Below are 72,089 nucleotides of genomic sequence, written 5' to 3'. Positions count from 1 at the left end.
TAACATATATCTATAGAATAGCATATTAATAGTAAAAGGAAAAGCTAAATTAATTGTAGGGAGAAATATAATTATAAGAGTGTGTGTGGAACTTAAAACAAAATACATTCAGACCTAGACAAATCTAAGCAAAAGATAACCAAATAGGGGCAGCTAGGTGGCACAGTGGATAGAGCACCAGCCCTGGAGTTGGGGGGACCTGAGTTCAAATCTGGCCTCAGACACTTGACACTTATTAGCTGTGTGACCCTGGGCAAGTCACTTAACCCCAATTGCCTAGCAAAACAAACAAACAAACAAACAAAAAGATAACCAAATAAGTCATTAAGTACCTGAACAATACTTTAGGGGAAAAAAAAGATAATAGATCGCGGGTGAATACTGAATTGGAAAATAAAGGATACACCTCTCAGATGACATCTTTATTTTTTCCCCAGTATCCATAGTTTATTTTTTTAAAATTTTATTAATTTATTTTTATTTATCAACAATCACTTCCATCTGCTTTTGAGTTTAAAATTTTTCTCCTTCCTCCCCACCACCCTCCCCAAGATAGTGCACAATCTGATATAGGTTTTATATATATATACATGCCTATTAAACATATTTTCACATTAATGTTGTTGTAAGTAAAAATTAAAACCAATAGGAGGAACCATCAGAAAGAGGAAACAAAACTCAACAAGAGAGAGAAAAAAATAGCAATTTAATTTCCATAATTCTTTCTTTGGATGTGGATAGCATTTTCCATCACGAGTCTGCTGGGGATGTCTTAGATCCTTGTATTGCTGAGAAGGGTTAAGTTTATCAATATTTGTCATCGCACAAAGTGGCTGTTATTGTGTACAACATTTTGCTGGTTCTGCTCACTTCACTCAGCATCAGACCATACAAGTCTTTCCAGATTTTTCTGAAGTCAGCCTGTTCATCATTTCTTGTAGCACTATAGCATTCCATTACATCAATATACCACAACTTGCTCAGCCATTTCCCAACCGATGGGCATCCTCTCAATTTCCAATTCTTTGCCACCACAAAAAGAGCTGTTATGAATATTTTTGTACATGTGGGTCATTTTCCCATTTGTATGATCTCTTTGGGATATAGCCCTAGAAGTGCTATTGCTGGGTCAAAGGGTATGCATATTTTCAGGTGTCTTCGAAAAAAATATGTATATATACATATGCTCATATACATATATACATACATGCATATACACATATGCATATACATATACATGTGTGTGTCTCAAAAATATAGCAAAACAGAAATACTAAATACATTATTTACTGAACATTATGTAATAAATAAAATTATATTCAGTAAAGAGCCATCACACAAAGAAATTGAAAATAAAATATGTTAAAATAAGTTGAGAACAAATAATATGAATATAAAGAACTACTTGTCTAAAGAACAAAATGTAGAAACAAGAATTGCATTAAAGAAATTTACAAGGAAATGTTAAAAAATTGTGAGGGTAAAAGCAGATCATAGTGGAAATTTGTACTTCTAAATGCTTTCATTAAAAGTAATACAAAAATCAAATCAATGAATATGAAGCTAAAATCATTTTTTTAAAGTCAAAATCTTCAATCAAGAAACCCCGGAGCAATTTAGAAAATTAAAGAAGACATAATTAAACCTGAACTCTAATAAACCCTTGATTTGATAGGTAAACTTAGGAACTATTAAAAAAAGACTAATAAAAGATATAACCAATTAACTAGCCTAATTAAAAAGGAGAGCGGAAAACAAACTGTATAAAAATGAAGAAAAACCTCAAAATTAAGGAGGAAAAAAAGGAAATTATCAGAAGCTATTATGCCAAATTATAGGCCAATAGAAGTGATAACTTAGAGAAAATATATACTTACAAAAAATAGAAATTGCCCAGATTAACAAAACTGGACTATTTGAGTAAACAGATATTCCTTAAAATATTTCTGAAAAGACACAAAAATTCATTAACAAAACTGAAAAAAATAAGAAATTAATTGAATGTGCATTTAAAATAGAAAGCTAACAAATAAATTTAAAATAAACATGTAAGAGGCAATGTTGAAAATAGGAAAACTGGAACTTTCTTTGGAAAGAGAAACTTTAGAAATAAATAAATAATTTGTTCTGTGAAAGTATTAATAAGTTGATAAAAAGTAGAGTGTAGAAAATCAAATAAATAAACCAGCAAATGAGCAAGGTGAAATTAAAAAAAGAGAAAGTTAAAGAATAAACAAAGTTTATTTTTCAATTATATGTTAACAAAATTGAAATACAAAAGAAAGGAATATTCTAAAAATATAAAATGCTCAAACTAATCAGATAGAGACCTAACATAATTCAATTTCCAAAAAGCAAATTGAAGTATCTATCAAAGAACTAGCAAAAATATGGTGGGTGAAATACTGGTTCTAATCATGCTATCAAAAGTTTAAATAAGAATCAGTGTATTATACAAACCAAGTTGTAATCAAGAGAAAAAATACCAAAACCCATGAAATGTCAAGTGAACAACTACTTCAGTCATTCTCCAATTGATGGGTATGCCATTAATAATTTTTAACTCTTTGTCACCAAATAGAGTTGCTACAAATACTTTTGTACATATGAATCCTTTTCATTTTCCTTTTATCTGTTTGGGAACTAGACATAGTAGTGATATTGCTGGGTCAAAGATTATGCATATTTTTGTAGCCATTTGGGCATAGTTTCAAATTGTTTACCAGACTACACTAATTCATAACTTCATCAACAGTATATCAGTATACCTATTTTCTCATATCCCACATAGCACTTGTCATTTTCTTTTTCTGTCATGTTAACCAATATGATAGGTCAGATGTGTTGCCCTACTGTTCTTTTAATTTGCATTTCTGTATTAATAACTGAGAGCAATTTTTCATATGACCACTTTGACTTCTTCAGAAAACTATCTCTTCACCATTTATTAACTGAGAAATGCCTCTTCTTTTCTTCCTTTTTAAAATTAATTAATTTATTTTTAGTTTTTAACATTCACTTCCATAAGTTTTTGATTTTTAAATTTCCTCCCCCTCCTTATTTTCCTCGCTCTCCAAGATGGCATGCAATCTGATCACACTAGTCATGTCATAAAGAAGAATTAGAACCAATAAGAGGAACCACAAGAAAGAAGAAACAAAAGATAAAGAAAAAAAAAATCAGATAGTATGCTTCCATCTGCATTCAGACTTCATAGTTCCTTCTCTAGATGTGGATAGCATTTTCCTTCATGAGACTTTTGGAGATGAGCTAAGTCTATCAAAGTTAATCATCACACAATTTCTTCGTTGGTGGTGAATTCCCCCTTTTCATTTTTGATGCTGGTAATTTGATTTTTTCTTTTTTTTAAATTAAGCAAAAGTTTATCTTTTATTTTTTTTCATAAATCCAACTCTTAGTTTTGTTTGTTAGTTCAATAGTTTTCTTAATTTTAATTTTATTAATCTCTCCTTTGGTTTTCAGAATTTCTAATTTGATATGTAATTGGGGATTTTTAAGTTGTTCTTTTTCTAGCTTTTTTAGTTGCATGCCCAATTCATTGATCTCTTTTTCTCTATTTTATTCATATAGGCATGTTGCATGCCCAATTCATTGATCTCTTTTTCTCTATTTTATTCATATAGGCATTTAGAGATTAAAAAAAAACCACTTCATCTAAGAACCACTTTCGCTGCAACCCATAAGTTTGGTATATTGTCATTCTCTTGGATGAAGTTATTGATTGTTTATATGATTTGTTGTTTGACCCACTCATTCTTTAGGATTAGATTATTTGGTTTGCAATTAATTTTTAGTGTATCTTTCCATGGCCCTTTATTACATATAATTTTTATTGCATCCTGATCTGGAGAGGATACATTTAATATTTCTGCCTTTCTTCATTGAATTATGAGGTTTTTAATGTCCTAGTACATGGTCAGTTTTTTATGTAGGTGCCATGCACTGCTAAGAAAAAAAAAGTATATTCCTTTCTCTCCCCATTCAATTTTCTCCAGAGGTCTATCATACCTAACTTTTCTAATATTCTATTCACCTCCTTAACTTCTTTCTTGTTTATTTTGTGGTTAGATTTATCTAGTACAGAGATAGGGAAGTTGAAGTCCCCCACTAGTATAGTTTTGCTGTTGATTTGTTTCTTTAACTCCCTGAACTTCTTCTCTAAGAATTTGGATGCTATACCACTTGGTGCATATGTGTTTAGTAATGATGCTACTTCATTGTCTATGGTGCTTTTTAGCAGGATGTAGTTTCCTCCCTTATTTCTTTTAAGAAGATTTTTTTTTTTGCTTTTGCTTTGTCTGAGATCAGCATTGCTACCTCTGGCTTTTTTTTTTTACTTCAGCTGAAGCATGATATATTCTACTCCAGTCTTTTATCTTTACCTTGTGTGTATCCCTCTTTTTCAAATGTGTTTCTTGTAAACAACATATTATAGGATTACGTTTTTTAATTCATTCTGCTATCTGTTTCCATTTTATGGGAGATTTCATCTCATTCACATTCACAGTTATGATTACTATTTGTGTCTTTCTCTCCATCCTATTCCCCCATCCCCCTCCCCATTTATGCTTTTCTGTCTCCTTTTCTCCCTTTACCTCCTCACTAGAATTTTGCTTTTGACTACCTCCTCCATCAATCTGCCCTCCTTTCTATCAGCCCTCTCCCTTTCCTTTTCCCTTTCCCCTCCTACTGCCTATATGGCAAGTTAGATTTCTATACCTGAGTATATTATTCCCTCCTTGAGAAAATCTGATGAGAGTAAAGTTCAAACAATGCTCATCTACCTCCCTTCTTTCCCTTTACTGTATTATGTCTTTGTGCCTCTTCATGTGATATAATTTACCCTTTTCTGCTTCCTCCTTTCCTCTTCTCCCATTACAATTCCTTTTTACCACTTCATTAAGTTTTTTTTATCATCACATCAAAGTCAACTTAAACCCACCCACTCTATCTATGTATATCCCTTCTAAATGTCATAATAAAGATACAGTTCTCAAGAGTTGTAAGTATCGTATTCCCATGTTAGGATGTAAGCAGTTTACCCTTATTGAATAACAAGGTTTTTTCCCCTTATTTACCTTTTTATGCCTCTCTTGAGTCTTCTATCTGAAGATCAAATTTTCCATTGAGCTCTGGTATTTTCATCATGAAAATCTGGAAGTCCCCTGTTTCATGGAATGTCCATCTCCTCCCCTGAAAGATCATGCTCAGTTTTCCTGGGTAGTTGATCCATAAAGCTTTGCTTTATGGAATATCATATTCCAAGCCTTCTGATCTTTTAATGTAGAAGCTGCAAGGTCCTATGTAATCCTGACTGTGGTTCCATGACATTTGAATTGTTTCTTTCAGGCTCCTTGCAGGGTTTTCTCCTTGACATGATAATTCTGGAAATTGGCTACACTATTCCTTGGCTTTTTCAATTTGAGATCTCTTTCAGTGGGTGATTGGTGGATTATTTCAACGACTATTTTACCCTCTGGTTCCAGGGTTTCAGGGTAGTTTTACTTGATGATCTCCTGAAAGATGCTGTCCAGGCTCTTTTTTTCATTATGGCTTTCAGGTAGACCAATAATTCTTAAGTCATCTTTCCTGGAACGATTTTCCAGGTCAGTTTGTTTTTCCAATGAGGTATTTTACATTTTCTTCTATTTTTTTTTATTCTTTAGATTTTGTTTTACTGATTCTTGATGTCTCACAGAGCCATAAGCTTCCAGTTACCCAATTCCATTTTTTAAATGAGTTGTTCTCTTCAGTTAGCTTTTGTACCTCTTTTTCCATTTCGCCCATTTTACTTTTAGGGAATTGTTTTCTTCAGGGTACTTTTTTTTTCAATTTTTCCAACTGTATTTTTTTTTGAGATAGAACCATCATTTTTTATTACATTGACAAAGCCAAACCAAGAACAGTAAATATCTCTCCAGTTACACAACTTTTCTTTCATTTCTGTAAAGAATGGTTTTAGCTGTACTTATATAAATTGTATGAGTGTCTTAGTAGATGGACTTCTTGGTATTGTATACACTTTGTAGTTATTTTGAATATATGTGTGTGTGTTTAATAGAATTTCTTCTTGATTGTGGTCAGGGATACGTGTAAATTCTGATGACTTCTGTGTATTTTCTGTATCCTGCTACTTTACTTAGGATATTAATCATCTCAATGAATATCTTTGCTGATTCTATGCATTTGTCTAAGTATGCTACAGTGTCATTTGAAAATAGGGACAATTTTGTCTCCTCTTTCTCTGTATGTATAGCTTTCTTTTTTCCCCTTATGTTAATGCTGTAGCTAGCATTTCTAAAATTGTCAAAAATAGTGAGAATGGGGACATCATTACTCTGATTGTAAATGAATGAATCCTCATGTATTGCAGTGGAAATTCCAATATGTGGAGTAAGCTTCAGGTAAGGCAGCCTTCCCTATACCTTTCAAATTATGTCATATAGGCCTAGTGGGGGACAGGATCACTTTGCTAACACAAACATTAAAAGATGGCTTCATATAGCATAGTCTGGTGGTAAGTAATCAAGGTAAGGAACCAGAAGACTATATTCTCATTCTGTTATCAAATAGCTGATTGCATTTGGGTAACTTCTCTGAGCCTCAGTTTCCTCAGCTGTAAAACAAAGAAACAGATTCTGTTGGTGCCTCTTATTTCTATGATTCCTTGACTTCCCTGTTGCTTAATTTTTCATTCATAAAATAAGGTTAATAAAATATGTGTTCTTGAATTCACAGGGTTGATTTAGGGATAAAATGAGATGAGATATGAACTCAGTTTGAAAAAAAAATAAACATGTAACCAGCTTAAGGTGACATTTATGTCTATTTTTATATGTGTTTTTTTTTATAAAACTAGGTCAGGGACAATTTCTGTTTTTCTTTGTTACCATCTTCATGGCTCATGAAATGTTTTGCACATACTAGATACTAAAGTAAATTACCTTGATTTATTTAATCATCAAACTTGGTTGAACATGGTACAGATGGCTCAACATTTTGTCAGTAATTTTTTTTAACATGTGTTTTTAAAACTTTGGGTTACAAATTTTCTCCTTTCCTTCCTCTCCACTCACCCTCATTGAAAAGGCAAGCAACTCGATACAGGTTATACATGTGTAGTTATGCAAAACACTTCCATAGTAGTCATATTGTGAAAAACTATATTTCCCTTAATCCTATTCTCCCCCCCCCAATTATTCTATTCTCTCTTTGGACCTTGTCCCTCCTCAGAAGTGTTTGCTTCTGATTACCCCCTCCCCAATCTGCCTTCCCCTATATCATCCCCCTGCTCTTAGGGTAAGATAAATTTCCATACCTGATTGAGTGTGTACGGCATTCCCTCCTTAAGCCAAATTCGATGAAAATAAAATTCAATCATTCCCTCTCACCTTCACCCACTGCTCCTCCACTGTAAAAGCCTATTCTTGTCTGTTTTTTGTGAGATAATTTACCCCATTCTACTTCACCCTTTCTCCTTCTCCCAGTACAATCCTCTCTCACCCCTTAAATTTATTCTCCAGATATCACCCCTTCATCTTCAGCTAGCCCTGTGCCATCTATCTATCTATCTATCTATCTATCTATCTATCTATCTATCTCTCTATCTACACACATATAATTTTTTTCCTCCTACTACCCTAATGCTGACAAAGGTCTCATAAGTTACAAATATCATCTTTCCACGCAGCAATGTAAACAGTTCAACCTTAATAAGTCTCCTATGATTTCTCTTTCCTGTTTATCTCTTCATGTTTCACTTGAGTCTTGTATTTGAAAGTCAGATTTTCTATTCAGCTCTGGTCTTTTCATCAAGAATTCTTGAAAGTCCTCTATTTCACTGAAAGTCCATTTTTTTACCAGAAGGGGAAGTTTTGCTGGATAGGTGATTCTTGGTTGTAATCCTCTCTCCTTTGCCCTTTGGAATATTATATTCCAAGCCCTGTAGTCCCTTAATATAGAAGCTTCTAAATCTTGTGCTATCCTGATTGTGTTTCCATAATACTTGAGTTTCTTTCTGGGTGCTTGCAATATTTTCTTCTTGACTTGGAAACTCTGGAATTTGGCTACAATATTCCTAGGAGTTTTCCTTTGGGGATCTCTTTCAGGAGGTGTTCGGTGGGTTCTTTCAACTTCAGTTTTGCCCTCTGGCTCTAAAATATTAAGGCAGTTTACCCTGATAATTTTTTTCAAATTAATTTATTTTGATTTATCAACAATCAATTCCATATGCTTTCGAGTTTAAAATTTTTCTCCCCCTTTTTCCCCACCACCCTCCCCAAGACAGCACAAAATTTGATATAGGCTATACATATACAGCCCTATTAAACATATTTTCACATTAGTGATGTTGTAAGTAAAAATTAGAACTAATAGGAGGAACCAGCAGAAAAAGGAAGCAAAACTCAACAAAAGAAAAAAAAAACAAATACTTTGCTTTGATCTGGATTCAAAGTCCTTAATTCTTTCTTTGCATGTGGATAGGATTTTCCATCATGAGGCCTTTGGAGATGTCTTAGATCCTTGTATTACTGGGAAGGGTTAAGTTTATCAATACTAGTCATCGCACAATGTGGCTGTTGTGTACAACATTTTCTTGGTTCTGCTTATTTCACTCAGCATCAGACCATACCAGTCTTTCCAGGTTTTTCTGAAGTCAGTCTGTTCATCATTTCTTATAGCACAATAGTATTCCATTACATTCACCACAACTTGTTCAGCTATTCCCCAGTTGATGGGCATCCTCTCAATTTCCAATTCTTTGCCACCACAAAAAGAGCTGCTATGAATATTTTTGTACATGTGGGTCCTTTTCCCATTTGTATGATGTCTTTGGGACAGAGCCCTAGAAGTGCTATTGCTAGGTCAAAAGGTATGCACATTTTTATAACCCTTTGGCCATGGTTCCAAATTATTCTCCAAAGTGGTTGGATCATTTCACAACTCCACCAACAATGCATTAGTGTTCCAATTTTCCCACATCTTCTCCGACATTTATCATTTTCTTGTTTTGTCATCTTGGCCAATCTGATAGGTGTGATGTGGTACCTCAGAGTTGTTTTGATTTGCATTTCTGTAATCAATAGTGATTCAGAGCATTTTTTCATATGACTATAAGATGGCTTTAATTTCTTCATCTGAGAACTGCCTGTTAATATCCTTTGAACATTTATCAATTGGGGAATGACTTGTATTTTTATAAATTTTACTTAATTCTCTATATATTTTAGAAATGAGGCCCTTATCAGAGAGACTGGTTGTAAAAATTCTTTCCCAATTTTCTACCTTCCTTCTAATCTTAGTTGCATTGACTTTGTGCAAAATCTTTTCAATTTAATGTAATCAAAGTTATCCATTTTGCTTTTCGTAATGTTCTCTATGTCTATCTCTTTGGTCATGAATTCTTCTGTTTTCTATAAATTGATAATTTCTTGAAAGATGATATCTAGGCTCCTTTTTTGATCATGGCTTTCAGATGGTCCAATAATTTTTAAATCCTCTTTCCTGGATCTATTTTCCAGGTCAGTTTTTTTTTCCAATGAGATATTTCACATTGTTTTCTATTTTTTTTTCATTATTTTGGATTTGTTTTACAGTGTCTTGATTTCTCATAAAGTCACTAGTTTCCAACTGCTCCATTCTAATTTTTAAGGAAGTATTTTCTTTGATAAGCTTTTTGACTTCCTTTTCCATTTGGCCAGTTTTGCTTTTTAAGGCATTCTTCTCATTGGCTTTTTGGACCTCTTTTGCCATTTGGTTAGGCTATTTTTAAGGTGTTATTTTCTTCAGTATTTTGTTTTGGGTGTCCTTTAGCAAGTTGTTGAGTTGTTTTTCATGATTTTCTTGCTTCACTCTCATTTCTTTTCCCAGTTTTTCCTCTGCTTCTATTACTTGTTTCTCAGACTCCTTTTTGAGCTTTTCCATGGCCTGGGACTGATTCGTATTTTTCTTGGAGGCTTTGGATGTAGGAGCTTTGACTTTATTGTCTTCTTCTAGTTATAAGTTTTGATCTTCTTAGTTACTAAAGAATGATTCTATGGTTTGACTCTTTTTGAGCTGCTTTCTCATGATCCTAACCAATTACTTGAGTTTTAAACTCTTTGTTAAGGTAGGGGTCTTCTTCCAGGTAGAGAATGTACTGTCCCAAGCTTTGGGGGTTTTGAGCAGCTGTTTTCAGAGATACTTCTAGGGAACTGTAAATTCTCAGTTTTTCTAAGGTGATATGATAAGGGGTGAGGTGTTTACTCCTTTCCTGGCATGTCCTCTGGCCTATGAGTGACCACAAGCACTCTTTTCTGCCTTGAAACTGTGATGAGGATTTTCTCTACATCACCACTACAAGCTCCATGATGCCAGTGCTCCTCTTCGCCCCAGGACTGCCACCTAGAACTATGACCCAGATCCAAGCACAGACAAAGCAAGAAATTCCTGCCTTAGCACTGGCAAAGATATCCCTGCAATCCCCCTCTAATCACCCACTTGATTTCCCCTCATTCTGTGGGCCAGAAGTTTAGGAGGCAGCTGCCGCCCCAGGGCCATGCACGGGGACTGGGGCTGGGACTGAGCTTTTGTCTTTCACAGCAGTTACAGACTTTTCCCACTGATCTTCTAAGTAGCCTTTGGTGTTCATGGGTTGAGAAGTCTGGAAACTGCCATAGCTGTCTGTGATTCAGGCCTCTGAGGCGTGCTCCAGGTTCACTGAGGCCTGGTTTGCCTGCATGCTCATGCTGAGCTGCATACTTCTCACTGCTCAGCACATATACCTTTTTGATCAACCATCTAGGCTGTCTTGGGCTGAAAATTTGTTTCACTCTGTCTTTTTTGTGGGTTCTGCTGCTTTTGAATTTGTTTAGAGCCATTTTTTACAGGTATTTGGAGGGGTCTTGCCAAACGTATTTTTAAAAGAATTATTCAATTTTTCCTCTGCCTCCCTAATTTGATTTTTAAAATCCTTCTTGAATTCTTCCAAGAGGTCTTTTTGGGCTTACGACTAGTTCATATTCCCCTCTGAGGTTTCAGATGCGGGTATATTGACTTTTGTCCTCTCCTGAATTTGTGCTTTGATCTTCCCTGTCACCAAGATACTTTTCTATGATCATCGTTTTTCTATGTTGCTTTTTGCTCATGTTTTTTGCTTTTTTCTGGCTTTTAACACTGATCTCTGCTCCTGGGACAGAAGGGGCACTGTCCCAGCTTTCTTGTGGTGGAGTTTAAGGGCCTGGTTACTGGTTTGCTGAGGTGGGCCTTGCCACTGGCTTGCTGGGACACCTGTCTTCCTGTACTGGTCCCCTTCAGCCATAGCAAAAAGGACTTTTCCTGTTAATCCCCTTAGCCTCCTGAGCTAAAAGACTGATGTATCTAGTCTGTCTGCTGACTCTACTATTTCAGGATTTTTCCTAAGGCAATATTCTCTGGGTTTTTTAAGGTCAGTAAGGAAGGGTGAGAGTGATTTTCTGCTTACTGCACCATCTTGGCTCCTGGAAGTTGAAATAGGTGACCTTAAACATTCAGTCTGTGAGCTAATATTTCCAGCAGCAGCCACTGCAGTTGTTGCTCCCACTGGTGCTGCTGATTGAATCACTCCCAGGGCCTGTTCCTACTTTGCTGGTGCAGGAGCTGTACTGGCATGTTCTGCAGCCCTGTGCTGGACTATGCTTCTCTCTCACCCACTTCTGACATACCCCTCTCATTGACCTTTTCAGTTGTCTCTGGTGTCTGTGGGCTGAGAAGACTGGAAACTGTCACTGCTGCTGGTGATTCAGTCCCCTGAGGCCTGCTCCAGCTTTGCTTAAGCTGGGTCTGAGTTAAGCCTTCCATACTGGATGCTCCTCTCTCAGGCCTGTGCAACATACCTTTCCTGTCAACCTTCCAGGTTGTCTTGTACAGGAAATCTGCCTCACTCTGTCTCTTTGTGGGTTTTGCCACTCTAGAATTTGTTCAGAGTCACTTTTTTAAAATCATTTGAAGGAGTTTGGAAGAGAGCTCAGGTGAGTCCCTGCTTTCACTCCTCCATCTTGACTCTGCCTCCACCAATGACTCTTATTTCTATAAATTTAACTCGGTTTCCTATATATTTGGGAAATGAGACCTTTATCAGAGGAATCTGTTATAAAAATATTTCCCCCTGTTTCCTTCTACCTTTGGCTGGATTGTTTTTTTTCTCTTGTGCAAAACCCTTTTTAATTTAATGTCATCAAATTTGCTCATTTTACCACAAATGAAATGAAACTCTCTAATTCTTGTTTGGTTATAAACTTTTCCCTTATCCATAGATCTGACAGTTATTTTTTCCAATGCTCCCCTAATTTGTTTGTGATATCAACTTTTATGTCTGAATCATGCACCCATTTTGAACCTGTCTTGGTATGGGATGAAATGTTGTTCCAAGCCTAGTTTCTGCCAGACTATTGACTAGTTTTTGGAGCAGTTTTTTTGTTGTTGAATAGTGTATTCTTGCCCCAATAGCTTGGATCTTTGAGTTTATCAAGCACTAGTATAATTATAAATGTTTTCATTAAACATAAGACAAAAACCAAGTTAATGAATATGCAACTAAAAAGAAACCAGGGAGCAAGGCAGAAAGCTGGGAAACTTTTCTTTTTTTAGGCAGTTGGGGAAAAGTGACTTGCCCAGGGTCACACAGCTGGTAAGTGTCAAGTGCTTGGTCTGAGGTCAGATTTGAATTCAGGTCCTCCTGACTGAATTCAGGTTCACTGTATCACCTAGCTGCCCCAGGGAAACAATTTTTACAGCCAGTGTCTCTGATAAAGGGCTCATTTCTAAAATAGAGTACTGCATCAAATTTATAAGAATACAAATCATTCCCCCATTGCTAAATAGTCAAAGAATATGATTAGACAGTTTAAAGATGAAGAAATTAAAGCTATAGTCATATAAAAAATGCTCTAAATCACTTTTGAGTAGAGAAATGCAAATCAAAACAACTCTGAGGTACCACAATCACACCTACCAGATTGGCTAACATGACAAAACAGGACAATGATAAATGTTGGAGAAGATATGGGAAAATTGGAACACTAATGCATTGTTGGTGGAGTTGTGAACTGATCCAGTCATTATGGAGAACAATGTGTAATTATGCCCAAAGAGGTATAAAACTGTGCATACCCTTCAACTCAGCAATACCACTTCTAGGTCTGTATTACAGAGAGATAATAAAAACAAGAAAAAGACCCACACGTATAAAAAATATTTATAGCAGCTCTTTCTGTGGTGTCAAAGAATTGGAAATTGAGTGAATGCCCATCAATTGGGGAATGGCTAAACAAGATGTGGTATACAAATATAATGGAATGCTATAAGAAATGATGAGCAAACCGACTTCAGAAAAACCTGGAAAGATGTGTATGGTCTCATGCTGAGTGAAATGAGCAGAACCAGGAGAACATTGTATACAGTAACAGCCACATTGTGTGATGACTAACCTTGTTAGACTAGATTCTTCTCAGCAATGCAAGGATCTAAGACAACTCCAAAAGACTCATGATGGAAAATGCTATGCACAACCAGAAAAAGAACCATAGAATCTGAATGCAGATAGAAACATGTTATTTGCTCTCCTTTTGTTTTGTTTTATTTCTTCTTTCTCGTGGTTCGTCCAATTAGTTCTAATTCTTCTTTACAATCATGACTAATGTGAAAATATGCTTAATATTACTGCATAAATAGAGCCTATATCAGATTATACATCATCTTAGGGAGGAGGAGAAAATTTAAGACTCAAAATCTTATAGATGTGAATATTGAAAACTGAAAATAAATAAATTATTTAAAACAAACAAACAAACAAAGAAACCAAGGAGCAATTTAGAAAATTCAAAGAATACTTTATTAGAACTTAAACCTAATAGACCCTAGATTGGATACATAAAATTAGGAGCTATTGAAAAAAAAACTAATAAAAACATAATCAGTTAACTAAACTCCAAAGTTGCCCATGACTACTCATTCTCCTTCATCATCAAAATCAGTCAGTTGCCAAGTCTTATCAATTCCATCTCTTTAACGTCTTTTATTTTTATACATATCCTTCTCTCCAGGGCAGCTAGGTGGTGCACTGGTTAGTGTGCTGGCCCTGAAGTCTGGAAGACTCATCTTCCCAAGTTCAATTCTGGCTGTGTGACCTTGGCCAAGTCATTTAACCCTGTCTGACTCAGTTCCTTATCTGTAAAATGAGCTGGAGAAGGAAATGACAAACTAGTCTAGTGTCTTTGCCAAGAAAACCCAACTGGAATCACAAAGAGTTGACATGACTCAAATGAGTGAACAACAAGAAAAACCATTATCTGCATTCACACCATAACCACCCTAGTTTGATCCTTGTCTCATCTTGCCTGAACAGTTCTGTAATTGTTTTCTGGGCCTCAAGTCTGTTTCCTCTCCAGTCCATCCTCCACAGAAATCTCAGCTCAGTGAATGAAGAATCAAATGCTAAATATTAATTCTTCTTAACTATAATGTATTAGTAAAACCCCCAAACTTTTGTACTGGGTTATATCTGTGTGTATACGTGCACATATATGAAATACACACACATAAGACATAAACAAAATTTCTGTCCTAATATTTATACACATATATATATTAGTAATATTATATGTATAAATGTTTATATGTTATAAATGTATGTATTACATAGTATATAACTATATATACTACATACAATATATATGTATATGTAGATATATTAATATACACACATGTCATTGTGTATATGTATATATCAATATGTATGTATGAAATAGGAAGAATGAGTAACAGCCTCATGGTGACAGAACATTTCATTTGGCATGTGCACCCATATCCAACCAGACATCAAATATATGCCAGGGAATGACATGATAAAGTATTTCTGCCTGTATTCTCCAGCTAGTGTTCATTTTGATGAAAGCTGACATATTCAAATCAAGTTGCTTAAGGTGATGTTAACTCTGTATAAATCATGAAGTCTTGAACTATCCCTTTAATGAAAGCATCCTACTTGCACACGTGTGAACACGCTGGTTATTGTAATCATTGGTAATATTTCTGGAGCATGGATAGAATGTTACTATCATTAATGTTAAAGGGTTACTTCCCACTTAGTGGTGTTTAGGTAATATCCACATTTACCTGCTTTTTTTGTTGTGTTCTTATGGCCTAAGCAGAAACTAATCAAGAATCAACAGGTAGCATCTCTAGAGCACAAGAGAATGCTGCTTGGATTGATCTCTCAGCCTTTACTTTTTACCTGCTGCTATTTGGGCAATAGCTACATTTACTTGTTGATTTGTGTTTCAGAATCTCAGGATATCGAGTGCCAACATTAAGATATGAAAATTTACAAATAACAAAATACAAAAAACAAAACCCACTTACTAGTTTTAACCGGCTTGCCACTTAAAGGCAGACTAATGTGAGAGATTAATGTCAGATAAAATTCATTATCTTCCCCGAAAAAACCTCCTCTCTCACAAAATGCCATATTAGGGTATCACCATTTTCCCGGGCACCTAGAATTCCAGCGTCAATATAATCCTCACGCTCACTCATTAACATATCTAATCCATTTCCAAATAATATTGTCTTCATCTTACCAATATACCTCCTGTGTGTACCCTTCTGTCCACTCATATTGTCACAGCTATAGTTCAGGCCCTTATCACCAATTGAGCACTGAATATTACCCTAGATATTTTTTTTTAACTTTTGAGGAAAACACTGTAATTGCATCTGTTGGCAGAATGAGTCCAAAATATTTTATAAATTTTGTAGTTATTTTGAATGAGATTACCCTAATTATTATTACCTCTTTGATCTTGCTATTATTGTATAGAAGTTACATTGATTTTGAGGACTTACTTTGTAGCCTCCCATTTTGCTATAGACATTAATTTTAATTGTATCAGTTAGTATATTTATTAGTTCCCTAAAATTTTCTAGCTCTGCTATCATGTCATCAACCAATAGAGGTAATTTTATCTCATCTTGACTATTTTTTACAACTTTAATATATTTTTCTTGTTTTATTGCTATTGAGAATATTTCTAGAACTATTGAAAAAAAATACTGGGACCAGTGAGCTCTCTTGCTTTACTCAAATTGATAGGGATGACTTCTAGAATAATCCTATTCCTTAGATAGACACTTCTATGGTATTAAAAGAAAGATTCCTCTATTTATGTACTCTGTATCTTTTTTTTTAAAGTGTGTGTCATATTTTATCACAGGCTATTTCTGCATCTGTTGAGGCTGTCATGTGGTTTTAGATTATTTTTAGTATAATGATGTTGATTATTTACCTAAAGCTGAACCATCACTTCATTTCTGGCATATATACAACATGATCATCCTGAGTGATTTCTTTGAGAATATGCTACAGACTGATAGGATTTTATTTAAAAATTTGTAATTGATGTTTATTAATTGTGTTGGTTTATTCTTCTCCCTCTTTGCCTTATCCTTTCCTGTTGAAACTTTCAAGTTGTATTTATTTCAAGAGTGTGGTAGAATGCCTTCTTTCTCAATTTTTATTGCCATTTTCTATGGAATCTTTCTGGCTCCATACATTTCTAGAATTTCAGATGCTGAAGTTGTGATTTTTCTTCTCCTAAAGCACACTGTTATCCATGAAGGTAGAACACTTTCTAAGAGGCAATGGCCACCTGGATTGCCCAGTCCCTGCAGAGAATACATTTCTTATCTCCTATTGCAGAATGTATTTGTTCTCTGTAGGATGTCTTTTTAACGAGCCTCCTTCCCACTGCTATGTCAAGAATTCCTTTCTTTCTCAGTTTCAGTTCTTCCCTATGCCATCTCACCAATTTTCCAGTAGCCTTTCTTCTTGCTGATAAACTACAGAAGATCCCCACTTCATTCTTTTACCAATTGACACATAGTAAATTCTTAATAATTTCCATAAATTATTTATTCATCTACCTATCTATCTTTTAATAATACTTAGCCAATATAAACAATTAGCTCAAAGCAAAAGTATTTACTGAGATAACATGATAAGAAAAATGACCAAATATTTTTCCATAAATCAGAGCATATTATCCTACAATTATAAACCATATAGGAAGGAAGAGTGGGTAGGTACCTAGAGTATACTAGTATAGGTATTAAACACTGGAAATATATGTGGCCAAGACAACTTATACCTGCAATTTGGATGTTTGCTCATGTGTTTCTCCTGACTTTACTGGACATGTCACTTATATGGGTTCCTTGGTCCTGTAGCTTTCTGAAGCTCCACATTTGTTAATAAAACTCTCTCTACCTTCCATAGGTCACACTGCTCAGCTGAATCCTTCCTTGACTCACCTGACTCCTAGAATCCAGATTTGTGGTATACCTACTGGGCAAATTGTTTTGCTGCAAGATGCCATGTATAATGTATATGTGCAGAGAAATGCCTTCTTCAGAGGAGGCAAAAAAGTAATTTCTTCTCAGGACACAGGTTCATCTTCCACAAAAGGCTTACTTCTCACCTACCAGATATCACTTTCGTTAGAATTGTCTTCTGCTTTGCCTCTGATTGCCTTTTTAGAATGCCTTTCCTATTATTTTTGAAGATTTTTTTGTTTTTATATACATCTGAAAATAATGCATATACGAAGAATTGAGACATGAAAAAAGCATTGGTTCAACACTAATGAATCTATAAGAATTAGGATTTTGGGAAGATGAATGAGTGTCCCTAGATATTTAAAAAACTGGAAACTGCAAACCAATAGGTTTCTGATAAAATCTCTATTAACACTGGAGTCTTCAATAAGACTTCTTCCCATGATTCTTATTATATTAGAACCACATCACCTGGCTCGGAGGTTTCACATATGCAAAACACAGATGAAGAGGATTCTCCAACTGGTCCCTATGGTATCATGTCTCCCTTTCACCAAACTTCTTAATGAAGTTGGCTGTCCATCCCAAGCTCTCTTGAAAATGATCAGAATCATTTTGTAAACCTTTGTCTGCCAGCACCACTCTTGTTAACCTTACTTGTCATCATACCAGATTCACCAGCTATGTTTCATGAACCACAACAAACTGCACATCTTGGCTCAGCAGATTAGACTAGGACTGGCAGGAAAACAAAATATTCTTTTCTTTCTAAAATTCTAATCTAAACCCATCTGGTGTGGTTCCAAAGGTACAGGCTTTTCTTTACGTATTGATGAATAACATTTGAACCTTAACCTCAAAAGGAGCAGCTGGAGAATCTCCACAATATTGTAATCAAGACTACTCCATAATAGGAGGAGGGAGAAGGGGCAATACAGGCTTCACCCCACTTGGGATGGTTTTATTAACACTGGACCTACTCAGAGTGGAGAACAAAAAGGCAACTTTCAAAAAGGGGTATAACTTACTGAGGGGCGGGTAGGCGGCACAGTGGATACAGCACTGACCCTGAAGTCAGGAGGACCTGAGTTCAAATCTAGCCTCAGACACTTGACACTTACTAGCTGTGTGACCCTGGGCAAGTCACTTAACTCCAATTGCCTAAGGGGGGGAAAATCACTAGGAGAGGAATATCTGTTTCCTGAACCAGATCTAGGAAGGAGAATCCAATTTCTCTCCCCTCTAAACTGTCCCCCTCAAAAATAAACCTATTCACTGTCTAATAGGTTTAAAAAACATTCCCCCAAAACCACAATACCACCTCCTAAAAAAAAAAACAAGAAACAAAAAAAAAAATAAGAAGTCCCAGATTACTTGCCAGGTTGGCACCAGGGAGCAGCTTCAAAAAATTTGAGCCTAGAATTAGTCTTTTACAGAGTTATCACAAGCATTCCTTGCTTTTTAAATAAAAAAAAATTAGAAACATTGAACAAAAATAAAAAAAACTATTACTGATGAGTTTGCTGTCAATACATAATTATTCAAAATTAACTAGCATGTAAACCAAATTAGGGGAGAAACTGGGGGTCCCAATAGGGCATGTCTCACACTAGAGTGTGGAGGCGGGTGTCTAGGCTTCCTTGTGAGATGTAATATTGTTTTTGATTATTAGTTTCAGAGGGAAGTATTATTCAAGACTTCCATATTGCATATCCCACAGTTTTTTTTTTTAGCAACCCCCAACCCCTTACAAGGGAATTAATATGAATGTTTTGACAGTTCCTTAAAATATACTGGATATAGTATATACATATATATAATATACACACACACATGCATACATGCATATACACACATGTATATGTGTGTATGTGTGCGTATGTATACATATATGTATATATACACACATATATGTATACATATATGTATATATATATATATATATATACGCGCACACACACATATGATAGATATGAATGCCTGTAAATCCCACAGTAATCATTAGAAAACTAAGAACTCTTGGTATTGCCTTACCTCCGTATGCTACAACTTGTACTGAAAATTCCCTGAATTACCCTAGTATGTTAGAGTAGCCTCATACTCATTGTCTAATAATGTCCCCTCCAAAAAAGGTAACTTCTCTCCACTCCACCCCTTAGCTTCCTTTTGTGTGTTATGTGTTATACCATTAAATGGTAACCTCCTTAAGTGCAGAAACTATCTTTCTTTTTTATTTGTATTTGTATGTCCATTGCTTAGCACAGTGCTTGGCACATAGAAGGCATGTAATAAATGTTTATAGACTAATTAATCTCCCTTTATAGAATATCTTACTTCTCCCACAGGAAAAGTTATCAATGTTACCCCTACTCCCATTTATAAAAAGATTCCCCGTCCCTCTTTTCCTCCTAAATATCAAATTTTTTTCTTTCCCTCATTTTGGATCCTCCCTTTGCTGCCCCATTCATTCTTTTTCTTTTTTGGGGGGGGGTAAGGCAATTGGGGTTAAGTGACTTGCCTAGAGTCACACAGCTAGAGAGTGTTATGTGTCTGAGGTCAGATTTGAACTCAGGTGCTCCTGACTTCAGGGCCAGTGCTCTATCCACTGTGCCACCTAGCTGCAACCTTCCCCCCCCCCATCCATTCTACTATAGTGTTTTTCACTGATAGGCCGCAGGACCAGTATTTCTTTTTTTCTCCTTCCTCATCATTGCTTACCATAAACATATAATAAGAACTAATCAAATATATTTTCATAAATTAATTAGTTCTTAGTCAGCCAGTAAACAAAATTAGGTTAAAGCAAAAGTGTTGACTAAGCAGGTAGGTGGCACAGTGGATACAGTGCTGTGCCTGGAGTCAGGAATACTCATCTTCCTGAGTTCAAATCTGGCTTCAGAAACTTACTAGCTGTGTGACCCTGGGCAAGCCACTTAACCTTGTTTGCTTCAGTTTCCTCATCCGTAAAATGAGCTGGAGAAGGAAATGGCAAACCACTCCAATATCTTTGCCAAGAAAACCCCAAAAGAGGCAGACTTGACTGAAAACAACTGAACAACAACAAAAGCATTGACTAAGAGAGTATTACAAGAAAAACAGTAAGACAATATCTGGGGCACACTATTGCACAATTATGCATTGTGTGGTCAAGAAGAATGGGCGTTTACATAGAGTATATTAAGAAACAGCTAGAAATCTAGGGAACATATGTGGCTAAGACATTTCACATCTGTAACATGAATGTTCCCTAATGTATTTCCTCTGACTCCTGGGCAGGTTGCTCATCTGAAATTCTCAGGCATATTCTTCAATGTAGTTATACCTGCAATAGCAAAATTCATTTGTCTTCTTACCTCTCTATCTTTTTTTTTTTTAGGCAATTGGGGTTATAACTTGCCCAGGGTCACACAGCTAGTAAGCATTGGTCTGAGGCCAAATTTGAACTCAGGTCCTCCTGACTTCAAGGCTGGTGCTCTATCCACTGCGCCACCTAGCTGCCCCAGTCTTCTTGCCTTTCTGAGATCACACTTTTCAGATGATTCCTTCCTTGACTCATTTGATACCTATTCCCTGCTAGGTATAGTATCTCCTGCTGAACAGAGTACTGCTGTAAGATGCCTTGACTAATGGGCATGTATGGGTTTGTAAAGAAATACATTCCGCGATAGGAGGCCAAATGAGATTTCCTTTCAGGACCTAGATTCTTCTTCTCTACATGTCTCACTTCTCAGCTCCCAGATGTATTCCTCAGAGCCATCTCCTGTCTTGCCACTTGCTGTTCTTTTAGAGTGTCTCTTTAGATTAAAAAAAAAAGTTCTCTAGGGTGTGACTAATCTTTTGCTAGGCAATGCAAGTTTTGTTTTTCTTTTTTCATCCAAATTCAAATTTGATCTGTGAACCTCGTTATACTTTGTAAAGGAATAACACATTTTACATCTTTCTTAACACTTCATTGATTAGATTACTTTTCTCTTCTGTGATTTTGGCAACTGGACTTTAAGAACAACTTTTGATCGGGGTTGCTTTTTCCTTCCCAATTATACCATTAGATGGAGCATAAGCACCAATGTATGGAATGTGCTATCTCTACAAAAACAAATTCTCCAAAAGGTCCATTTGGTTTGGAATCTCTGGTAAGTGAAGGGAGATGTAGTAGTTTATTTTCAACTTTGTGCAAAATCTCACACAAGTCATAGATCATACACTGTCCAAATTTTATTTATATATGTATATAATGTATATATATATCTATACATTCATATTTATACATATACATACATACATATATATGTATGAGCTTTGAAATGAGAGATTTGCCATCGGGTAGAGACTGAGGCTTTTAACTGTATTGTCTTTGTCAGAACCAATGAGAGTAATGTATGATGTAATAATTGTTGTGGGCACTATTATTCGATGTGGCGAGGAAAACACATCCTGGTTTTATCAAATTAGGCTGCGGCAGATGGCAGATGAGTAAGTTATATCATTGGACTTAATGAGAGAAAGGAAAATGAGCAAACAAATATACAAACTCATCAGATCCATTACTTTTTTCTTGTTTATTAAATGTATTTATTTTTAGTTTTCAACATTTACTTTTATAAGATTTTTGCTTTGTTATGTTATCTTTATACTCAGTGTCTAACACCGGCTCTCTCCAAAAAATCGTAATATACCAACATCTGCAGCCAACACTAAAATCCCATTGTAGTACAATCTCTGGAAAGGGGGACAAAGGACAAAACTACTGTACCTTATATATCATATCCCTATCCTCCTGGCACCAGGGTGGTAACCTAGGTCATTAAGTGCAGCCCTTTGACTGAATCCAAACTTGGACTCAAAAAAGCCACAACCAAGGACAGAGAAGGCCACAGGTTCCCCACCCCTGTCCTGGGCACAATCTTCAATTCACCTCAGTGGTTCTTGATATCTTCCATGGTTTTTGGAATGTCAGAATTGTTGTTTAGTCATTTCAGTCATGTCCAACACTTTGTGACCTTATCTGGGATTTTCTTGGCAAAGATGCCAGAATGCTTTGCCATTTCCTTCTCCAACTCATTTTACAGGGAACTGAGGCAAACAAGATTAGGTGACTTGCCCAGGCCTCTTACTAGTGAGAGTCTGAGGCCATATTTGAACTCAGGGAGATGAGTCTTCCTGATCCCAAACATCCACTGCACTACCTAGCTGCCCAAAACATTCATTAGTCTTTTATTATGTCAAAGCACTATGTTCAGCACTAGAAAAAGACAGACAATTTCTGCTCTTATGGCATTAGCCAGTTGTTTTTCAGTGCTGTCTGACTCTGTAACCCCACTGGGGTTTTCTTGGCAAAGCTACTGGAGTTGTTTGCCATTTCCTTTTCCAGATCATTTTACAGATGAGGAACTGAGGCAAACAGAGTCAAGTGACTTGCCCAGGTTCACACAGCTAGTAAGTGTCTGAGGCCAGATTTGACCTCAGGAAGATGTCTTCCTGACTCCAGGCTAGCATTCTATCTACTGTGTCCCTAGCTGTTGTTTGATTAGTCATCTAATAAAAGTCTTCTGCACCTTCCTAGGGAGAAGGTACAGTGGAAGATGTGTGTATGCTCCATCCCTATGACTCAGCACAGTCCCTTCCTACCCTATAAATCCAGGGAATTAGATTTAGGGTCAAGGTGGGGACTGTAGATTATGGGTAGAGTATCTCTTAAAGATCTTATTCTCTGCTTCTCTGAGTGCGCTCGCGCTCTCTCTCTCTCTCTCTCTCTCTCTCTCTCTCTCTCTCTGTGTTTCTGTCTCTCTCCTTTTAACAAATAAATATTTACTGAGATATATCAAGAAAAAGAAATGAAATGAATTACTCCCCCCCCCACCTCATCTGTCTCCCATACTAACTTAGTCCCTGGGGAGAGTAAGTTCACACTTCAAGCAGTTTTTACATAGAATTACAAAAAACAAACAAATGGAAAAAAACCCACTTCTGAATTCAGCATAATGGACAGATTAGTTTCAAAGGATGAGTTGCTCTTTCTTTCCTCTTAGATGCTTTAAATCTATTTCAATGCTGGGTGGTTAATTAGGTAGTGCTTCCCACCAGTACTGGCCATCCCCAAGATTTGTCAGTAGTTCCAGCTAACCTTTTAAAGCTCACCAGATCATAGGCCTCATATCCTTTCATTTAAGAGCAGGAAAGAGCAAAAAGGCAAGAGCACAAAACCCTGTATTCACAACACACATACTGATGGCTTGGTAGAGGAGATAGTAAAGTGATAGGGGATTCCCGCCGCCATTGCTGTCACATCTCTCAGCAATAGCATGGCTCTGTTCTCCTAGGTTTATTGTATTTTTGGATGAGGGAGGTACTGAGACCCATTTCCCACCTGAAGGAGGAACATAATTGCTTTTCCTCATTGCTCACCACCAGAGAAAGAAAAGAAAGGATTCATTGATTGATATGGTATAAAAGAACCTTAATGGATTAGATTATCATGTATTTGTCATTTAGGAATATATGCTAGAATAACCATACTCGCTTCTAGTTAAACACTTCTAGTTAAAAACTTTTTATACCAGAGGTGGGATTTTTGTCTTTTTTTTCCCTTAGAATTGGGTTTTTCCCTCTCCAGTGTCCCTGAGAAGGACCATCTTGGTGACAGCTGCCCCAGCTATATCATCTCTTGTTGTAATTTTCAAAAGTGCAAGGGGGATGGTGAGACCAAAATGTTTGAGAACCGTTGCTAAAAGTAATAATTAATACTTAGCATACGGAATAAATAAAACCTCTGTATTTCTTATTGAAGAATAACAATCAGACAATGTTTTGTGTGTAGCTAAGATCCAAATTTAATTCATTTATCCTACATTTATTTATCAATATACAGCCAACAAGTATTTATTAAACTTCTGTTATGTACTAGAAGTTAGAAAGTTAGTTAGGAAGTAGAATGAGAAAGAGAAAAATGAAGCAGGATATATCTATAGGGGTCTTATACTCTTATTACTCCATTAACAAAAATAACATGAGCACATGTAAATTCTTACTGTGTGCACAGCACTGTGCCTTATGAGGCATTGTGAATAATTGGATATTGTGATGTAAGGCAAGAAAAAGCAAAAAAAAAAAAAGAGGCAGCATTAAATGCATCTATTAAATGCATCTGTGTATATGCATTAGAGGAAGCCAATTTAAGCCAAAGGGAATACAATATTACTTTATTTCATTTTTACACCTGCAGCTAGCTTCACATCTTGCAGCAACTACCTTATGATTGCATGAAGCAATACGTACAGCATCTGGACAGTTAATAGCAACATCAACGTAGGGACATGGATTGGCTGAAAAACAAACATATTTGAATAAATAGGACATTATTCATAGAAGGAGAAAATCCATTTCAATATAAAAACCATTTTGACATATCTACTGTGTTCCAGGCATTGTGCCCAGCATTGGTAATTCCAATTGAAAATTAAATAAGCAACACATGTTTGTATTTATAATATACACACATATACATAAATTTATACACATATATATGTACAAGGATAAGGGATATCCTGTGGAAATAAACAGATATGGGATCATACAGAACCCAAATGAGATAAAATTTTAGTCTAGTTTTGAAGAGCATGGGATCGATGTAATGTTTTGAGAGGCTGGCCTTAATGAGGAGAGATATCATATCCCCTGAGACTGGAGATAAGGTGGAAAGAATAACTAAAAATATACAGAAGTTTGGGGATATGTAGAGGGTAGAAATGATCACTCAGAATAGATGGATTCAATCATTTCAGTAAAATATGCGAGACTATCTTGTGAGAGGGAAGAATAGACTTAGAATGGGTACCTTGAACCTTGTATGGAACATGATATCAATTATAGATGATTAGAATTATCACTATATGGTTGGGCAGAGCCAACATAAAAATGACAATTTTACCTAAAGTAATCTATTTATTTGATGCCATCCCAATTAAATTACCAAAAATATTTTATTGAGCTAGAAGAAAGTAAAATTCATTTGGAAGAACAAAAGGTCCAAAATATCAAAGGAATTAATGAAAAAAATTAAATGAAGGAGCTTTAGATATAATAGATCTTCATCTATACTATAAGGCAGTAATTATCAAAACAATGTGGTATTGACGAAAGCATACAAAGGTAGATCAGTGGAACAGAGTATATATACAATACACAGTGGTAATTGATTATAGTAACCTTGTGTTTGACAAATGTAATGATTTAAGCTTTTGGATAAGAATTAGCTATCTGGTAAAAATTGTCAGGAAAACTAGAAAGCAATCTGACAGAAATTGGGTATAGACTAATATCTTATGCTTTTTACCAAGATAAGGTCAAAATAGATACATGACTTAGATGTAAACGGAGATATAAGAAAATTGGAAGAAAGTGGAACATATTACCTATCAGACTTGTGGATAGGAAAATCTATGGATAAAGAAGAGACAGAGAACGTTGTGGAATATAAAATGGATAATATTGATCGCATTAAAGTAAATGGTTTTGTACAAAGGACACCAGTGTAGCTAAGATTAGAAAGAAAGCAGAACACTGGGAATGGTCTTTATAGACAGTTTCTCAAATAGAGATCTCATGTCTCAAATATATAAAGAACTTTGTCAAATTTAAAAGAATATGAATCATTTCCTTAATGATAAATGGTCAAAGGTTATGAACATGCAGTTTTTTTAATGAAGAAATCAAAGCTGTATCAAAGTCATAAAACTGATAAAACTGTATCAAAGTCATATAAAATCCTCTAAATCATTATGAATTAGAGAAATACGAATTGTAACAATTTTGAGATTTCATCCCACATCTATTGGATTGACTAAAATGATAAAGTGGAAAATGACAAATGTTGGAAAGGATATAAGACAATTGGGACATTAATACAGTGTTGGTTGAATTGTAAACTAACCTAATCATTTTGGAGAACAATGTGGAATTATGCCCAAAGTGTTGTGAAAGTATGTATGCTCTTTGACACAACAATACCATTAGGTCTATTCCAAAAGGTGATCAAGGAAAAGAACTTATAAGTTCTAAAATATTTGTAACAGCTCTTGTTGTGGTGGCAAAGAACTTGAAATTGAAGGGATGTCAATCAATTGGAGAATGGCTAGACAAGTTGTGTTATATGGTTGTAATGAATGCTACTGTGCTGTAAAAAATGATCAGTTGGTTGATTTTAGAAAAAAAATCCTGAAAGACTTGCATGAAATAATGAAGAGTGAAATGAACATAAGCAAAAGAATATCATATACAGTAACAACAATGGTGTTCAAAGAATAATGACTAAGTAATTCTGAGTATTATTCAAATTATTGAGTATTACTGAAATGAACTACAAAGGACCTGTGAAGGAAGATAGTATTCCCCTCCAGAGATAGAATTTATAAAGAGAAGTATGCATAGTATGGTTTCACGTGTGTGTGTGTGTGTGTTTGTGTGTGTGTGTGTTTGTATGAAATGGTGGCCTTCTCTAGTTCAGGGTGGGAATGGAGGGAAAGAAATAGTTCAAAACTTAAAGTGCAATAAAATTAATTAAATAAAAAAACAATGATTGTTACACAGTGGTCAAGGTCCATTTAAAAAAATCGTCAGTCAACCAAAAAATATTTCTTAACTGTCCCCTTTGTTTTAGAAGTTGGCCAAGATGGAATACAACATATTCCTTGATAAACAAATAGAGTAATAATAAGCAAATATATACAAAATATATGCAAAATTATTTAAAGGGCACATAACCTTTGTAGGAGTCATAAAATAGCACTTGAAGGAGGTGGCTCATAGTCCTTTAAGCACCTAGCTGCTTCAAGGGGTTGGAAGAGGTGGTCATGAAAAAGAAGACCATTTCAATAATAGGTCAAAGGATTGTAGATTTAATGCTGGAAAAGAACTTAGAAGACATTGTGTCCAACCTTCTCATTTTACATATGAGGAAACTGAGACCCAGAAATGTTAAGTGTTTTAAAAGGTGAAAAAGTTCAGATTCAGAGAATTTAAATGTTGTGTCCATTTTTACAGAGTAAGTAAATATTGGGGGCAGAATTTAAACAAAGAATTTCCTTACTGTATGCCTAATACTCTATCCACCACATACCATGTTAGCTTTTAACAGATTGTTATAGGAATAGTTTGGTGAAAGACAAGGGCCTTTGTTAGGAACACTGACCAGACCAAAATAACTTAATTTCCTTTTTGGAAAAGGTAACTAGACTGAAAGTTTAGGACATTGCTGTAGATATAGTTTGTCTAGATTTTAGCAGAGTATTTTTAAATCTCTCATGGTGTTTATAAACAAAATGGATATATTGGACCTTTTTGAATTATTAGACCCAAGGAGTAATCTACAATAGGTTTAACAAATGAAATAATTTTCCTCTACAAAACGAAAGAGGTAATAATCCTCTAATAGCAATATGGCAGAGTAAAGTCTTGGACTGTAGTCACTAATACTCTGTTTAGATCTTTCCACAGTTACTGTGAACCCCTGAGCAAGTGTCAGTTTTTCTCATTCTCAGCTTCTTAATATGTAACATGGGAATAATAATAGCACCTATATCACAGAGATGTCAAGATGTGAAGTGCTTTGCAATCATTAAAGCACTATATAAATAATAATTACTTTTGGGTTTTATGATGATGATGTTGAATTGGAGAGAAATCTCTAGTGAAGTATTCTGATGATTTCTATTTGGCTCTCTGCTATTAAACATGTTCATCAAGGACTTGAAGACAAAGCTTATTATATTATCAGATATTATATGACTGCATCACAGAATTGGAATGGAATGATTGACCAAATCTAAGATGAAATTAAATATGGATATATGTGAACTTCAGTTCAAAGAATCAATTGCAGAAAACCAAACTGGTCAAGGGGTAAGGGTTACTGAGTTAAGATTAACTTGTCAAAAGTTTTAATTGAAAATGTATGAATAGGTATGAAGAAGAATGTGAGTCAGTAAGGTGATATGGAAGCCAAAAAATGCATCTTGGTTTGCATTGAGAATGGACAATTTACCAAAGCAGCATGAAGGATAACATCCCTATACAGATCAAAAGGGGTGATAAACATATGGCCAGTTACTTCTTTAATATTTTGTTTATGGCAGCCATATTTTTAAAAATTATGTCATAAAGTTGAAGTGCGTCCATTGGAGGGTAATCACGATAGTTAAAGGACTGATTAACATACTATGTGAGACTCATTTGAAGAACTTTGGGAACCTTTAACCAAAATTTTAGATGTTTTAAGAAGGACAGGATAACTATTCACGTATTTATAGGTTTTTGATGTGGAAATAGAGCGAAACTTGTTCTCCTCAGCCTGGGAAGGAGAACAAGGAGCAACTGGTGAATGTTTTAAAGAAACACGTTTTGGTTCTATTTAAGATGAAAAAACAAAACAAAACAAGATTCTAACAATTAGAATAGTCACCAGGTGGTATGGTGGTAGCAGTTTCTTAGGTTTTCAGGATGAGCCTGGATTACCTTTTGTCAAGGATTTTTCAGAGGGCATTCTTGATTATATACCATTTGGACTAGACAGTCTCTAAAGTCCTTTCCAATTATGTGATTCTATAAGATTATGTGGTCCTGAGACACTAGAGTCCATGAAATTCCCAGTCATTGTTTTGGGTCAAAGTATTATAGCTCCAGAAAGTTAGTCCAAGTGTCCACAAGGAAGAAGGGCATGTTAAATCATTACTACTCATTGTCTTTAGTATTGATTATTTTTATCATGTTAACTAGCTGAGAATTCATAAATAAGAGTCAAGTACTATAAGAGAGATAGAAGCCAAGAAAAAAAAAACTCTGGTAGAAAAGCTGAAAATAAGGGCTGCTACTAGGGGAATGGGAGATAAATGTCTAAGATCAGAGTACATACAATGTGCAGAAAGAGGGTGCTTGTAGGTTGGAGAATAGTGTCTGAAAGGACATGAGAAGGAAAGTATATGACTGGAAAAGCAGGACCAAACCAACACTTATTTCCTTAATTATTTTGTTAGCCTTGCTTATAGGACCAAAAATTTGTCAGTAAAGTGAGATGTAGGAATCTAGTTCAACTTTCCATTCTATTACAGGATCATAGATATAGAACAAAAAGAGACCTTACAGTCCATGTAGTACAACCACCTCATTTTAAAGATTTAGAAAATGAGGCCCATGGAATTTAAATGATTGATCAACAGAACACACAGAATAGATATCAGAGGTGGGATTTGAACCCAGGCCTTCTGATTCCAGAACTAGTGCTTTTTATGTTAAAGAATTACCTCAGGGGCCGAGCCAAGATGGCAGAATGAAAGCAGTGACTTGCTTGAGCTCTCCTCCAAACCCCTCCAAATACTCATAAAAAATGGCTCTAAACAAATCCTGAAGCAGCAGAACACACAAAAAGACAGAGTGAAACAAATTTCCAGCCCAAGACAACCTGGATGATGATCAGAAAGGTGTATCGCCAGGAGCAGCACAGCGCGTGCGCACACTGCAGAACCTGGAGCAGGCCTCAGAGGACTGAATCTCGGGCAGCTGTGGTGGTTTCCAGACTCCTCAATCCACGAATGCCAAAGACAACTTAGAAGGTCAGTGGGAAAAGTCTGTTTCTGTCAGTGCTGAGACAGGAAGGTGGGGTTTCAGCACCATTCCCCAAGAGCGGCCCTGGGGGGGCAGCTGCTTCCCGAGCTTCTGGCTCACAGACTGAGGGGGAATCCAGTGGCTGATCAGAGAGGGATTGCAGGGATCTCTTTGCCAGTGCTGAGGCAGGAATCTCTTGCTTTGCCCTTTGGATCTGGGTCACAGTTCTGGCGGTGCTGGGGTGAGGAGGAATGCTGGCATGGTAGCTTGAGTGGCTGTGGAGAGGAACCCTCCTCACAGTTACAGGACAGAAAGGAATACTTGTGGTCACAGGCCAGGAAAGGAGTAAACACCTCCCCTTATCATACCACCTTGGAAGAACTGAAAATTTACAGGTCCCTACAAGTATCTCTGAAAACAGCTGTACAAACCCCTGAAGCTTGGGACAGTACATTCTCCACATTGGAAGCAGACTCTTACCTTAACAAAGAGTTTAAAACTCAAGTAATTGGCTGGGATCATGAGCAAGCAGCAAAAAGAGTCAGACTATAATCTTACTTTGGTGAAAAAGAAGATCAAAATATACAACCAGAAGAAGACAACAAAGTCAAAGCTCCTACATCCAAAGCCTCCAAGAAAAAATATGAATCAGTCCCAGGCCTTGGAAGAGCTCAAAAGGGATTTTGAGAAGCAAGTAAGGGAAGTAGAGGAAAAACTGGGAAGAGAAATGAGAGTGATGCAAGAAAATCATGAAAAACAAGTCAACAGCTTGCTAAAGGAGACCCAAAAAAATACTGAAGAAAATAACACCTTAAAAAATAGCCTAACCCAAATGGCAAAAGAGGTCCAAAAAGCCAATGAGGAGAAAATGCCCTAAAAAGAAAAATTGGCCAAATGGAAAAGGAAGTCCAAAAGCTTACTGAAGAAAATACTTCCTTAAAAATTAGAATAGAGCAATTGGAAGATAGTGACTTTATGAGAAATCAGACACAGTAAACAAATCCAAAAGAATGAAAAATTAGAAAACAATGTGAAATATCTCATTGGAAAAACAACTGACCTGGAAAATAGATCCAGGAGAGAGAATTTAAAAATTATTGGACTATCTGAAAGCCATGATCAAAAAAAGAGCCTAGACATCATCTTTCAAGAAATTATCAAGGAAAACTGCCCTGATATTAGAACCAGAGGGCAAAATAGAAATTGAAAGAATCCACAGATCTCCTCCTGAAAGAGATCCCCAAAGGAAAACTCCTAGGAATATTGTAGCCAAATTCCAGAGTTCCCAGGTCAAGGAGAAAATATTACAAGCTGCCAGAAGGAAACATTCAAGTACTGTGGAAACACAATCAGGATAACACAAGATTTAGCAGCTTCTACATTAAAGGACCGCAGGGCATGGAATATAATATTCCAGAGGGCAAAGGAGATAGGATTACAACCAAGAATCACCTACCCAGCAAAACTGAGTATAATCCTTCAGGGGAAAAAATGGTCATTCAGTGAAATAGAGGACTTTCAAGCATTCTTGATGAAAAGACCAGAGCTGAATAGAAAATTTGACTTTCAAATACAGGACTCAGTGGAACATGAAGAGGTAAACAGGAAAGAGAAATCATAAGAGACTTATTAAGATTGAACTGTTTACATTCCTGCATGGAAAGATGATATTTATAACTCATGAGACCTTTGTCAGTATTAGGGTAGTTGGAGGAAAAAAATTATATGTATGTATAGTAGATAGATAGGGCACAGGGTGAGTTGAAGATTAAGGGTCATATCTGGAGAATAAAATTAAGGGATGAGAGAGGATTATACTCAGAGAAGAAGAAAGGGAGAGGTAGAATGGGGTAAATTATCTCACAAAAAAAAACAGAAAAGAAAAGTCTCTTACAGAGGGAAACGGGGAAGGTGAGAGAATGAGTGAATCTTATTCTCATAGGATTTGGCTTAAGGAGGGAATAACATACACATTCAATTGGGTATGGAAATCTGTCTTACCCTACAGGAAAATAGGGGGAGAAGGGGACAAGAGAGCAGGGGATGATAGAGAGGAGGGCAGATTGGGAAAGGGGTAATCAGAAGAAATACTTCTGAGGAGGGACAGGGTCAAAAGAAAGAATAGAATAAATGGGAGGGCAGGATAGGATTAAGGGAAATAGAGTTAGTTTTTCACAACATGTCTACTGAAGTGTTTTGCATAACTGCACATGTACAACCTATATTGAGTTGCTTGCCTTTTCAATGAGGGTGGGTAGGGAGGAAGAGAGAAAATTTGAAACCTAAAGTTTTAAAAACATATGTTTAAAAAAATTTTCACATGCTACTGGGAAATAAGAAATACAGGAAATGGGGTACAGAAGTCTATCCTGTCCTACAGGAAAATAGAAGGGGAAGGGGATAAGAGAAGGGGAGAAAGATAGAAGAGAGGACAGACTAGGGGAAGGGTATATTCAGAATGCATGCCATCTTGGGGTGGGAGGAGGGGGGAGATGGGGTATAAATTTGGAATTCAAAAACTTGTGGGAGTGAATATTGAAAGCTAAAAATAAATTTATATTAAAAAATAAATCTATAACCTTATAAAAAAAAAGAATTACCTCAGTCTCTTAGTAAACATGTGAGTGGGAAGGGTGCTGCTAGTGCTTCCCACAGGTAACCTGATTAAACGACCCAAAAATGTGGAAAGTAAAACTGCTCAATAATAATGAGTTACAGATGTTTTTGGGATGTCATTGGCTTAGTGATCAATCATTCTCTTTAAATTTTCTTGATTTGGAAAACTTACTGCAGAGTTTGTTTTCACATTGGCCAGGGCAGTCTCCACATGGGATCCCCTTCTTATAAGGTGTAGTAAAAGTTGCAGGATTATTTCCCCTAGAAAATCAAATAACTAGAATGATTTAGTCCCAGTCATGTCTAAGGGTTACTCATTGTTGGCAGAAAATGCCTTCTATCCTAAAGAGAAAAATCCACATAATCATATGAGCAATCTTTCATATATAATGTGGATGTTAAAATTCACAAAATCTTGCAGAGTGAGATTTCTCCATTTTTTTTAATGTGACCCACAAACACTATTATATGTGACTTGGTTTGAGTTTATGTTTTAATTTGATGCTCAGGTTTCCATTCTCTCCTTCAAAACACATTTGCAAATTATGGAATCCTAGGTACAAGGTGATATTTACTATCGATTCGACAAGAAAGCCAAACAAACCCACAGCACATTATAGTCTCTACAGTACTTCATTTAGCTGTTCACAATGGAAAGAAGATGACTGTTTTGAAACTGAGACACTTTTGTAAGGTGATTTGATATACAGTGGAACATGGGTAGCTCTACTTCTTTGTATAGATAGCTTGTACTTATAGGCAGAAAAGTTGCCTTTGTGGAATGAATTAAGGGGAACTGCTTCCCCTGAAATAGTTAACTGAAGGAGAAGTTTGTTTCAAATATCTCTGATAAGGATTTTTAATCCAAGACATAGAGACAATTAACATGTGTGTATAAAAGTAAAAGCCATTTCCAAATAAATAAGTGATGAAAGGATATGAACAGGCCTTAGATGAAGTATTTGAACTACCAATTACCATATGAAAGAATGCTTCAAATCACAAGTCATATCAAAATAGGCATACTAGGCAAAAAAGGCATATCAAAATAATCCTGAGATTTTACCTCAGACCTAGTAAATCAGCAAAGATTAAAAAAAAAGAGTGGAAATACAGGCACACAAATGCATTGCTGTTGGGGTTGTGAATTTGTATAACCATTCTGGAAAGCAATTAAGAATTATGCAAATAAAATAGTTAAAATCATGGAGGGATGGGGAACCTGCAGTCTCAAGGCCACATGTGGCCCTCTAGATCCTCAAGTGTTGCCCTTTTACTGAATCCAAACTTCACAGAACAAATCTCCTTAATAGATAGATTTGTTTTGTAAAACTTGGACTCAGTCAAAAGGCTGTATCCAAGGACCTAGAAGGCCACATGTGGCTTTGAGGCTTTAGGTTCCCCTGCCCTGGTTGGTGGAGAGATTCAGATGCTAGACATATATTCCAAGGAAGTAATTTACAATTTGAAAAGTTCAACATATACCAAAATATGTATAGCAGAACTTTTTGTATCAGCAAAGATATGGAAACAAAGTAGACACTCAGTTATCAAAGAATGGCAAAACAAATTATAGTATATGAACGTGATGTAATACTACTTTGCTATATGAAACAATAATTATGAATACAGAGAATCATGGAAAAATTTACACAAGGACAGATATAAAATAAAGTGAGCCAAGAAAATAATATATCCAATGAATATAACAATGTAAGTGATAAATACAACAATAACAACCACAAAATAATACAAACTGAATATTATAAAAAGTATAAAAAATCTCTAGTGAAGAGATATGAAAAAAAATCATTCTTTGCAGTACACAAATGTGTAGTACTGTATATAACATCTGCATTTTTATGTGTTGATTGTTTTTGGTGAGTTTCACCTTTTTCTTTGTCTTTGTGGGAGAGAGCAAAGGAAATAGGGAGACAGTAGTATCAAACTCAGATAGAAGCAGATCTCTGTTGGCTTCATATTGACTAGGAAAACTACAAATTAATGTTAATATTTTATTGTATTTTTTATTTTTTAGATATTTCCCAACTACATTTTAATCTGACAATGGAAAGGGACCTTGAATTTTATATCTCTGAATTCAAAGCAATGTAAAAACAAAAGATAGCAATAAAAATACTTTTTCAAAAGAAAAAAAAATACTTCTCCTGACCAATACCCTTTCCAGGATTCTTAATCTTTTCTTACTCTTTTGATTCAAGCTTTGAAGCCCCTTGTTAAAATGAAAATAAGGCAATTTGTTATCTGTAAAGCTATTGTAAGCCCTAATACCTAAAATAATGATCCTCATACTATGCTTAAGTTCAATGTGGGGTGAGAATGGTTTATGGCATGAAATCCACATGTTTTTTGAGTTGGTAGGGACAACATGATGACCTAGAAGATTAGGTGGACAAATGGTGAGTGTAGCAGTGGTACAAGAGATGGAAGGATACAGAAAACCGATCTTGCGCACTTCATAATTTTTCACCCTAGGGTCAATATTCCCCAAAGCAAATGGAGAGAGCAGAAATTACCCTTGGATTGACTTTCTTTTGTAAATTTGTTCTATTCACAGAAGTAACAAGAGTTTCTTGCAAATCAGTAAACTCTAATTCCAGAACTTGTATTATAGTTAGCTCAGACTATTTAGACAATGCAGCTGATGCCTCCTTCTGTTTGGCCATGGAAACATATAATCAGATAGAATAAAACATATTGGTCAATCAGAGGCCTGATAGTATGTTGTAATAGAAGATCTTCTAGTCAGGATCTTTTATATGTGTCTGGCTGAGATTCTTCAGAAAAGAAGACACTGTCAGGAAGTAAGGTGGATATTAGGAGGTACAAGGGGAAAGTGAAGAAAGAAGAGGGTCTTGTTCTACAGACCATGAATATACCTAATTGCTTATTAGTAGCCTAAATCATGTGCATATATAGATGTCTTGATATGGCTCCCGTTTGTCTTTCTGTACTACAAAACTAAAAGAAAAGCAACAGTTATGATGATGTCATTAATATTATTATTATTACTATTAATAATAGTAATTTCTGGGAATTAGTGTTTTCTGTATTTAGGACCTGGGGACCTGAGTTCAAATCTAAGCTTTGAGATTTTCAGGAAGTTACTAACTTCTCTATTCCTTGGTATCATTGACAGGAAAATGATTAAACATGAAAAGACAATCCCTAAGGTTCAATCCGTTCCCAGAAATATGAACCTATTTAAGGGTAAATTTAATAGCCAAGAAGTAAAAGAATCATGATTAAGCATCCTGGGAAGTCTATTTGTTATCTGTTGAATCATCAATGCATGCTTTACAAAAATAACCTCCTACCCTGAAAAGAAATGTTAATTTGAATTTCACTTTTGCAATAATTAAAAGGGTAAATTGTGATGCTTTAGATGGATAAACTGTTAAGAACTTCTAAGTATAAATTTATACATACCCATGACAATAGTGGCATGTATAGAAGTATTTAAATATCTGTTGATTGGGGCAATGAGCAACACCACAGCCAATCATATAAGACGTGGACCAAACAGTCTGAAAGGAAAAAAAAAAAAGCAATGTGGTTATCAAATTTAAGTACATTTCTAAATACATTTTTTTAAAAGCATGAATTCTAACATGCCAGTGTTTTTTTTAAAAAAATCATTTTGAGTCTTCAGGTGCTTTAAAAATAGCCTATATGAGAAAGTCATGAAAATTGGCCTTTGCTCATATTCTCAGGCCTTGTAATCCATCTACCTTTAACCAAAGGAAATCAAACAGAAGGAAAGAAAACAACTTGGAAGCCAACAAAGAATTAGATGATTCATTTCTTTAAAATTTTCTTTTTTATTTTTATGGGAATTTGATGGACCTGCATATTTTTTTTTTGGTGAGGCAATTGGGGTTAAGTGACTTGCCCAGGGTCACACAGCTAATAAGTGTCAAGTGTCTGCTTTGAGACCAGATTTGAACTCAGGTTCTCCTGACTCCAGAGCCAGTGCTCTGTCCACTGTGCCACCTAGCTGACCTATGGAACTGTATTTCAAAATTTTGGGAAGATAGTGCCTGATTTTCTGCCTGGACAATTATTAGGAAACAGAGTAAACCACATATGTTAAAGCTCACTGCACTCAAAACTCCAGTCCCTTTTTGTTGATTGACAAGGTGACGGTTCTTGAGAGTAACTGTCACTGAATAAGCACACATTTCACTCAATAGAGAAACATCTTTAATGACAACTATCCAGCATGTAGACTATCAGGTATATTTCTTTCTCAGTAATGAACACAATAACTTATTAATAATTAGATTTCTATAAATCAAGAATCTAATCTTTAACAATAACACCCAAGCATCCCTGAAAAGGCAATGGAAATAGGTTATCAGTTAATACTCATCCTGGACCCAGCAGACCAACCATACTGTCATCAAAGAAGAGTAAAGATAGGAAGAGAGCTGATATTCTGCTGAGAAGTAGAAGACAAGAAGTACTAGCCACTCACTTCTCTTCCTATACCCAGTAGGTAATATTAAAGGAGTCCAAACTGGTTTCCACAGAACATTCCCTCTTCCATTCAGCCATATGACTTGTGTTGGGGCCTACTTTTCCAAGGAAATGTTTTATATCTTCTTGTATTTTTTTTGACATTTTTGGTTTTGTTTGATTGGTTCTTGATGCCCCATGGAGTCATTAGCTTCCACCCACCTGCCAATTCTAAATTTTTAGGAGTAATTTTCTTTGGTTAGCTTCTTTACCTCATTTTCTATTTGGTCAATTCTACGTTTTAAGGACTTATTTTCTTCAGTAAATTTTTGTACATCTTTTTCCATTTTTTATGCTTCCTTTATCAAGCTGTTGATTCTTTTTTCATGATTCTCTTGCATCATTCTCATTTCTTTTCCCAATTTTTCTTCCTCCTTATTTGATTTCCAAAGTTCTTTCTGAGCTCTTCTAGGAGTTCTTTTTGGGCCTGAAGTCAATTCTCATTTTTTTTGAGGCTTTGAATAAAGGAGTTTTCATGTTGTTGCCCTCCTCTGAATTCGTGTTTTGATCTATAGTCATTTATCTATAATATATATATATATACATGCATACATACATACATACATACATATACACACACATACACACACATATAGTATATATGTATGTATATGTATAATATATGTGTGTGTATATATATGTATGTATATGTATGTATATGTGTATATGTGTGTGTATATATATGTACATCTATATCTATATCTATATCTATATCTATATCTATATCTATATCTATATCTATATCTATATCTATATCTATATCTATATCTATATCTATATCTATATCTATATCTATATCTATATCTATCTATATCTATATCTATATCTATATCTATATCTATATCTGTATATCTATCTATATCTATATCTATCTATCTATCTATCTATCTATCTAGTTATATGTAGTCAAGTTCTTTTTTTGTTTGTTTGTTTGTGTTTTTTTGGTCATTTTCCTCAGCCTATTCAATTTATTTTTAAAGTTGAGCTCTGCTCCTGGGGTGGAAGGGGCGCTGTCCCAAGTTTTTTGTGCCAGGGACTTCAGGCTCTGGCTGATAATCTACTGTTTTGTAAATGCCTCAGGGGACCTTGCTACCCACCCGAAGCATTGCTGGGGGAAGTCTGGAAATGCAGAGAGCCTTTCCTAGTTTCTCTAATTGCTAGTGCTTTTCTCTGTATGATTCCCTTCAATCGACTTCAAATGAATGTTTTACATATGTTTTACATGTTCAATGTGCTTTCCCCATTAGAAGGCAGAATCTTTGATGGCAGTGATAAAGTTCACTTTTTCTTTGTGTTTAGTACAAAGCCTGGCACATAGTAAATGGCTGTTAATTGCATTATTGGTGGCCTTTTTTGGTCACTTTACTCTCTCAAATTAACCTGCTTTGTTTTCTTAAATCAACAAACGCTAAATACTTTGGACTTGCCAAACACTGTATTACGTACTAGGATAAATAGAAAGTTAAATAAGATAACCTTTAAGACTGGTTAAGACAGAGACACTAATGATTATAATATAAAATAGAAAAAAATGAGAATTCACAATACAAGTGCAACATTTAATGCAAAATGAAGGTACCATTATGTAAACAGTCCATTTGTTGCCAATTTGAATTGGTTGGGTCCCCAAAGGGCAGCTACTACTACTCTCAGATAACATGGTAAAGACAATTAATACAGAGCCTCCTACTAAGAAGCTGGTTTATTCCTTCCCACAAATACACACAGCAGCCATGGGAAGAGTAGGCTTAAACTTTGACCATAACAGTAGGGAGGCACACATATAAGAAATATGTTTGACAAGGTGTAACTCACATCACCTGCTCTGCAAGTCCTTCTCTCTATGTAGAGACCTCCAGCAGAATGCTTGTTGGTGTTATTTGTTCATCCTTTGTTTCAAAGAGGACCAATGACTTCACAAGCATGCTGTCCTGACTTTTGAATTAGATTTGAGCCCGGCAGAGCTGTGCAAATTCATCAACCTCACACTCTCTCCTCCAGAGTCATCAGAGTTCAGTGGCAAGACCAGTCTCTCTGTTTTGAGAATTTAGATAACTTTCTTTCAAATACATGTTCTGAGATAATTGGCTTGGAGGCAGAGTAATGATTATTGAATTTAGGGTATTGTGGTCCATCAGATTATATTTGCACATGATTTCTCTTAGAGTCTTAAAGATTATAAATATCAAAGTTAGAAATCGTGGTATTGGGGACTATGGGGAGGTTACAACTACTGAGTTCATATGTAAGAAAAATGTGAACTTTTTGAATTTTTAACTCAGAAAATATTGATGAATCAATTATCGTTAGGTGACTATGATTTGAGGAATTGGAAGATATGAGAAGCTTTGAAAAGGATCTTTAGGAAAAGATAGAAGGAAAAAGCAGGAATAACAAACTAAGAGCAGAAGGATTTGTAAGAAGCAGCAAACAGAAGAGTTAGAAGACTTCCTGGTGAGATGTCTCACTCTTTAGCTGCTTTACTGAGAACGTGCTGATTAGAAAAGAGGCCTGGCTTTGCCAAGGATTTGCTGAGTGGAAGAGAGTCTTTGTTTTGTGGATTGTCCGGTGAAAGGCTTAAGTAGCTCCCAGAAGCTCATTGGAAAGGTATTGATTTCCCTTGCTATGTGAAGAGCTATAAAAGTTTCTTATTTTAAGGAGCACTTACAGCCTGAGGGAGGCGAACCTTCTAAGAGGTGTCTATGATGCCTTCTAACTGTCCCCATTGCTTTGGGAAGGAAAAACAGAGTGGGGAAAGCTAGGCATTATACCTGTAATTTGCTGTGAAGAGAGACTTAGAGAATTAGGGAAAAATAAAGCAGAATCCTCTGCTGCTTGCAGATCTAAGGAGCTTAGCACTTCTCTGTCTAAAGGACCTATTTATCATTGGAAATAAGTAGCTATTTTTTTTTCTCCCAGCATCTTACTAAAGGCAGTTACAAGTGAAAAGAGACTGTTATTTCTTCATGAATTTGCAATAAGAGTGGTCTTCTCTACCCACAGAGAAATTAGGACTACAAGGGAAGACCTTAGCAAAGATGCTTTGTTTGATGCAGATTGTTCTTGAACAGACCAAGGGCATTGAAGCCTAGATTCAGGAGTTAAGAGTTTTCCTAGGCACATGGATTTCCCTACTTATTTAAATTCCTGTTAGGTTTCTGTAAATTTATGTCAACTCTCCCGTGGACAATCTGTGCATTGGAGAGAGAGCATGACCCAGGTGTATTACTGGATTGTTATTTTGTGATTCCTGTTTTTCCCTTTTATTGAATAAATTTTATGATTACCATTTCTTTTATCATATTGTTTAGTGAGTATTTGAAGATGAATCAAACATGACATGGTGACAGATTTTGTGTAAATAGGAAGCACACAGAATAGTAGTAGAGAATAGTAGGAGTATATTTCTCCTGTACCAAAGTCACCCTTCAGGTTGCAAGTGTACAGTTGATAGTAATAACTATGTGTTGGAGTCTTGTGGTCATCCTCTCTATCTGGTGTAGGATGGAGGGACTCATAACTGCTTATATAAGGACCAGTTGTGGTGAGTGAGCCAATGCAGAGAGAGAGAAAGAATATAACTATGTGAGTTCCACTGCCCACATGGACAGATCCAAAGCCGTGTCCATGTTATGTAATTTTGAAGAAAGAAAATATAATTTCTGACTTGAGAGAATGAAATCATAAAGGAAGAAACATTTGATATGGGTCGTGAAGAATGAATAGGATTTAAACAGGCATAGGTAAGAGGACATGCCACATATAAGACATTATGTGAGCAAAACCATAGAGGCGAGAAAGTATGGAAAATATCCAGGATATATTGAGTAATATAATACCTCTCCAAAGTTACCAGTGATCTCATAGTCACCACATCCAATGGCCTTTTCTCCATTCTCTTTCTCCTCAGTCTCTCTGGAGCATTTGACACTGTTAATCACCATCTCCTCCTTGATATTCTATTCTCTGGATTTTCAGGATGCTACTGTTTTCTGGTTCTACTCTTGCCTATCTGACTGCACATTCTCAGTCTCCTTTGCTGGATTTCTATGAATTATATCACTGAAGAGTGTCCCATGAAAATAAACCACAGATTTCTGAAATACTGAAGTAAGTAGTGAAGTGATTGGAATATATTTCTACTTTATCCACTCTTGTTGTTCAGTAGTTTTCAGTAATGTCAAACTTTTGTGACCCTATTTAGGGTTTTCTTGGCAGAGATACTGGAGTGGTTTGCCATTTCCTTCTCCAACTCATTTTACAGATGAAGAAACTGAAGCAAACAGGCTCACACAGCTAGCTAGTAAACATCTGAGGCAAAATTTGAACTTGGGGAAAATGAATCTTCCTGATTCCAGGCCCGGTACTCTTATCTACTATGCCACTCAACTTCTCTTTATTCACTCTTATCCTTAGATAAATTAAGGATTCATCACTAATCTGTATAATATAGCAATGCACATCTTACTTGAGTATAGTGACCAACATTTGATTCTGGATTTATCGGTCCATATCCATAAGTGAAGTTTTTTGACTCATCATACCACATCTGGATTGCATCTGACCATGATATGGGAAGAGAGGCAAACAGCAAATTTTCTCCAAATAAAATGTCTGGAAGTATAGAAATGTCAGGGTCATACAATTTACAATTGGAAAAAAATGTAAGCTATTTGGGAGCAAGGCTGTCATTTAATTTTATCTAATCCCATGATTTGTACATATTAGGTCCCTAATATATCCTTTTGTGGTTTGATTTGAAACAGATCTACCATACTCTTTTTTTTTTCTTTTTTCTTATTTTGCAAATACTCTATCTTACTGATATTGAAAAAGTGACGTATGATATGATCACATCAGTTACATCACTGATTATTGGTTCAGTTCTCTGTTTTTAGTGGCTAATCTGCATGGGTTCCTTTGGGACAACCATGCAATACTCCAGTTTTGTAGTTGATAGCCCAAAGGACCCAATTCACCGTACAAATATAATTGTATGTATACACACACACACGCACACACATATATGTACATGTATGTGTATATGAAATCTAGAAACATAAACATACAATAGGAAATAGAACATATTATGGTTAATATATTATCACACAAAATGTTATATAAACTATATTATACATAAAATACAAGTGAGTTATATAAATACATAAGATATATAAAGATATTAATTACATAAAAATTATATTTTTATAATATATTAATATATTCTATAACATTAAATATTTAGAAATTGGAATTAGAGAAAGTAGATCTACATGACAAAATAAGAAATGTTAGAGACAACTAAAGCAACCAATCATATCATCTAAGATCTAAATCTGGAAAGGATTTCAGATATCACCTAGGTCAACTTATTCATTTTTATAGATAATGAAATTGAAGACTGGACAAATTAAGTGGTTTGCCTGAAGTCACTCAGGTGATATGTAAGAGAGTATAGATTGAAACTCAGGTTCTCTCACTCCAAGTTCAGTACTCTTTCCTCAGTACCATACTGTCCTTGCTGAATTGCTAGACCTGGGACTTGGTGAGACTCTCTCTCTCTCTCTCTCTCTCTCTCTCTCTCTCTCTCTCTCTCTCTCTCTCTCTCTCTCTCCATCTCTTTCTGTTCTCTATCTCTCTGTCTTTCTAGCCTCTGAGTATCTGTGTGCCTTATCTTGAGTTGAACTAAAGTCCACTTTGGTATGGTGTTAAGGGAAAGCATCATTACTGTATTAGAACTTTCACGTTACGTGAGTGAACCTAGTCATCACATACCTTGAAAACATATATCAACTGAATTCTCTAAAAATATTTTTTCAACTGCGTTTATCATTATTATGATGATTTTATTAAGATCATTATTCTACTGTTGTTCTTATCAATTACAGTGAATAGAGAGTATGCTTTTATGCTGCTTACCTACCTAAGCATAAATTGTCCTACTTAGTTTTATTTGTATGTGAATTCTTTGAAAGAAGGAACTACTCAAGTTTTGCCAATAGTGCCCAGCAGAGTATCTGATATCTAGTAGGGTATATCTGACATACAGTAGAGATTTAGTAAATGTATACTGAATTTCATTTACTTTCAGAAAGAAAGTTGAAAAAAAAACTGGCTGTGATTGCAGAGAACGAGCATGTGCTTCTGATATATTTCTACTGTATGGCTTTTTGGAAAAAGCCAAAGAATGACAGGTAAAACTTGCCAACTCAACTTCTATGTAGTCATAGAAGAACAGTAATTATCTCTTAATGGCATGTAAATGCCAGGAGGATAATTTGTGTATTTAGAAAAGGTGGCATCTGCCAAAATCCTCTTGGGACATAATCCTTTTATAAAATAGATCCATTTCAACTTACTCAGCCAACATTAGCAGAATAGTCTAAGACTGTCAATTGTATGTATAATATTTCATGTAAATAATATTTATTTATTTGTTTATTTGTTTGTTTACTGGTGACAAAAATGAAATAACTCTGAAGAATATCTTTAGGGCCTAATTGCACGTGTAGTATGAAAAGTACTGCTAAATTGCTAGACCTTGAAGTTGATGAGAATCCCTTTAGAAAAGCTATAAATGATATACCTACTTGTAATTATCCTCTTGACTTGGGGACTATGGTCCTTCTCACACACCTTTGACCAATTTCTGGCATTTTGTGCAGCATTTTCATTCCATTCCTTAAGTTGAAGAATAATAATCTGTTACATAATGTTGTAACTAGCTTATAACATGTTAGCTTGATAATTAATTTCAACTTATCATATTCATTAATTCTAAGCCATGAAATATTCTCATAGTTTTGGAACAGCTAAAAAAATAATGGTTGGTGCTAAATCTTTCCAAAACAATACTTTAAGCAACATTTGGGGGAACTGAGCAATAATTTTAACATGCCCAAGCTGCTCCCCCATGCAAAACCCCTTTTTATTTTTAAACATAGATTTTCTCTGTGTAATGCTATATGTTTGCATTTTTACAATTCCACAATCTCTATGGAATCAAAGTTATAGGTAACCTGAGATCAAATAGGAAGATATATGGTGAAATATAAGATCTCATCAGTGATAAATTATATGCAAGAAATAGCTAAGGATATAGAAATGTATGATCAGAAAAAGAGGTGGAACAGTCATATGCTGAGACAGAAGGACAGCATGACATATTAAAAGTCTTACATGAATGTCTCTTCTGTGGAGAGATCTATGAAAGAACTTGGAGAAGCATTACACATGTGTGTTATAGATCTAAATATAATATTCTATGATTCTATGAACGTGGGTTTAATTTTTGACTCTGCTATTAACTAGCTACAAGCACTATCACTTCTGTAGATCTGTTTTCTTTTTTATTGGACCTGTTATTATACTGAGGTACGGACTTCTGAATGAAAAAATCTCCCTCTACCAATACAAAATGGTAGCTATTCTTCAATTTATAGTCTGAGGGAGTTGCTTCAGACACTGAGAGGCTTAGTAACTTACACAGGGTCTCATCTCACCATCTATACGGCAGAGGTGGGATTCAAGTCATCATTTTCTTGACTCTAAAGCCTGTTCTCTATTCATTGAAACATATTGTGTCTCTGTTTACATTTCCATCAACTTAGTAATCTTTATTGTACCTTCCAGATGAAATAATTCTAACAACTCCCAAGGATTAAGCTTCCTAATTTGATAAGTTAATGTCTCTGTAATTTCAGTGATACAAGGATTCCCTCCATTAATGTAGGTTGCAATCCATCCTTACCTACTTATCTTGTGAGATTCTTGTCCAAGCTCTCCCATAGAACCTCCAGAGGAGTTCCACATAATTTATATCTTCCTAAAATAATGTAATATCAATGCAACATATTCCCAAAAGAGATCTGAGTATTCCCTTTGCCAGGTAACTAAAAGACCTATCAAAATGTGTTTTAGAACAAGAAACAGACATCCTTAAACTAAAATTATGGTCATATACTCCCATCTAGTGGTAAGTTGGGTGAATTACTAAAAAGTACCCATCTCATTTTATATTTAATATTATTTCATTATCCTGTTTTGTTTTTAAACCGGTTAGTACAGCACAGTATGGTCCAGGTAATATGGCTGCTTAGGACACAATGATAAGAAAATAAAAATGAAGGAATCTATTCCTATGTGAACCATTCAATTTCATACGGATAAAATTATATCCCATGGCCATTTGAAATTTACAAATAAATATAGTTATAGAAAATACATACTTAAAAAGAAATATGTCCCTGCTATTGGAGAAGCAACTCAAAGCATGAAAGGATCTGCTATTGATTTATTGTTTTAATGTTTTCCTAACTGCTCTGGGCCAAGAGCAAAGGGGTCTTAGTTGTTGTCCCTGTACAGTCACTAACTAGCCATATGACCTAGAAAGAGTCATTTCTTCAGTACCCCTGACTTCAGTATCCTCAACTATGAAATGAGAGTATCAGTATAGATCATCCATAATTCTCCTTCCAACTCTAAAATTTGTATAAAGCCATTTACACTGCCTTATCTCGTGTACCATGGACTAACTGCATCCATTTGCAAAATGATTTTATAACTGCAGTCAATTTAGAAAACCCTCAAGCATTCCTAAACTATATCTTAGTCCCAAACCAGCTCTTAATCTGGAGTCTTTTGGGATTAGTGATAATCAATCTGAATATGACCATCATGATGATCTTCCTAAAATGTTTTTTTTCCTCATGTTACTTTCATGTCCAAGAACTTCCTATTTTCCGTTGGATCAAGTCCAGTTTTCTCATCTTGGCATTCAAGGGTCTTTATAATTTTGACTCATCCTAATTTTGTAGTTTTGTTCTTCAATATGAACCATCCATTCTAGTGGGGCTATTTTCCCCACTGTCCTCTACACACACCTTTCTTTTTTCTATCTTCTAACGTGAAAAATTTTATTCTCTTTGTCTTTACTTATTCAAATACTTCTTTCAGGCTTATCTCATGTTCTGACTCTTTTATGAATTTTCTGGACAACTATGCCTATATACACATATATTTATAACATATACATATGATTTTATGTATGTGAATTATGTGTGTCAGGAGGCAGTTAGGTGGCTCAGTGTATAGAGTTTGAAGCCTGGAGTCAGAAAGACCCGAGTTCAAATGTGACTTTAGACACTTACTAGCTATGTGACTCTTGGCAAGTCACTTAATTTCTGTTTGCCTTAGTCTTTCACAAGTGAAGGAACTGGTAAATCACTACAGTATCTTTACTAAGAAAACTCCATGGACAATATGGTCTATGGAGTCTTGAAGAGTCAGACACGACTGAATGACTGAACGATTATGTATGTGTACACGTATACATACATATGCATAATTTTCATATATGTGTATATAAATAGTGAATGGAGACACAGAGGCTAACAGATCAGGTAGCTGAAGAAGTGAAAAATAGCAGAAGTAATTCATGATTCCTTGACCTGTGATACTAAGGCATATATAAAAACATGAATAATAACTAGTAAAAATAAAGAAATCTTTTGATTTCCAGGCTATATCCAAGCTATAACAATGAAACTGCCCAGACATCCAAACATGACAAATATTGCACTTTTGGTGATTAATTTCAACTACAAGAACAAAAACACTACCAGAAGTAACCTAAAAAGTATGGCTAATGACTATGAAGGTTTGGGCAAAAAAATGAAGACTAAGAATGTGGGTTACATTTTCTTCTCTTGAAGACAAGGAATGCCAAAGGGAAAACTTAGTTTGGACTGATTGTCTCACGTGCATTTGTCTCATCTTTCCTGAAAGATGCTAACTGCCTAAGGATAGGACATGTATTTTTATATTATTGTGTAAATCAATAGACAAACAGTTATTAATCAAATAATATTTGCAAGAAACAGAACTAATTACAAAGGAAACAATTTAAAAATGGAATGCTGTGGGGTGTGGGCAGGAGGCACATGCACAACTATAAGTGCATGGAGAATACAAACATGGCCAATTTTTTTTGAGGAAAGAATTAGTATATGCGGTGATCAGGAAAGATTTACCATATATGAGTGTGTTAAAGCAGAATTTTGAAAGAAACTGATCACCTAAAGAGGCAGAAGTGATGAGAAAATGCATTTCAGAATTGAGGAGGTAGTGAATATAAAGGTGTGGAACTTGAGATGGAGTGACATGTGTGAGGTACAACAAGAAGGTGAGTTTGACTCAACCAGACCCTCACTGTAGCAAGACAATTCTTTTATATCTCCCAAATCAGATCTGTTGTCGCTTACAATGTTCCAGACCTTTTCATCTCTCTCCAAGTCTTCCATGGCAACTCTCCTCCCAGTCTCAACCCCCACAAAGTTGTGGACCTTGAGGATCTCATATTTCATTTTTAAAAAATGAAACCATTTACTGAATGCTCTCTTTTGCCCTCCTCTTCACCTTATTACTTAGAGATTTTCTCCCATTATCTGCTTCCTTAGGGATATCTCAGATGAAGATTTGACAAAGCAAATCCCTGTATTACGAACACCCTTAATCCCATTCCATCATCTTCTCCATCATATTACTTCGTCTATTATCTTCCTTCTCTAATTTTCAGCTTATTCTGTCACATTCTTTCCTGCTGTCTGCAAATGCACTTGTTTCTCCTATTCTTTTAACAAATGCTCACTTTAGCCATCTGTGCTAGCTGCTTTCCTATATCTTTCCTTTTCTTCTTTAGAAAGCCACCTATACTCACTGCTTCCAATTCCTTTCCTCTCATTCCATTAAAATCTTAAATCTCCTTTTCACCCTCATCTATCAACTGAAACTTCTGTCTTCAAAGTTATCAGTGATCTATCAATTGACCAATCTAATAGCTTTTTCTCAGGCCTCATCCTTTTTTGACTCCTTTGCAACTTTTGACTCACTCTGTAACCTACTCCTGCTAAATACTCTTTCCTCTAGGTTTTCATGACACTTCTCTCTCTTTGTTTTCCTCCTTTATATCTGACCTCTTTTTTTAGTTTTTTTTTTTTTCCTAAATCTTCATCTAGGTCAGAACCACTCACTCTTTTTTGCTCAGTAGTCTTTCTTCATTCCTCTTCTTTTCTCTCTCTGGACTATCTCTCTTGTTGATTTCATTAGCTGCTATGAATTCAATTATTATCTCTATGCAAATGATTCTCAGATATTTATGTCTAACCCTAACTTCTAGTTTGCACCACCAACTGCCTTTCATATATCTTCATTTGGATACTCCACAGGTATAACTCAACATGTCCAAAAGGAAAGTCATTATTTTCACACCAATGCTCTCCTCTTCCAAACTTGCCTAACATTTTTGATGTGATCATAGTCCCAGTCACCTTAGTTTTCAACTTTGGTGTCATCTTCAATGATTCTCTTTCACTCATCCCAGATAAAACAGTCTGTTGCCAAGTCTTGTCATTTTTACTATCACATTTTCTCTAATATTTTTCCTCTCTATTCAATCAGAATCATCCTCAAACATGGCACAAATTTCGCATCATCTCATGCATGTACTATTGCAATATCTTTCTGGTTGTTTTCATCTGCGTTCCAATTTTAATCTATTATTCATTCATCTGTGGGAATGATTTTCTTAATTTGAAAGTCTGTGTCACACTCCCCCCTCCCCCAATAAACTCCAGTGCCTCCCAATTACCTCCAAGATTAAATATGAAATTTCCTGGCAGTTAAAATCATTCGTAAGCTAACACTTTCTCACCTTTAGAATCTTCTTTAACTCTGCTCCCTCTCTGTATCCTGTGATTCAGCAATTTTGATCTTGTTATTCTGTGCGTTTCATCATCTGACTGTGCCTTTTCCCTGGCTCTGCCACTTGGCTAAAATGTCCCTTCTTTTCAACTTTTCTTGCTGCTTTAATTCATTTAAGACTCAATCCAAAGTATATCTTTCACAGGAGACCTTTCCCCTCTTTGTCAATACCCCCAACACCCTGCAAATGATTTCCTTCTGACATGACCTCCATTTTTTATTGTATATATCTCATATATACTTGTTCACATCCTGCCTTTCTCATTAGAATGTGAGCCCTTGGAGAGGAGAGCCCCACTTTCTGAGCTTTCTTTTCATCTCTAGTAGAGACATTTGTCCATAGTAAACAGTTAATAAATGCTTTTGAAGAGTAATGTATAATGAGGAGAAATATATAATAAGCCTGGGCAGATACAGAAAAGACAGGTTGTAAAAAGCTTTAAATTAAGCTAAACTAAATTAAAACTTTAAATTAAACTAAACTAAAATATTAGTTTGTACGCTAGACATAATAGGGAAGCTCCTTCAAATTTTAGCTCAAGTATCATCTTAAACATGAAATCTTTCCAGTTTGCCTACCTGCTACTGGTTCCTCCTCTTCCCCATTATTTTTTTTTTGGGAGGGGAATCAGAGTTAAGTGACTTATCCAGGGTCACACAGCTAGTAAATGTCTGAGGCCAGATTTGGACTCAGGTCCTCCTCAGTTACGGCACTGCCGAGCTGCCCCCTCCTTCATTATATTTAATTATTTTAAATTTTGCAAACATTTTGCATTTTTTTTGTTTCATAATTGGTGTCTTCATCAGTAGAATGTAAGCTCCCTGAGGATAAAAGCTATTTTAATTAGTCTTTGAATCTTTACCATATAGCACATTTACTGATGAACAGAAGACATTTAATAATGATGTACTGATTTATCAATTGTTGAGCAAAGGAGTAACATAATTAAACTGTGCTTTAGGGAAAAAATATGTTGACAAGTTGTCTATCTGTGACAGCCCCCCACATGGCTGGGAGAATAATTAGTAATTGTTTTTTTTAAATTAGTTTTTTAATTAGTACCTATTGACTGGATTGAATTTTGTTTTGTATTGAATTTTGTTCTGTATTACTTTTGGTAAAACAAAGTTCTGAGCATCTCTGGGAATGTAGGTTTTAGGCCAAAGATTTACCACACTCTAGCTTGGTCTGCCTCACCCAGTTCTCCTCTCTGTTATGATGAGAAGGAACTCCTAGATCTTCCTCAGTTCTGATTTTCTTTCTCAGTGTAATTAGCCAGAACTTCAAGGCAATTCCTATGCCCAATGCATCATATTTCCTGCTGCTGGAAGAGAAGAATCTGTGGTTAATCAACTTGCAAGTTCTTCCAGAGTATTTTCTTTTTTTCTTTATTCTTTTGGAATTTTATTTACTCATAAACAGGTGAGATAGGACATGGCCATTTTTGTTTAAGAACTCTGAAAGATACATGCCTTTTGCTGCTTATGCTCACACAGTCTGTATAAGTGACTGGGTTAGGATCCAAGTCTCATGTGCCTGGGGCCAGGAACCTTAGTTAGCAGATTCTTACTGATGGAGAAGGGTTACACTTCACTTACTTTATAGTTCGTATCTTACCATTTTCAGCATGTTGCAGGCTTGGGGAATTACTCTCCTCCTGAGGGCGTTGTGTTTGTTAACAATTTCTTCCTGGACATTCGCAGATTTAGTCAAAACTGTTTCATATGGGACTATCGCTGTTTCACCCTGTTCCAAGAAAGGTATTTCAGCTTTAGAATTTTTTAAATTGTTATGTTTAAATATGATAATGTTGAAAAAAATTACTAAGAAGCTGTGCAAGTGTTCATACTGAAAGGAAATGTTCTTCTAAGATATACAATACTACCGAATGCCTTATTTCTCTCTTTCTTTGTATACACATATATTTATATATGTGTATTACTATATGCCTATATATATCTAGATATACATATCTATCTATCTATCTATCTATCTATCTATGTTCATTGATAGTTGATCAGTTATTGAGCAGGAAAGTGACATAATCAGACTGGCTTGATTATGATCTTGATATGTGTATATGTATATATATATATGTCACAAGTATATATCATGGTAGATAAGAGACAGGCAACAAACAATATCCAAAGAATAGGACAGCAAAGATATTTTAATGAATAATACTTTATAGTAGCAGTTATAGAAAGTAGATGTTCATCTCTGTCAGAGATTTATAGGATCATGGATTTAGAGCTGGAAAGTACTTTAAAGGTCATTTAGTCTAACCTAACTCATTATACAAATAAAGAAAGTGAGCATCAGAGATGGACTATGACTTGCCCAAGACCACACAGATAAAGTGTGACAGAACTTAGATTTGAATGCAAGTCCTTTGACTCCAAATTCATCACTCTTTCTATTGCACCAGACTCCAGGGGTGGGGAGCCTGGGACCTCAAGGGCATATGTGGCACTCTAGGTCCTCAAGTGTTGTCCTTTAACTATTCCAAACTTCACAGAACAAATCCTTAAGGGGGGGGGGAGCAGAACACTAAATGGTTCTGGTTACTGAGATAAGTGGATATGTTAACTTTAAAGTTTTACCAACAACTTTGAGAAGATTTGGATATATTAATGAACTAACGCCAAGGTGGCACAGATAAGAGTTAGTCTATTCCCTTCAAAAAACCTATAAAAATGAGACCTTAAACTCCTGCCTTCAGAATACTCTTCTGTCTCCATTAGGTTTATGCTGCCTAGTGCTCCCAACTCTAATCTATGGCTGCATGAATGATTCTTTGTGCTTCTCCCCCTTCTCATCTATTTTCCTATGCTGCCTGCCTCACTTCAATACTCCACCCCTTCTCATGCTACTTGCCTCCATATCCTTTTCTCTATTTGTCCCAATATTTTCTGTGCCTGTTTGCCTCTTCCCCTTTTTTGTCTTATTAAAGTGTTTGTAGCCTCATTCCTCATTGCCAGCATAGTATTTCCTGGAAGGTATCCAAACACCTGGGCAGGCCTGTCCCATTTCATAATTTTATAAATTAATTGGCAATTCGGGATTTCTATAACAAGGAGATAAGTTATATAGGATTTTGTGAACTCAAAAGTCTCATTTATTTTATGCAATTGAGGAAGTTCTAGCTTTTCTATACTTTCTTTCAAGAAAATTGACAGTAAGCAAAGATCCATGAATCAGGTTACACTGAAACATATAAGTAGAGAAGTAATAAAACACATTTATTGGGACAAAATCAATTCTCACTCTCCTTGGTAACATTATTTTTCATAACGATCATAGATCTAGAAGTGCAAAGGATTTCAGATGCCATCTAGTCTAACCTCTTTTTTAAATGAAATTTAAGATTGTCCAAAGTCACCGAGGTTGTAAAGATTAGTGTTGAATCCAGTTCTTCTGACTCTAAAGCCAACACTTTCTCCCTGTACCATGTTAAGTCATAATGCTTATGTATATCTTTTGCTATCCATTGATTCATAAAAAAGTTAGCATTAGAAGGGCACTTAAAAAACAAGATATTTGCTGAATACCAGGGGCATATGGGCAGCTAGGTGGCATAGTGGATAGAACCCTGGGCCTGGAGTCAGGAAGACCTGAATTCAAATCTTACTAATTTATTAACTGAGTGACCCTAGGCAAGTCATTTAACCTTGTTGCCTTCATTTCCTCATCTGTGAAATGAGGTGGAAAAGAAAATGGTGAACCACTCCAGTATCTTTGCGAAAACACCACCACCACCACCACCACCAACAACAACAATAAAACAGCTGAAAAACAAACAAACAAATGGGTTCACAAAGAATTGGACATGACTGAAATGAATGAAGAATCAAAAAGGGCATAGATAGATTGGTATAGCTATTGCTGTATACTACATGCCTCTGGTCTCAGAAATCATTATGTGGGTCAGATGATTGATAAGTAGAGCAGAGGGAAAGAAAGAATCAAAGGTCAAAGAACAACCAATGTGATGTCTTATTATTAAGAGTCCTCACAATGACACAGATAGGCAATATGGTATTGTGAATAGTGTGCTAGGTGTGGAGTCAGAAGACCTAATTTCAGATAATTAAACATATGACTCCAGATGAGTCACCTAACCTCTCTTGAACTCCATTCCTTAGCTGTTATAAAGAGGCAATTGGAGTATATGACTTTTAATGCCTGTTCCAACTCTCAGTATAAAATCTATGCTTCTATAACCCTTCCTCCATCTCATCTTATGTTATGCCTGTTAGTAGACACCATGAATTGATGAAGTAGTGGAAAAAAGCCTTGGACTCATGAGTCAGAGGACCACAGTTCCAGTCTAGACCCACATATTAGATATGTGACCTTGAGCAATTTATTATATCTCTTTTTCTTCAGTATCTTCATGTGCAAAATGATGGGGGATGGGACTAGATGACCTTTGAAGTCTCTTCCCTTTCAAAAGTAAGTCTATGATGTTATGAATGCTTATGGACAGTAACAGATATATATATATATAAAATACATACACACACATATATACACACACATATATACATACACACACATATAGTAAGTGATATAGTATATATGTACATATATAAAATATAATTATATTTAATAGCAAACCATAAAATTGGTCCTTGCTAGAATTCTTAGATATTCTTTTTTTTATATTTTAAAAAGATTTCTTCCAGTGAATTAGAAGATCTTCTGTGATACTAAATATACAGAGAACATTTAACTGTGTATCCCCTTGGGTGCAATGATTCAGTAATGGTTATTTAGGAATTCAACAAAAGTTGTGGGGAGGAGATTCTAGGTAGATAGTTGAATGAAAAACTATAAGAATTCTGACATAGGAAAAACTTTATTGCTCAGATGCAGTGACCTTAGGCAAGAGGTTGGCCATTCCTCAAGGTCACCAAAGAACGGTCAATGCCCTTGACTCCCACTATCCTTTTGGAAAGGTAGGGGGTCTCACAGAAACATGTCACTGCATAGAGATCTTGGAGGAAACTCAGTTTCAGAGTGATTTGGAGTTAGCAGAAATGGTCAGGTACAGAAAGAACCTATGCAGAAGTGAGGCACTGCAATAATGAGTCAAGGATCACCCTGAAGAGGAAAAATGTTCCTCCATGACACTTATATCTAGAATCCTAGGGATAGGAGAGGGGATGATCCAGTTTTCTTCTTTGGTTGTCTTTTTCGGTTGAATATGAATATGTCATGATTGTTAGCCTAATTTGTGTAGTATGAAAGCCAATCAGGTAATATAAAATTGAGCTCTTACCTTTATAATTGAGACAGGCCAGAAAGCTGCAGCAACCAAACAGAAGAAGAGGTTTCTCAGGGCCATATCTGAAAAACAAATGAGTTTCTTTTTCATTGGGTCATAGGACTTAGAGCTAGAAGGGTCCTTAGAGAGTAGAGGAGAGCTGATTTTCCTAAGATAAAATACAGACTTTAGGGAGCAGAGTAAGGATTTGATCCTAAGTCTGCCGACTCCAAATCTACTGCATTCAAAGTCATTGTTTCATTTTCTCCTGTCTTTCTCACAACAACCTTTCCAAGAAGACAACCTTAAAATTTTCGTTTTCTTCTCAGTGAAGACAGGTGTAGAGATTTTTGAGGGGATCTCATAACAGAATCTTAATCAATTTTCAAATTACTTTCAACCTTTTGGGCACATAGTTCATTAAGTGGTACAGAACAGAATCAAAGAACAGTCAAAGGACAGAAGCCTCAGGTTATTAAAAATATCTTTCCTTCTCAAAAGGATTAATTAAAGTCAACTACCCAATTCTTAATTGTAGAGGAAGGGACTATTATGTGTGAATTGAGTACCTGAAATTTTCTACTTAAAGGCCAGGTCTGGTCAGCTTAAAATGGGACTAAGGTGTTCTCTAGCTATAAACTAAGCTCATCTGTTTCAAGTGACCTATATAAACTTTTAATGGGAACAATAGGACTACATGAAATCTGAAAAAAAAATGGGCAGATGAAACTCATAAATAACAGAGCAAGATCATGTGATTCTTAAACATTTTTAACTCTTCCTAGAATCTGAACATTTATATTTTTAAAGGTGCACCTGGGCATGATATTGAGCTAGGGCAATAACTTGCCTAGAGTTATACACTTTGTTCTTGTGGTAGGATTCAAACTCTGGTCTTATGAATTCTCTATCTTACCATTTCTATTTGCCATGAATGAATGAATTATAAAAATAATTTTATCAAGTGATTACTATTTCTGAAGTTCTGTGAGAAGTACTGAGTATACAGGGGAAAAAAAGCTGAGTAGTACTTTCATTTTCTTTTATACAGATGGAAACAAGTTTGTTTAGTAACCATGGAAGATATGCATTGGTGTAGGGGCAGGGGAAAGCAAGCAGCTGAAAATCTCTCACATGTTTCAGGCTGCAACAGTCTCAAGTGTTTTTAGGATCTGAGAGTCCCCAGCCAATTTTTCGGTGTGAGTCATGGTTAATATTTTCTCAGATAATATTTTCTCAGATAAATGATTACTCTGTTCTTCTGCTGCCATTTTCTTTAATAGATCTGCCTCAGAATTAATGATCAGTTGAAGGGATAAATTTTCCACTTTCACAAAGTCCACTTCATCAGACTTTTAACTTAAATGACCAGACCCTGCTTCTTAATTGTTCACCAGCACCAGTGATTTGGTGTCAAGACTTCAGGCCACAGAGATGTTAGGAGTGTCAGAAGCAGATTTTACTTTACAATACTTTTAACTTTTTTTTTTGATATTTTTAGCATATATCATGGACCCCTCTGACAGTGTCGTGAAGCCTATTAACTTCTCAGTATGTTTTTAAATGTACGAAATAAAATATATAAGATTATAAAGGAGACCAATTGAAAGAGTTATCAAAATATGTATTTTTGAAAGTTTGTGGATGCTATATTAAAAACCATTGATCTAAAACTATACAACTGAAATTTTTGTTATATCTTTCTTCTTCTATGTACACAATTACTTTTACATATATTCTTTATATTCTGTACCTTTTTGGTACTATGTAGAAATGCAGATAATTTATGTGGGTTTATTTTATATTCTGCAACTTTGCTAAAGTTAATTATTTCAACTAGTTTTAGTTGATTCCCTATCCAATCCAAATGATACACAATCATTTCATCTGCCAAAAGTGATAGTTTTGTTTCCTCACCTAGTCTAACTTCAATTTCTTTTGCTTCTTTTATTGCTATACCTAACATTTCTAGTGCAATATTCAATAATGGTGGTGATAATGGACATCCTTGCTTCACCTCTGATCCCATTGGGAAAGCTTCTGTTTTATCCCCATTACAGATAATGATTGCTGATGGCTTTAGATAGATACTTCTTATCATTTTAAGGAATGCTCCATTTGTTCCTATGATTTCTAGTATTTTTAATAGGAATGGGTGCTATATTTTGTCAAAAGGCTTTTCTGCATCTATTGAGACAATCATATGATTTTTTTTTGCTTTTGTTATTAATATGTTCCATTAGGCTGATACTTTTCCTAATATATTGAACCAGCCCTGCATTGTTGGCATAAATCCTACCTGGTTTTAGTGCATGGTCTATGTGATATATTGCCATAATCTCCTTGATCATATTTTATATAAAATTTTTACATCAATATTCATTAGGGAAATTGGTTTATAGGGTTTTTTTTCTCTTTTTACTTTTCCTGGTTTAGGTATCAGCAGTATCTATCTATGCAAAAGGAATTTGGTAAGACTTCTTCTTTACCTATTTTTCTAAATAGTTTATATAGTATTGGAATCAATTATTCTTTAAATGTTTGGTAGAATTCACTTGTGAATCCATCAGGTCCTGGTGATTTTTTTTTCTTAGGGAGCTCATTGATAGCTTGTTCAATTTCTTTTTCTAAGATAGGGTTATTTAAGTATTCTATCTTTTCTGTTAATCTGGGCAATTTATATTTTGTATTCATCCATTTCATTTAGATTGTTAGATTTATTGGTATATAATTTGGCAAAATAGCTCTTAATAATGGCTTTAATTTTATCCTCATTGGTGGTAAATTCACTCTTCATTTTTTATGCAAGTAATTTGGTTTTCTTTTTTGTTTTTTTAAAATCAATTTAGCCAATTTATCTATTTTTTTTTCATAAAACTAGCTTCTAATTTTATTAGTTCAATGGTTTTATTACTTTAAATTTTTTAATCTGTCTTTTGATTTTTAAGATTTCCAATTCACTTATTATTTAAAGTTTTACTTATACATTTCCTACTTTGTCTGGGAAAGGTCCTAGTTCTTTAAACTGCTGTACTTCAGAGTTGTAGAATGCTGTCAGCAATGCTGGTTAAGGTCTAATGTTATAACAGGTCAAGTAGGAAATCTAAAGGAACCTCACAAAGATTTCTTAAGAGAATTTTGCTTTACCTTTCACCTAACAGTAAGTAATTTAACATTATTATTATCTTCTTAATTTAAAACAAAATATACCTCATTAAATATTTCACATTCTATAATGGATACATTTATGATCAATTCAGATCAAGAGGGGGAAATAACCTGCCTTAACAGCTTCTTTAGAAAAAATTAAAATGCAAGAGAAACTCCTTACTCATCAAATAACAATAATTCAATGGGATGCATTTTAAAATTACGTTACAGAGAAAATCGTCTATCTTATCTCCTTTGGTATGTTTTTAAAATCACATTTGATGACATTTAAACTCAGTATAGTGTTATCCAGTATGAAGTAATTACAGCCAATTAAAGAGGTAATAATAGTTCCTATATCTAGTGATAATAATTTTACATATATCCGTGTATCTGTGTATATACATACATATATGTATATTCCTATGCATTTATAAGTGTACATATGTGTGTGTGTTTACCATATGACAGGCTTTTTAAAAAAATATTACTTTAAAGCATTTCAGAGGCCTGCTTTTTGTAGTACTTTAGAACGTTTTGTGTTGTATTTCTTGTTTACTACTTGAACCACTTGCTAACTTACATTATATGGTAGTTATAAATAGTAAGACTCAAATCATTCCCTTTACGGGACAGATTTAGAGGAAATATAGCACAGTGAATATTTATTCATTTTTTAAACTATGTTATCTTTTAGCAGTCCAATTCATAAAATACTACTTACTTTCTCCAAATGACATCAAGTTAGTAAATTTCAAAGTAACTTTACCCAATCATATTCCCAATTTTAGATCACAATTCTGGTTGGAGGGAAGGGTGTCCTCAAACCTCTTATTAAATCGTAAGAATTTAAGGCAAAAGGTACATTATAGCACAATTTTTTTCAAAGACTGTTATCATATTCATTTTAATAACTCAATAGGGAAGTGGCCTGTCTAATAGCATTTTGTTATATTTTAGAAAAATTTCAAATAACAATATGTTTTTAAAATCATAGATTTCTAATTAAAAAGAATTCTCATTTCTAGTCACATGTCTCATATTCTTCCAAATTCCACAATGCAAGAAAACTAGAAGTCTAAAAAACCTATTCAGTTGGATAAGAACTTATTCTTCTTAGAAAATCATTCATGTTATTATTTTTGATGTTAAACTCCCAAACAGTAGTCAACATTTATGCATTGCTCATTATGCTAAGCATTTTAGAAACATTTAATTCCTCCAACAACCCTGGGAGGTAGGTGATATTATTTTTATTATCCTTTTGTACATATAAAGACTGATCACATTTCCTAATATGCTACAATTACAATATAGCTTCAATACAAAATATTCAACCCAATCAATTTTGTATGATTATTAGCAGCAATAACTAACCCTCATTTTTTCAGAAGGGTCCATTATTTTTAGTTGGCTCACATTCAACTTTTTAAAAGACTCTTTACTACAGAAAGATATTTTAAAGAAAGGTATCTACTTCTTTTCTAAAAAACTTTTTTTTAAATGCCTTTTCTTCCCCATTAGTGCAGAGGATAACTTCTCTAATAATATTTTTTTCTAAAAAAAAACTTTTTCTTACACACTAGTGTGGGGGGAAATTTCCTCAAATTTAAAAACAATCTCTCAAAAGCTCTTTCTTCCCCGTTGTATGAGGGAAAGCTTCCTCTCCTAAAAAGGGTTTTCTTCTCCAAAGTGGAGGCTTACTTTAAACTTGAAAGAATGACTATCCCTAAAGAGTAACAAAAATATTTAGTGGTTTCCCCCTGAACGTAGGGGCTTACCTTAGCTCAGAAGAGATAATTCAGGACTGAGGAGAGTACCAGCCTCCAAGGCTGTCCTTCTTTAGGAAGTCCCTTGGTGTGAGAGCTCTCAGGGAAATTTCTCAAAGGGGGACAGTTATGGAAACCTAGAGTCAATGTTTAGGTCCCTTCTAGGTGCCAACTGTTAAAATTATCTAATATAGAAAAGAATTCTGAGGTACAAAGCTGCTGAGTAAATACTGATTTTGTAGTAATGATCAAAAGGTCAATTAATCACTCAGTAATTAATGACAAAGGAATTATTTACAGAGCTTATTTTTATAACAGAAAAGAGATATATGGTTTAGGGGAATAATGAAATAGAAGAAGAACAGGGAAGTAGGCTGATTTGAATTACTTGGCTGCTGAGAGTGTTGGGTGTCTAAGGGATAGTTTCTAGAGTGGGATAACTATGAAATCTGATATTCTCTTGGGTTAGGACCTTCAGCTTTCAACTTGTTTTCAAGACTATGTAGATGGGCCCCCATTTTCTAAAGAATGAAGGATAAGTTTGCAAGTCTCGACATGAGTTAACCAAGCCTTCTTTTTCATCTCAACCAGTAAAAATGGCCTGAGATTTGGTAGCTTGGATCTTAAAGCAGGGTGATGAACATAATGCTTCAAAATCTGAATTCCCATAACCAATTGTGTTATTAAAAAGCTAGGAGATGTGAATCTTGATGTGAGGAAAAAAAATATAACCCTTTCCCAAATTGGAGACTCTCAAATAGTAGGGCCTATAGACACAGATGATTTGCATTGATATAAAGATCTAGTGGCCTAGGCGAAAGATACCTTTACATTTGGAAGAATCAATAAAGCACTGCTAAATGATGATGATTGATGATGACAATGATGAACATGATGATAGTATTTATGTAGCACTTGAAGATTTGTAATGTGTTTTACATATCCTAATTCATCAAAAAAGCAGCCAAAGACAACAATGTAAGGGCTTAAGGGGGACAGAGGCTCTCCATTCAGATTCTGTCCACTAGAGTAGACCATATCTCTCATTGCCACGGGTGTGCTCCAACACAGCAGTTCAGAGGTTCCCTTCGTCGCTCCTGCTACAAATTAATATTTTTCCTTGCCACAGGTTTTAGCTATGCCTTCTTTGAGGGGGGAGGTGGGATGGAGTTCTGGGTTTTAAGTTCAGGTTCTGTCATACACTTTGTGAGTGTGAGTAGGTCATTTAATTACTCTATGGGCAGTGTCCTTTACAATAAAAACAAACAAACAAGCAAACAAAAATAAGGGCAGAAGAAGTAGTGGGAGGTTAAGTGATGTTTTATATATACATACATATATATATATATACACACACACACACACACACATGTATACACATACATACATACATATATATATCTAGCATTCTATGATTTTGAGTCAATTATCATCAAAAAATAATTTATATTATAAAATCATTCAATAATCAGTCTCAAATAAACCTGATAATTTATGCCTCAGTAAATAAATGATAATCACATCTGGAATTATTTGCTGAAATTACCCACTCTCTACTTTGTGTACTTCACAACATACAACCTCAATAAATAGTCTATAAACGATTATGCAATGTTTTACTATCTCAGGATGCCATCTAGTGACCAAAATAAAATATACAATGGAAGAAATTTTAAATTAAATTCATGGTGTGAACATAACTGTGGAGCCAAAGAAGAGAATGATATTCATCTATTGTATTGCTGTATGCATATATGTGTATGTATATGTGTGCATAATATATGTGTAGGCACACATATAAATGATGTGTAATCTATATGTATTACATATGGATATATGTCTATGCACATGTGTGTATTTTTATATTATTCTTAGGGAATAGGGGGTGGTTTCATTGCTGGAGGGAGCTTCCTGTGAGGAATTCCCTATGCCAATGCAGATTAGCATCTTCTCTGAAATTTATAGTCTGAGAGCTGCCCAATACCAACTGAAAGAATGAGAAGCTTACCCAGATTCACATAGCTAGTATGCATCAGATGTGGAACTAAATCTTCCTGACTCCAGACCTGTCTATCAGACATGTCATGGTGCTATATAAGTTAGATACAGACAAATACAGTTGTAAATGTAGGCAGAGGTATAGGTATAGATGTAGGTGCTGATGCAAGGATAGATGCAGAAACATACACAGATGTAGATACAAATACAGGCATACGTGTAGGTATAGCTGAAAATATTGATGTAGATATCAATATAGATGCAGGAATAATGTGGGTGGAGATGCAGACGAAGTTGAGATATAGATATAGATAAAAATGTAAACGTGATAAAAATATAGATGTAGATATAGGTATATAGACATTTACATACATATGTAATTATATATGCATATATGTACATATATGCATTAGGTAATATGGATTTATTTTGACTCTTTCTTACTTCAAGGTAAGAATCAGTTAATCAAGCAATAAATACTTATTAAGCACCTCCTATGTTCCAGGCACTGGGGATACAAAAAGAGGCAAAACCAGTCCCTGCCCTCAAGTAACTTACAGTCTAATGGGGGAGATAACATGAAAACAAATATATACAAAGGAAGCTATGTTTAGGATAAATGAGGGGGAAGTAACAGAAGGAAGACCTTGGATTAAGAAGAGTTGGGGAATGCTTCTTGTAGAAGGTGAGATTTTAGTTGCATACGTACGTACTTGCATATGTGTGGAGCACCTCTGTCCCTTACTAGCTCTGAAAAGATAAGCAAGGCCCTCCAACTCTCAGAGTATGAAATAATATGCTGAGGCAATATGTTATATACCAGTTATTTTCTGGGAAGAATCCTCACACTTTGGAAATTTACGAATGAATTGATGTATTATTCTGAAACATCAGGACAAGAATCACATGAAGGAAAAATACATCATTATCTGGGGAGGGGGAGAATGTGTGTGCATGTATAGGCTTTGTACTTCAGTCAATATGAACTTTATTGTCTGTTTATTTAAAATGGGAGTCAGTCACAAGTAGTAACTTTTTTTCTTTCTGAAAATTGTATGCAAAGAATTTCAAGAATTAATTATAACAAGGGAATGGCACTAAGTTGTACTGTTCATTGACATGTTCCACCATATTGCTTAGAGGAATTGAAAGAGTTAACTGAATTTGAATGAAAAATGGAAAATTGATCTATCTACTTCCTATGAATCCCTATATAAGGAAGGGAGTCACGATAGGATACAAGACGCAGCACGGTATAGTAGAAACCACTCTTGATTCGGAGTTTACGACCCTGACTTCAAATCCTAGCTCAGCCAGTTACTCCTTGTGTAGCCTTAGAACACTCTTGCCATTTGGGTTAGACTGTTTTTTAGGTGTTATTTTCTTCAGTATTTTTGGGGGTCTCCTTTAACAAGCTGTTGACTTGTTTTTCATGATTTTCTCACATCATTCTCATTTCTCTTCCCAGTTTTTCCTCTACTTTTCTTACTTGCTTCTGATTCATATTTTTCTTGGAGGCTTTGGATGTAGGAGCTTTCCCTTTGTTGTCTTCTTCTGGTTGTATGTTTTGATCTTCTTTGTCACAAAAGTAAGATAATATAGTCTGACTCTTTTTGCGAGGTTTGCTCATGATCCCAGCCAATTACTTTTTTAAGGTAAGAGTCTGCTTCCAGTGTGGAGAATGTACTGTCCCTAGCTTCCAGGGTTTGTACAGCTGTTTTCAGAGATACTTCTAGGGACCTATAAATTTTCAGTTCTTCCAAGGTGGTATGATAAGGGGTGAGGTGTTTACTCCTTTCCTGGCCTGTGCTCTGGTCTATGAGTGACCACAAGCAGTCTTTTCTGTCTTGGAGCTGCGAAGAGAATTTTCTCTTCCCAGCTACTACAAGCTCCACCATGCCAGCACTCCTCCTTGCCCCAGGATTGCCACCCAGAGCTGTGACACAGATCCAAGCATGGGAAAGCAGAGATTCCTGCCTCAACACTGACAAAGAGATCCCTGCAATCCCCCTCTGATCAGCCACCTGATTCCCCCTCAGTCTGTGGGCCGGAAGCTGTGGAAGCAGCTGCTGCCCCGGGGCCACACAGGGACTGGGGCTGGGACCAAACTTCTCTCTCACTGCAGTCACAGACTTTTCCTACTGACCTAAGTTGTCTTTGGTGTCTGAAGCCTCTGAGGCCTACTCCAGGTTTGCTTAGGCCTGTTTTGCTGGCATGCCTATGCTGAACTGCATACCTCTCCCTGCCAGACGCAATATACCTATCTGATCAACCATCCAGGTTGTCTTGGGCTGGAAATTTGCTTTACTCTGTCTTTTTGTGGGTTTTGCTGCTTTAGAATTTGTTTAGAGCCGTTTTTTACAGATATTTGGAGGGGCTTGGGGGAGAGCTCAAGCAAGTCACTGCTTTTACTCCATCATCTTGTCTCTGCCATCAAGGGTGCTCTATCAATAGTAACAGAGAAATTTATTTTTTCCATTCTTATGAAGTTGTTGGGAGAAAAGGTGCATTGGTTGCAGCTGACCATAGGATAGCTACTACACAGAACAGTGGAATAGCTAAATTGTATCTTCTAATTTCTGTTTCCTTTTCTCTCCTTTTAATTCCTACCTAACAGTTGTTTGGTCTGTGTGATATCTTTTCACAGGGAAAAAGAAGTTTAATATATTCCTTCACACACTGGCAGTAATACAGCTATTTTGTCTTTGGACTTTTTGTTTGTGATCCTCATTGATTGAATCATGTAACAATTGACTCTCCTCTTCTCAGCTGCTAAAGTGATTTTCCTAAAGCACTGTTCCAACCATGTCACCCCACCCACACTTACTTAATAAACTCTAGTGGCTCCCTGTGACCATTGGGATGAAATATAAATTCACCATACTCCTCAATTCAGTGACCCTGGAATCTTTGCTGTTTTCCCTGGAAAAATATTTCACTTACTGATTCCAGACATTTTCAGTGGCTGTCTGTCCCTCATGCATGGAATGTTCTCTCTCCTGATACTCATTGCCTGGCTTCTCTTGCTTCCTTCAAGAGCCAGCTACATTTTACAAAAAGTCATTCCCAATCCCTTTTAATTCTAGTACCTTCCCTCTGTAGATTATTTTTTATTTATCTTGAATATTGATGGTTTGTACATAGTTATTTTTATGTTGTCTCTTCCCCCCCCCCAAAAAAAAAACAACTTTAGATTACAAACTCCTCTAGTGCAGGGACTGTCTTTTGCCTTTCTTTATATCTTCAGCTCTTAGCATGTTGGTATCACATAGCAGACAGTTTATAAATGTTTATTGGCTGACTAAATGTCCCACAGAATCTGATATAATACCTAATCTTTCATGAGTAATTGTTTGGATAGATGAATTTATGGGATAACATGGATAAAAGTCATGCTGGATGGGCAGGTGTAGATGAGGTTGCACTCTTTGTTGCTGGAAAGAATACTCACAAAAAGATCATAGATGCAAGTGAATGTTTGACTCTGGAAAAAAAACCAGATGCGCCATTGATTTCTACAGGAAATGCAAAGTATGGTGTGGTGGGAAAAATACTGGAAACATGGATCTAATCCTAGCTCTGATTTTACCTAGCTTTGTGAGCTACAGCAAGATATGTAATCCTCTATGGGACTCAGATTCCTCTTTAGTGAAATGAGGGAGGATGGCCTAGATGATTTTCAATGTCCCTTCCATGTTTAATGTTCTATGATTCTCTGAAGAACATGAAGTCAAAAAGGTTTAATCTCTGTTAAGGTACTAGAGACCTCAATCAATCAACAAATGTTTATTAAACTATTCTATATAGCAGACATTGTGTTAAATACTGAAGAAACAGAGGTAAAAAACCAGAACTATCTTTGCTCTTGTGGAGCCTCTAGTCTATTGGAGAAGACATGTAAATTAAGTAAATTTTAAAAATGCACAAAATACATACAAGATAATTTTGCAGAAAGAGTATTAGCAATTAGAAGGATCTGAAAAAGTTTCACATAGAATATAGTCTTTGACTAGAGGGTGTTTTTTTTTTTAAGGAAACAAGAGACTCTAAATACTGGAGGTGAGGCATGAGTGTTTTCCAGGAAAGAGGAAAAGGCAGTTAGTTCAAAAGGACTGAGATTGAATATTGTGTGAAGATGGGTCAGTTGGCTGAGGGCATAGATGATAAGAAGGGTACTCTGCATAATAAGGATGGAAAGGTAGGTTGGAGCCAGGCTGTGATGTACTTTAGCAGCCAAACAAAGGAGCATTTTGATCCGGGAGGCACTAGGGAACTGGAGGAGAAAAATGAGTTCCTTAAAACAACAACAATAGTATTCTGGAAAATAATGCTCTCTCAAAGAGATCATCTAAATATATTTGATGCCCTCTCCCACCCAGAAATAATCCTACAAGAAAAATAGACCTTTAAAACAGCATGGATGATTCCCAAGCATTTTTAGTGAAAAAACCAAACTGGTACAGTCTTTGAAATTCAAAGTAAGCAGAAAAAAGAAACTTAACAAAGATAAATATTTAAATAACTCAAAAAGACTGAGTGGTGAACTTACATGTTGAAAGGAGGAAATAAGTCCCTAGGGAGTACCACTTATTCTGAGGGTTATTGAAATACAAATAATGATAAGTTCTGGCCTTGAGTATCCCAAATAAATACCCCCGAAAGAGAGAAAGAAACTATTTATGAAATATGTCAAAAATCGTATACCACAAAGAGATCAAGGAGAGAGGAAGAGGAACCATATGTACAAATATATGTATAGAAACTCTTTCCTTAGTAGTCAAAATTGTAGGAGCTAGGGTCTGGATCAGTGGGAATAATGAATTCCTTAAAGTGGTTGCATATTTTCAAATTTGCATTATTCAAAGTAAAAAAAATATGTAAAATGCTGTAATTGGTTTAAGCTCAATAAAATATGCAGCTCAGATTCAGACAATTCAGCCACTTCAGGGAATTCAGGGAATTCACCATTGCCACTAATCAGGATGGTCCTGAATATGGATGTAATGGAAACTTATTGTGCCTTGAACGATGAAGTACAATTTCAGAGTTACTGAAAGGCCTCTGTGATCTGTTGTTGAATGAAGAGATAGAACTAGGAGAACAAGTTACACAGAGACAACTGTATAGAGAACAAAAACTTGGAAAGATTTCAATATTCTGATTAGTCAATGAAGCAATAGTCAAGAGGACTGAAAACTGAAGATACTACCCGCTTCTTGCCAGAGAGATGATGAATTTTAAATATCAGAATGAGATACAAAAATTTAGACATGACCAATATGAGAAATTGTTTTGTTCGACTAAATTATTGAGACTTACCACCTTCCCACAGGACCACACTTTGGGTGCAGGGAGCACAGTGAGAGAGAGAAAGAAAGAAAGAAAGAAGCATTTTTAAGCTTCTATAATCAAGGCCCTAAGCAAATATATGAATGTTAATATATTTTATCTTTTAGCAGCCTCAAAGGTGGGTGCTATTATCTTATCCATTTTGCACTTGAGAAAACTGAGGAAGCAATGGTTAAGTGACTTGCACAGGGTCACACAGCTAGTGACTGAAGCTAGATTTGAACTTATATTTCCTGACTCCAGGCCAAGAACTCTACTCACTCTATCACCTAGATGGCCCAAGATAATAAAGAAAAGAAAGGAAAAAAGAAATGTGCCACAAAATAAAGGTCATTTACACTTGGCCAAGAAGAAGCAAGGAGAGGGATTTTATGAACTTTGCTTAAATTTGGGTAATAAAAAGAAAGGTTAAAAATATCATGGTATTAAAAGTAGAATAGAGTAAGCAAGGAATGTGAGGCCTAGACTGGTAATAGGAAGGGGAGAGATTTGACTCAAGCAAAACAACTTACCACTACAGAGGTCTTATTACCAAATTGGGGTAGAGGGGAATAGTGTTATAGGCTTGATGCGGAGGGGATGGAATCTAGTTGTTTCTATCAATAAAACTTGCAGTTTTACAGAGTGCCTATATAAAAGTAAGCAAATACTGTAAGAGTATTTGTTGCTGGAGAAAAATGAATAGCACAAAGTGAACCACAAAACTGAATAAACTAGCACAATAGATTAAAAGGCAAAAACATTTTTGAGTGTTTGTTTAAAAGAAATATAACTAAAACATTAAGAAAAAAACACGTAAGTTTAAAATAAGGGGTAGGACAACAGAAAGGATGAATAAAAATCACCTCAAATAAAGCAATTAATAAGATTAGAAACAGCTAAAAGAAGCAAGAAGAAAAAGTGTAATATAGAGCTGTAATACCAGTATTAAATATCTATGTACCAAATGACAAAGCATGTAAGGACTAAAGAAAAAAAAGCTAACATTTATAAAACTAGCTAAATAGGAAAGACAATAATTATAAATTACTTCAATATAGTTCTTTTAGAGTTAGTCAAATCTAAAAGAAAGATAAACAAGAAAGAATTTAAGGAGCTGAAAACAATTACTAAAAATATGTAATAGATCTTTAGTAATTACTGAATGAGAACCTAAAGACATATAACTCTTCTTGTTATTGTTGTTGCACCTTGAGGCACCTTTAGGAAAATTCATCATGTGGTAGTATGAAAAAAGAACTCATAAATAAATGCAGAAAAGCAGAATGTTTACCAAATACTTTACAAATTTTAACCAAAAATTATAGCTGATAAGGAGAAGTATGAACCACAAGAACTAAATGAAGCATAATATAATTGTAAATAATGAATGGGTTAAAAATGAATCATGTAAATAGTAGATGGCTTTTAAAAACTATCACTGACTTGGAGCAAAGATAGCAGAGTGCAGACTAGGACCTATCTACACTCTGGCAACATTCCTCTCCAAACAACTTTAAAATAGTGCCTTAAATCAAATTTTGGAGGAGAAGAGCCAACAGAAGGTTAAAAGGAGACATTTATCCAGCCTAAGACAAAATATGAGGTGCTAAGGAGAGGCATATAATATGGGAGTAGGCTCAGGCTTAGCGCACAGCAAGAGCACCAGCAGTGGGCCTTGGAAACAGTCAGATCATCAGTAGCAGCTTTGGGAGTTCTCAGCCTTTAGACAGTAGTGGGATTGGACAATTGGTCAGAAAGAGATTACAGGGGACCCTTTTCTGACTAGGTGCAGTTGGAACTTATTGACAATCTGTTGTCCATCTGCAGTTCTGGATCACAGTTCTAGGGTGGAGGTGCTCCCTATCACAAGGGAGCAAGAGGTCCAGTCACAGTTTCAGGGACAAAACAAGTGCTAGTACTTGTAGCCTCAGGCAAGCAAGGCCCCTTCCCAGGTAAAAACCAAACCATAGGAAAGGATAGCAGTAAACTCACCTTTCCCAGGATGATAGCATCTTGGAAGCGTTGAAAACATGCAGACCACCAGAGTTAGCTCTGAAAATAATGGTGTAAAAAAGCCTGAAGTTTGATACAGTGGCTCCCAACCCACAGTACAGCAGAACACAACTTTAGCATAAGATTCAAAGTGAAGAAATAGGCTGGGAGAATGAGCAAACAACAACAACCAAAAACAAAAATGAAAACTTGAGTATAAAAAAGTTGCTGTGGTGGCAGGGAATATTGGACGAAGGAAACAATGTGAAAACAATTATAAGCAAACCTTTAAAAGAAAATGGTAGTTGGAACCAAGATCAGCAAAAATTCCAGGAAGACTTATAGAAAAGAGATAAGAGTGGTAGATGAAAAATTAGGAAAGGAAATGGGAGTAAAGCAAAGAAAACTATGAAAATAGAATTAACAGCTTGGTTAAAAGAGGCACAAAAATACTGATGAAAATAACAGCTAAAAAAAGCAGAAAAGAGGCACAAAAATTTATTGGAGAGAAAAACTTAAAAATTAGAGTTGGGTAAGTGGAAGCTAATGACTTCATGAGACATCAAGAAACAATAAAACAAAATCAAAAGAAAGAAAAAACAGAAGAAAATGTGAAATATTTCATTAAAAAAAACCAACTGACCTAGAAAGTTGGTCAAAAAGAGATGATTTAGAATAATTAAACTACTTGCAAACCATGATAAGAAGCGCCCAAACGTCATATTTCAAGAAATTGTAAAAGAAGCCCTATCTTAGATCTAAATGGTAAAGTAGAAAATTTAAAAGCCACTAATCCCCTCCTGAGAGAGAGCCCAAAATGGAAACTCCCAGGAATGTCATAGCCACATTTCAGAGCTGCCAGGTTTAGGAGATAATATTGCAAGTAGTCAGAAAGAAACAATTCAAATATGGTGGAATCACAGTCAGGATCACAAAAGATTTATCATTTCCCACATTAAAGGAGCAGAGGTCTTAGAACATAATATTCTGGACACCAAAGGGACCAAGATTACAAACCAAGAATCACCTATTCAGCAAAACTGAGTATAATGCATCAGGGGAAAAAAATGAATATTTAATTAGAGTATTTTCAAGCATTCCCAACAAAAAGATTAGAGCTGAATAGAAAATTCGACATTCAGACAGGAGACTCAAGAGAAGCACATGAAGGTGAATATGAAAGAATAATCATAAGGGACTCAATGGAGTTAAACTGTTCACATTCCTGTATGGGAAGATGATACAGGTAACTCTTCAATATTTTATAATTATTAGGGACAGCATAGACACAAGGAACAGATGTAAGTTAATTTTGTTTTGGTATGATCTCCAAAAAAAGGGATGCAGGGTTAAGAAAGAGGGATGCACTGGGAGGAAGGGGAAAGGAGAGGTAAAATGGGTCAAATTTTCTTATTTAGAAGAGGCTCACAAGGAAGATATTTTATAGTGAAGGGAGGGAAAAAAATGGGGCAATGGTGGGCCATACTTGCACATCACAACCTCACTCTCTTTGGAAGTGGTTAGAAGAAGGGAAATAGAGATAGAAATATAGATATATATATAGGCATAGATATATACACACATATGTATGTGTGTGTGTGTGTGTGTGTGTGTGTGTTGGTGTGTGTGTGTACATGAAATAAGAATCATCTAAGGCAAAATTTGAACTCATATCTTCCTTACTCCAAATATGACATTTTTTCCATGAAGCCACCTACTTGCCTGCCAATCAGTCAACAAGCATTTAAGTGCTTATTACATGCCAAGCACTATTCTCTTTGTTGGAGATGTAAGTAAGTTTCAAAATCAATGACAAAAGCTTAGTGTAATTATCCATACTGGAAAACCAAGTAGATGAAGACTCACTGGTAACTATTAATTCAAAAATATAAATAAATATTAGTAAAGAGGCAATATCAACATATTTAATATATTTCAATATGCAAGGCATTCAAAGATAATTCAACATTAAAAAAATAAGAAATAAATCATACCAATTAAAATAAAATAAAATTATTAGGCCAATAGATATTGTAAGAGACTATTAAAATGCAGTAGATATTTACATAAAACACTACAAAATATAGGAACAAACACAACTTTCCTCAACATAATGAGGAATATTAGTCCAAAATTAAAAACTGGTATTATTTGCAGTTGTTGCTGTTTGTCCCTTGTTCTGATGATTTAGAATGACTGCAGATTTTCAGTGGAAGATCACTGGAAACTTTCCCAATAATATCAAAAGTAAAGCAAGAGTGGCAATCACCTCAAGTATTATTTGAGATAGTGCTAACTTCCTATAGTAGATTTTTTAAAAAAAAATCTAGAGTAGATAAGAGATATAGATCACATAAGCAAATTCATGCAACAAATATGCACAATAGTCTAGTATTGAATTAACCTCAGAAGAGAAGTTAATAGTTAAGTGAATTCATCTTTAGTAAGATCTTTTTGGAAGATTGATAAGTAGTCTGATGGGAAGGATTTTTAGTTGTTCATGTGATATTTTATGCAATAATAAAACTAAAAGTATAAATCATGTAAATATGAAAACATTAAAAATTAGTATAAAATAGCTGGCTTTAATATTTAACACTATGACGGGAAATATTCACATCGGAAATAATATAAAAGAACTCATAAGCACAAAATCAATAACCTTAATTATATAAAATTTAAAGTTTTTGCATAAAAATGAAAAAAATAAAATCAGAAGGAGATAAAAGTTTTATATGAAAAATCTCTATCTTACACAAAATTTGAGAAACTGATGTAAATATAAAAAAAAATTAAGAGCTAGTCTCCAGTAAAGAAGTGGTCAAAAAATATAAGTAATTAAAAAATACCATACGATTTTTTTCAATAGCTTCTTTGGAGGAGGGACCCTTCCAAATTACTAAGAATTAGAGACATGCAAAGTAAATAAACCATGAAGTTGGGCTTAAGTTAATAACATTAGAAATACCCCATAACCGTAAGGTTATGGTTATCCCCTAGAACAATGAGAGGGAAATGGAGTTCTCTTTGAAACCAACTTTTTACTACAATATGGATTTGGAGAATGTCTAAAGGTAAAATATACACACATATACACCACACACAAACACACACATAAAACTTTCCTGCTCATGCATTTCATGTTTCAGCAAAACTGACTTATGTGCTACTGCACATATATGACCATTCATCTCCTGTCTCATCCCCTGCCCCCACTTGCTTTGAATATTCTTCCTCCTCATTACAGTTCTTGGAACCTTCATCTCCCTTCAGTGTTAAGTTTCCAACTCCTAAGATTAAGTTCCAACTCCTGCAAAGTCTTTCCTGACTGTTCCTTACGGTCCCTGCCCCATATAATTGTATATATTTTGGCATTTATCTTTTGGTGTGTATATTGTTCCTCCTATTATAATGTAAGCTCATTACGTGAACAAAATGCTTAATTTTTGACTTTGTATCTCCAGCCTACAGAGCAGTGCCTTGTGTGTAGTAGGCACTTAATAAACACCTTTTGGATTAAATTGAATAAAATAAGAGTAACTATCCCAAAACCTAGAATATTAGAAAATACTCCAGACACATTTCCCCTTCATGCTTCTCATCTCCCATCATATAAAATATTTCTGGATGTATTCTTTTGGAATTTCCTTCAGAATTAATATATGAGGAATGGTGGAAATCAATGATATTGTTTTATAAT

At 35.3% G+C, this 72,089-nt stretch overlaps 1 protein-coding gene across 1 annotated transcript; it reads right to left on the bottom strand.

Annotated features, from left to right (window-relative positions):
• Positions 1 to 24,564: 24,564 nt before the first annotated feature.
• On the bottom strand, positions 24,565 to 54,230 carry CRISP1 (cysteine rich secretory protein 1). Its single transcript, XM_020993928.2, has 7 exons — positions 54,165 to 54,230; positions 50,498 to 50,626; positions 43,710 to 43,800; positions 41,588 to 41,733; positions 36,031 to 36,128; positions 32,753 to 32,841; positions 24,565 to 24,692 (listed from the first exon to the last, which is right to left on the bottom strand). The coding sequence occupies exons 1-7, from the start codon at positions 54,228 to 54,230 to the stop codon at positions 24,565 to 24,567; spliced, it is 747 nt and encodes a 248-aa protein (XP_020849587.1).
• Between the last annotated feature and the right edge of the window lie 17,859 nt (positions 54,231 to 72,089).

The sequence above is a fragment of the Phascolarctos cinereus genome, unplaced genomic scaffold (genome assembly GCF_003287225.1).
Source record: "Phascolarctos cinereus isolate Bilbo 61053 unplaced genomic scaffold, phaCin_HiC Scaffold_5;HRSCAF=322, whole genome shotgun sequence".
Taxonomy (NCBI): Eukaryota; Metazoa; Chordata; class Mammalia; order Diprotodontia; family Phascolarctidae; genus Phascolarctos; species Phascolarctos cinereus.
The sequence above is the reverse complement of the archived record's forward strand: the minus strand, read 5'-3'. Positions and strand labels throughout refer to the sequence as shown.

Bases quoted from the DNA above. Each gene is read 5' to 3' on its own strand.
- CRISP1 (XM_020993928.2), bottom strand. From the start codon at position 54,230: ATGGCCCTGAGAAACCTCTTCTTCTGTTTGGTTGCTGCAGCTTTCTGG. The intron at 41,734-43,709 runs GTAGGTATATCA...CTATACTTCCAG, and splicing joins AGTCAAGAGGATAATTACAA to ACATTTTATTTGGAGAAAAT. The intron at 36,129-41,587 runs GTAAGATGTGCA...TTTTCCTTTCAG, and splicing joins ATGTTGGTCACTATACTCAA to ACTGTTTGGTCCACGTCTTA.